The sequence below is a fragment of the Scyliorhinus torazame genome, chromosome 15, assembly GCF_047496885.1.
Source record: "Scyliorhinus torazame isolate Kashiwa2021f chromosome 15, sScyTor2.1, whole genome shotgun sequence".
Taxonomy (NCBI): domain Eukaryota; kingdom Metazoa; phylum Chordata; class Chondrichthyes; order Carcharhiniformes; family Scyliorhinidae; genus Scyliorhinus; species Scyliorhinus torazame.
The window spans coordinates 41,804,884-41,876,972 of record NC_092721.1 but is presented as its reverse complement, the minus strand read 5'-3'; positions in this window follow the sequence as shown (position 1 = coordinate 41,876,972).

The window sequence follows — 72,089 nt, the reverse complement described above, 5'->3', positions numbered from 1 at the left end:
CCGATTTAGATATATTTTGTCCAACCATACTCTTCTGAAAAGTGCGCCAGGGACCCAAGTTCAATTCTGGCCTTGGGATCTGTGTGAAGTTTGCACGTTCTCCCATGTCTGCATGGGTTTCCTCCGGGTGCTCCGGTTTCCTCTCACAGCCCAAAGATATGCAGATTAGGTGGATTGGCCATGGTAAATTTGCTCGGAGGTTAGGTGGAGTTACAGGGCAAGAGCGGGGAGTGGGCCTAGGTAGGGTGCTCTTTCAGAAGGTCAATACAGACTCGATGGGCCGAATGGCCTCTTTCTATGATTCTATGATACTGCATATCATGGCAATTTTTCAGATTGACCATTTACTTCAAATTGCACCAAGATATGACCCCTCGTTGGAACTGTACGTTCGCAAGATTTTCTCAGATAGTTTCAATGGTACATCCCTGAGCTTTTGTTGATATAATTTGTCAGAGATAGGAGATGATGTGTTGGGTAAGTTGGGTCTGCGAGGACTGCATTTACTGTAGCAGAGAGAGAGACTGGCTTCCAACACTTAAAGAAATGCAACTCTATTTTATTAAACTCTTAACTATTAAACATGCTAGAACTGTGGGTTGACACTATGTTGAGTTGACTGGAGACCTGAGGCTAACCTGACCAGACTATCTTACTACCACATGGTGTATGTTCTAGTTGTTGCTCACAGGCTCTGACTGTCTCAGAGGCTGCATCCCTAGAGAGCGGGAAAACTAGTGCCCTCTGGCTTTATAGTAGCCATGTCCTGTCTGGTGATTGGCTGCTGTGTTCTGTATGTTCTTTGGTCATCCTTTGTGTCACTCACTGTCTGTCTGTGCACCATCATATACTTGTGTGTATATTATGACAGGGGATAGAGTGGCTGGTGGTCTATTTCCATTTTAATTTAGTTCCAATTTAGTTTAAAGAGATTTAAAATGTTTGTGTATAGCCTTGCATCCATAACATACCAAGCTTTAATTTTTAATCCATAGACATAGTGCCTTCTTGGGAATTTTCATTGTCTTTAGTCATACCGTAGACTCTTTGTGTGGATTTAGGTGCATTCTTGTTTTTACCTATCTTTGAGGTTTGAAGATTTTGTCTGGCCTATCCTGTCTCTGCCTTTCTTGCCACAAGTGCAACATTTGGTATTGCAACACGGAAATTCCTGTGGAGATTGTCCCACCTGGACACACCTATGGCATGCATGAATGTTGAGAAACCTTCTTTTCTCAGAACTCATCGTGTTTATAATGGCACCTGGGAAGCTTCTTTTGTTGCTAATTCCATAGACATTGCTATTTCAACAGCAAACTTGAGTGATTGAGAGATTTCTGTCAACAATCGTCTCTGGATTGTCTCATTTCTCAGTCCGCACACAAATCTGCCTTGAATCGTGTCTTCAACGGTCGATCCAAACTCACAATTCTTGTCTAGACTCCGTAGTACAGCTTCCAAATTGCGGAATATTTTCACCCTCTTCTTGATTACATTTCCTAAATATGAATCTCTCTGCTATGATTAGTGTTCTTCAAGGGCCTTCATCAATTCCTCATAATATATTGTACCAGGATGGACAAGACATTGTAATAGGGTAAAGGTCTTTCATCCCATTACACTCAAGAAATTTGTGACTGTAATTACATCCAGTATCCTGTTTTCATCAAGATAGTACTGGAATCTCTCTCCACAGGAAATAAGTGAATCCGTATTCTGATAGAATGATTCCATGGTGCCACCTTTTCTTGGCATCAGTTACCAGTTCTTAAGTTGTAGTACTTTATTTAACTTTCCTCCCCTCTAATGCTTTTCTCTTCCAATTTAATTTGTATTGTTTCTTTTGTTTTTTTCTATTAAAAAATAATTCTTGGTTGGAATGTAGTTTTAAGAAATGTTATTACTTTTTTTCTTTGTAAACACCAATCTGCTTTAAAATCAAAAGATTTCAGCTGCAATTCTATTTAATCTTGGTTACTATAATATCATTTTTCCTATTTGGGCAGTTACTTCCCAAAAGTAGGTCTCTTTCCTAGATCAAGGTCCGATTCCGCCATGTGTGAAGGTACACAAGCTAGAAAAACCCGATAAATAACCAATTCATTTACAGCCTGCCCGCTTATTTCCTGGCTTACTCTGCTCATTTTTCAGGAGGTTTTATTATTTCTTTAACCCACTCAGCCAGCGCAACAGTCGACACTCTGGCTGAATAACTTTTCTCTTTTCCCAACTCTCCGAGCATTTCCGGGTCACGGTTGCTTTGAAATATTTTCAGAACAGTCCTGAGTGCTTTCAATCACTTTCAAAATTAACACACACTCTGAAGCATGGCTAAAATCTCCATTCCCAATGGCCAGTTTTTCAGCAAATTTATACATGATGCAATGGTTGTCATAATATACACATCAGTATATGATGGTGCAGAGACACACACTGCCTGACACACTGCAAGACTAATCAACACACACAACACAGCAGCCAATCGCCAGTTAGGGCACGGTCACTATAAAGACAGAGGGCACTAGTTTTCCCGCTCATTTGGGATGCAGCCTCTGAGACAGACAGAGCCCGCAGTCAGTAGCACAAACATCCACCATGCGCTAGCAGTTAGGCATAGGTCTTCAGTCAATCTAACATAGTGTCGACCCACAGTGCAAGTATGTTTAACAGCTCTTAGTTAAATAAAATAGAGTTGTACTATTACAAGTGTTGGTAGCCTGTCTATGTTAGTGCTAAGGTAAACGCAGTCTCCACAGATCCAGAGTACCCAACACATCAGGGTACCATGATGTGATGTTAGAGTTTAATAGACCTACCTTCAAGTGATCTGCCTTCGACCAGCAATCAGCCATCCGGTAGTATGGATAACGTCAGCTCTCTCCCGCCGCTCCGCATCACCGGAAACCTCGGTGCGAACTGGAAAATCTTTAAACAACGATTCCAGCTATACCTCGAAGCTACAGACCTGGAAGCTGCCTCAGATGCCAGGAAGATTGCTCTCTCCCTTTCCACTGCCGGGGACCACGCCATCCATATCTTCAACTCTCTCACTTTCGCTGAAGGTGAGGACAAGTCCAAGTTCAAGATAGTCCTGCTCAAATTCGACAGTCACTGTGACATCGAGGTAAATGAAAGTTTTGAGCGCTATGCCTTTCAACAGCGTCTGCAGGGTAAGTATGAACCTTTTCAATCTTTCCTCACCCACCTTCGCATCCTTGCGCAGTCCTGTAATTACGGTTCCACCTCCGACTCGATGATCCGTGACCAGATCGTTTTCGGTGTGCAATCGGACCCCCTACGCCAGCAGCTCCTCAAGGTTAAATAGCTCACCCTTGTGATAGCCATCGAGACTTGTGTTCTGCATGAACACGCCACTAACCGATACTCACACATTCAAGCGGCTGAAACGGCGCAGCAAGGTCCCCACGAGGCAGAGTGGATGCAAGCTATTAAACAACTCCAGGGCCTAAGCCTGGATGAGGGCGGCTATGTTGCGCGCTTTTCGCGGGCTCCCGCGCATGCGTGCACTGACGGCGAGGCCGAAGACAGCACTGCACAGGCTCACACTACGTACGACTGCACCGCGCATGCGCGGTGGCGTACCGAACATTCTGACGTCACGACCTGCGGCAACTGTGGCTCCGCCCACTTAAAGCGGCAATGTACTGCAAAATCCTGACGCTGTCTCCAATGTGGCAAGCTTGGCCACTATGCAGCCCTATGCAGGTCTGCTCAACCTACTACCCCTCGTCGCTCCAACCAGCCACACAGGGCTGTCCGAACCATCCAGCCACCGGTCACCGATTCCGACTCCGACTTGATTCCGGACCTTGACACTGAGGACCCTAAAGCACCATTTCAGGTGGGCATCATCACCAAACACAAGATGTTCCAGAAGACAGAAGCCAAGTCTCTCCCAATATTCAGCATTGAACTGGACGACGAGTGGTGTGCCACCCTCACGGTCAACCGATCCCGCATCAGATTCCGCCTGGACATCGGCGCTTCAGCCAACCTCATTACGCGGTCTGACCTCGAAAGCCTCCATGTCAAGCCTACCATCCTGCCATCCGCCTGCCAGCTTCTGGACTATAATGGTAATGCCACTGCTGCCAGTGGCTCTTGCCAGCTCGAAGTGTTGCACCGGTCATTAAAGGCTAACCTGCCATTCGAAATAGTGGGATCCACTAAAGCCTCCCTGCTTGGTGCTCAGGCGTGCAAACTTCTAAACCTTGTCCAAAGGGTTCACTCCCTGTCACCCGCTGATGCTTCCGCATCTCAGGATGGTGACTTTCGGACACAGCTGAACGCCATCATCACCTAATACCACGGTGTATTCGAGGGCATGGGCACACTCCCATATACTTATAAAATCTTGTTACAATCAAATGCCACGCCTGTGGTGCACGCACCTCGCAGGGTACCAGCGCCCCTCAAGGACCGCCTCAAGCAACAGCTGCAGGACCTCCAGAACCAGGGCGTAATTTCAAAAGTTATAGAACCGACTGACTGGGTCAGCTCTATGGTGTGCGTGAAAAAAACACCCGGCGAATTACGCATATGTATTGATCCCAAGGACCTCAACCGCAATATTATGAGAGAACACTATCCCATTGCAAAGCGCGAAGAACTCACCTGCGAGATGGCTCGCGCCAAATCTTTCACCAAACTAGACGCATCCAAGGGGGTCTGGCAGATCCAACTCGATGCATCCAGTCGGAAGCTCTGCACCTTTAACATCCCATTTGGCCGGTATTGCTACAACCAGATGCCGTTTGGCATCATCTCTGCATCGGAAGTGCTCCACAGAATAATGAAGCGGATGATGGAGGGTATCGAAGGGGTTCGCGTATATGTGGACGACATCATCGTCTGGTCTACCACCCCGCAGGAGCACATTGATCGCCTCCAACACGTCTTCCGACGAATCCATGTGCATGGCCACTGCCTCAACAGGGCCAAATGCTCCTTTGGTCAAACAGAACTTAAATTCCTCGGAGACCACATTTCACAGTTTTGCGTGCAGCTGGATGCTGACAAGGATGCTGCCATTAAGGCCATGATGACACCGGAGGACAAGAAGGCGGTCCTCCGCTTCCTGGGCATGGTCAATTTCCTGGGGAAATTCATCCCTAACCTTGCCTCCCACACCATGGCTCTCAGGAACCTGGTTAAGAAGACGACCGAGTTCCAATGCCTCCCCGCCCATGAACAAGAATGGCGGAAACTCAGGGCGAAGCTGACCAAGGCCCCGGTGTTGGCTTTTATCGATCCGGCCAAAGAAACAAAGATCTCCACGGATGCCAGTCAGTCCGGCATTGGAGCAGTGCTCCTTCAACGTGACGACGCCTCCTCATGGGCTGCTGTCGCATACGCGTCACGCGCAATGACGCCCACCGAACAGCGTTATGCGCAAATTGAAAAAGAGTGCCTGGGCCGTCTTACCGGAGTCGTCAAATTCCATGATTATGTCTATGGACTCCCAAAGTTCACAGTCGAGACAAACCACAGGCCACTGGTCAATATCATTCAAAAAGACCTTAACGACATGACGCCGCGCCTGCAGCGCATTCTCCTTAAACTCAGGCGGTACAACTTTGAACTCGTCTACGCCCCAGGTAAGGAGCTCATCATCGCCAATGCACTCTTCCGATCTGTCACCACACCCTGCGACCCAGCGGGCTTCACGTGTCAAATTGATGCTCAGGTGGCATTCGCAGCATCCAATCTGCCCGCCACGGACGAACGACTCATCCAGATTCGTCGTGAGATGGCCAATGATCCCCTGCTACAATGTGTCATGCGCCACCTGACAGACGGGTGGCTCAAGGGCCAATGCCCTCAATTCTATAACATTAAAGATGACCTGGTAGTGGTAGATGGAATTCTACTAAAGCTGGACAGGATCGTCATTCCGCACAGCATGCGGAACCTCGTCCTTGAGCAGCTCCATGAGGACCACCTGGGAGTGGAGAAATGCCGCCGACGGGCCTGTGAGGCAGAATACTGGCCTGGAATCAACGAGGGCATTGCCAACGCCATTCTTAACTGCCCAGCATGCCAGCGTTTCCAGCCTGCTCAGCCAAAGAACACATTGCACCCCCATGAGTTGGTCACGCCCTCCCGGACCAAAGTGGGCATCGACCTGTTCCGTGCACTTGGTCGGGACTACGTCCTCATCGTGGATTATTTCTCAAACTATCCGGAGGTAGTTAGGCTACACAACCTCACCTCAACTGCGGTCATTTGGGCGTGCAAGGAAACCTTCGCTCGCCATGGCATCCCGCTCACGGTCATGTCCGACAATGACCCGTGTTTTGCAGTCAGGAGTGGTCCAATTTTGCCAAATGATACAACTTCACACATGTCACGTCCAGTCCCCTTTACCCCCAATCCAATGGCAAAGCTGAAAAGGGGGTGCACATTGTCAAACGACTCCTGTGCAAGGCGGCCGATGCAGGATCCGATTTTTACCTCACACTGCTTGCTTACAGATCAGCTCCATTGTCCACCGGTCTGTCACTGGCTCAATTGTTGATGAATCACACGCTGCGGACGACGGTGCCGGCCATTCATGTCCCGGACTTGGACAACCTTCCGGTCCTTCGTCGAATTCAGTTGTCTCGGGCCCAACACAAATCGGCGTACGACGCCCGCGCCACGGATCTCACTGCTCTGGCTCCTGATGACGAGGTCCGTGTCCAACTTCCCGATGGTGGTTGGTCCGCCACCGCTGTGGTGCTCAGAGAAGTGGCCCCCAGGTCATTTTTGGTTCGCTACAAGACGACTCTCTTCTTTGCCGAAATAGGCGGGCACTACGACTCCTTCCTCGCTCCCCACCAGATCATCATGTCCTGCCTCGCCGTCACGACAAACCCTCACGGACTTTGCAGACCTCCCTTTCGCTCTGCCACCCTCTGAGTCTGATACAGTCCCGCCCATTCCAGAACAGGCGGCCCCTGACCCACCCTTGAGGCGGTGAACCAGAATTTGTCGCCCACCTCAGAGACTGAATTTCTGAACTGCTTGAATTCATGGACTCTTTGAACTCATGAACTGATTGTTTCGTTACCCTGTTTGATTAACTCACTGGTTTGTACATACTGTTGTTCTAGTTATATTTTGTGTTACATACTGTCCATCTGCACTAGACACCTTCCAATGTAAATATCTTAGAGTTTCTGTACATAGTCCTGTAAATATGCTCGCATGTGCCACACATAGTTAGGAACATTCGCATACTACATTATTTATTGCTACGAACACACATTTTCTTTTAGAAAAGGGGAGATGTCATAATATACACATCAGTATATGATGGTGCAGAGACACACACTGACTGACACACTGCAAGACCAATCAACACACACAACACAGCAGCCAATCACCAGTTAGGGCACGGTCACTATAAAAACAGAGGGCACTAGTTTTCCCGCTCATTCAGGATGCAGCCTCTGAGACAGGCAGAGCCCGCAGTCAGTAGCACAAACATCCACCATATGCTAGCAGTATATGCTGGTCAGGTTAGGCATAGGTCTTCAGTCAATCTAACATAGTGTCGACCCACAGTGCAAGTATGTTTAACAGCTCTCAGTTAAATAAAATAAAGTTGTACTATTACAAGTGTTGGTAGCCTGTCTATGTTACTCCTAAGGTAAATGCAGTCTCCACAGATCCAGAGTACCCAACACATCAGTGGTCTCCTGAAAATCGACCTTCGCCTCGAGGTCCAGGTCTGAGTTGTTTTTTCTTCTCGGACTATTTCACTGAAAATAAATCCTTGTTTTCAGCTTTGTCTTTTACTGTTACACTTGTGGGGGTTTAGTTATAGTAGAAACAAAGAATAACCAGGTTTCCACATCGCAGGTTACTTAGCCAGTTGTCAGTGTTTCTTGCACGGGTGTTGCTTGCTTCACAGTCTACGATGGAAGAGAGGGAAATCTTCTTCTTGGGTGATGTCGCCACATATCATGTGACACAGTATCGATAAGGATATTGGTTACAACACATAACACAACCTGCTTCTTATAAACTGGCAGTCGATATTGTACCTCAGGCAGCTTGGGGACACATTTGAAATGGAAAAGTACTGGTGCTGGATTCTCCATTTCTGGGACTATGTCCCCACGCTGTTGTAAAAACTGTGGCCTTTCACGACAGAAAAACTGGTGTGAAAGGGCCACATATTCATAGCCTTGCGGGGGGCTAGCAGCGAACCGTCAGGAAGCTCACAGATACTGCAGATACGGGCCCCCGCACTTTTGGGTCAGAGGCCACGCCTGCGCATGGCGGGCAGCCTCCAGCGACCGCGCCGTGCTCCGTGGCGGACTCAGACCGTGGAGCTGGATCTTCCAAATAGTGCCCCCGATCGGCCACATGCCTGACCCAGACCGCCCGCCCAGAATTAGCTCGGTGACGTATAAGGACCCCTGCCCTCCTATTGGGCCGCCCCTGACCATGGTGGTTGTGGACTGAGTCCGCAGGCGCCACATTAGTATCCTGACTGGCAGGACCACATTAGATCCACGCCGTCGGGACTTCGGCCGATTGGGGGCGGAGAATGGCAGGGAGGGCCATTCGGAGGGCGGGCCACCAGTAATGGCCGCAGGTGGGGGATGCGCGCCGTCTCGTACTCTTTTCGGGAAAGGGGAATCGGGGAAACGGCGCCGTCCCATTTTCGTGTGTGGGAATGGATTCTCCGCCCCGGCGCTGGCCGCGATTTCGGTGTCAGTAAATATGACGTGGTGTTTTCAGCTAGTGGGAAACACTACGGGCAGGATTCTCTGACCTTCCACCGGACGGAGAATCGCTGGGGAACAGCGTGAATCCCGTCCCCGCCGGCTGCCGATTTCTCCGGTGCCGGGGTTTTGGCAGGGGCGGGAATCGCGCCGCGCCGTTCGGCGGCAGCTGGCATCGGCCCCCCCCCAGCGAGTCTCTGGCCCGCGATGGGCCGAGCGGCCAGCTGTTTTAGGCCTGGTCCCGCCGGCATAAATTAAACCTAGTACTTACAAGCGGGACCTGGCTCTGCAAGCGGCCTCCGGGGTTCTCGGGGGGGGTGTGTGGGGGGATCTGGCCCCGGGGGCTGCCCCCACGGTGGCCTGACCCGTGATCGGGGCCCACCGATCCGTGGGCGGGCCTGTGCCGTGGGGGCACTCTTTCCCTCCGCACCAACTGCTGTGGACCTCCGCCATGGCCGGTGGGGAAACGAACCCCCTTGCGCATGTGCTGGGATAATGCCAGCACATGCTGGCGCTCCCGCACATGCAGCGCCAGCCGGCGGTGGCCCTTCGGTGCCGGTTGGCGCGGCGCCAAGCCCCTTCAGTGCAGGTTGGTGTGGCACCAACCCCGCCGGTGCCGGCCTAGCCCCTTCCGCACCTTCCGGGCGGCGCGACACCGGAGTGGTTCACGCCACTCCTCGGCGCCGGGGCCGCCCGCCCCGCCGGTTAGGGGAGAATCCCGCCCTTTAACTCCAATGCACATTTCCACAAGGGTAAGCAGAAACTCATTGGCTGGGGTATCCTGGCCCCTGCGCACCATGTTGTTTGGTGGTAAAGGTGACTCGCCATTGGCTGTTGGTGGGATTTTCTGGTTCTGCCGAAATTTACAGCATTTTCTATGTCTTGCCCGCCCCACCACCTGGGAACATGCCACAGGGGATGGGAGGTTGGGGGTGGCGAGGGGGGGTTGGGGAGGGCTATCTTTGGCGGGACCAGGAAATCCCACTGGCAGGGTGGGCTTGAAAATCCCGGCCATTGACAATGGCTTCCCTGGATGGAGGCGTTAACAGCTCTTTCTTATATCACAAAACCTGGAAAAATGGAAGCCATTCAGGTTAATGCTGGAGACATTTGAAAGGTTAATTACTTCAGCCAAAAGTCAATGGATAGACCATGTTCCATACATGGGCTAAACTAACAGCTAAGGTTGAAGCATGATTCAATAGTTTTGGACAGCAGCCATTTTGAGTTTTGATCTGTTTAAAGTTTGACTGAGGACAGCCATATTGTGTAGAACACCAGGAAGAACTCAGAGATGCATCATCCAAGAGGAGAGTCCTTGGTCGAGGGAGGGCAAAGGGGAAGGTTTGCAGAAATCACCTGCTGTCCTGTCAAAGGAGCCCAGCAATTTACAGGTGCGGTGACCGTAGAACTAGTGAGGAACAAGAAACCGGTCTCTCCCAAAAATCTACTGACCAGCTGAACAGGCAACCTCTGATGATTCGACTATAGAAGCCATTTCAGCTGATGAACACAACTCTTCAACTTCAATTCTTCACAGACAACCATCACTTCAGCTGTCGGTACCTTAAAGCAAAGAATTGAATTGCACCCTTATAAATATTTTCTATCCTCATCTGCATCTCATCTTCTTATTTCATTAATAAATGTAATACTTTCACTTAATTAACTTACAGCAGTAATTTTGTAATAAGTAAACTTTTATTTTATGATACCTTGTCGAATGAAGTGTAACTGGGCTTTAGCAGCATACCAAATCTATAACTCCGGTTGAATGGTCCCACTGCCCTGGACACTGGTGACACCCACCCATTGAGAAGGAATGAATAAAGGTCACTTATCTTTGTGATTCTTCTGACTCACTGTTCCTTCTTCCCTTAGGAAGGTGGAATTCCAAATGTACTTGTCATCTTTCAAAATGACGTGCGTTCACTTCTGTCTGGTGGCGTAGAATATCCCTATGCTCTTCTCCTCCACCTGTCGGAGAAACCTTCCTTCTTCCATGCTGAATAGGGGTGTGTGGGGTGGCACGGTGGCACAGTGGTTAGCACTGCAGCCTCACAGCGCCAAGTACCCGGGGTCAATGCCGGCTTTGGGTCACTGTCTGTGTGGAGTTTCACTTTCTCTCCGTGCCTGCATGGGTTTCCTCCGGGTGCTCCGGTTCCCTCCCACAGTCCAAAGTTATGTAGGTTAGGTGGATTGGCCATGATAAATTGCCACTTGATGTGCAGGTTAGGCTATGGGATTACAAGGATCAGACGGAGTGGTCCGGGGAGTGTAAATGGACAGGTAATTTAAAAGGATTGGTGCAGACTTGCTGGGCCAAATGGCCTCCTTCTGCACTATAGGGATTCTATGGTTCATTGGTGGTTGTGCTGGGACTATGAGAATGCAAGTGCCAGGACAGAGAAAATAAGGGATGCCTATTTAAAATGAGAGTTTTTAATGTCAGGTATCATGATCACCAGAACTATGGAAATTATGGAGATCTGATATGCCTGACAAATATTTATTTATAACCCCTTCCAGATGGGAGATTCTAATGCTGCTGGTTCCATCCACCAGAAAATGAAGTGAAATTCGAACCTGTCGGGTATTGGTGGTATTTCCAGTGTTTCCTCACCGACAGCCTTGCAGTGTAACAGGGGCTCTTTTAGTGACCGATCACATGGTGTCATCAGAGATGATTTCACCGGCCGTTTGTGCGGACAACGGGCAGTGAAACACAGCAGCCTGTAGTGTTAACATCTTCAAAATAAAGCTCTTTGCTTGTTTGAACTTCTGAGGCCTGCACACTTAATTTTAAACCACCACGTAAAAACTGGTGATGAGGTAGGCAAACAGCGTTTGTAGATGCTTTACAAAATGTCAAACCAGCGTTTGAAGGCGCCCGAGAAAATAAATAATTAAAATCATTGTTGCACGAAATCTGGTGGCGTGGGAGCCACACAACGATTCAGTCACCAGTCGAAAGAAAACAACTCTGGAAAGAAGCTAACCACGTCCTCTGCCCGAAACTATCCGTAACTGTACTGTGGGGAACCATAAGTGGCCAGTGTCCTGCAACAACAAATTTAGAGCTGGGGGTGTTTCAAACATGAAAAGAAAACTGGTTGAGCTCAGGTTTGCTATGTTTTGGGGAGAAATGAAGCAAGGTAGTGTTAAAAATTCAGGGCACATCGTGCACACCCACGTCCTTCCATAGTGAAAAACGGTGGGAGTTTTTGGCACGCTGGGACTGTTTGATGAGAATGCAGAGTGATGGAGCACATACACAGAGAGATTTAACTATTTTCTTCAAGCAGGCAAGATAGCAGCAGATATAAAAGTCCCAACTTTCCTGAGCAAAATGCACAGGAAAACATTTAAAATCCTGAGGAATCTGGTACAGCTGGAAAAGCCAAGCATGAAAACATGATGAAAGTAGGGGTGATATTGCAGGGCCACTATTCACTGAAATCATTATACATAGGATCACAGAATCGCTACAGTGCAGAAGGAGGCCATTTGGCCCATCAAGTCTGCACCAACTCTCAGAAAGAGCACCCTACATAGGCCCACTTCCCCCACCCTATCTTCATAGCCTTCTAACCCCATCTAACCTTTTGGACACTAAGGGGTAATTTAGCATGCCAAACCACCTAACCTGCACATCTTTGGACTGTGGGAGGAAACCGGAGCACCCGGAGGAAACCCACTCATGCACGGGGAGAAAGTGCAAACACCACACACACGCAGTCACCCAAGGCCAGAATTGAACCTGGACCCCTGGCGCTGTGAGACTGCAGTGCTGACCACTGTGCCACCCGGCCACCCTAGAAAGGTTTAGGTTCCATTAGTGCAAGCAAGAGGAATGTGAATCGCTTGGACAGTTTATAGTTACCCTGAAAAGACTGTCTGAACATAGCAAATTCAGGAATGTGTTAAACAATACCATCAGAGATAGATTAGTCTATGGTTTAAAAAGTGAAGCTATTTAAAAGCAGTTGTTAACCAAAAGTATCCTAATCTTAATGAAAGCTTTGGAAGTTGCTGTACCCGTTGAAGCTGGGGCTGGTTTAGCACAGAGGGCTAAACAGCTGGCTTGTAATTCAGAACAATGCCAGCAGCGTGGGTTCAATTCCCGTACCAGCCTCCCCGAACAGGCGCCAGACTGTGGTGACTAGGGGCTTTTCACAGTAACTTCATTGAAGCCTACTTGTGACAATAAGCGATTATTATTAAGTAGCAGTCAAAGAAGCTCAACATTTGAGTTCGAACACAAAAATTCACAAGATGTCGGCTGAAACTCCGAACACAGGCACAGACTCGAGGTTGCCATACGTGGCAAAAGCTGGGCACTCAGTAGCAGATTGTTGACATAAAGACATCATGTGCAGGAATTGTGGCCACATTGAATGTGCTTGTTGGAAAAAGAAACAAGTTACAGGCAAAAGGAGCAAAAGCAAGAGCCAAATAAATCAAATGGGAAACTGAATGAAGGGAAAGGAATCCACATGGTAGAAAAAGGACAAGCGAAGAAACTCGATTCACACTCCGAAGATTACCTGTCATTAAAGATACTGGCGAATGCAGTGAAACAAACCGTTACTGGGTCACTCTGTGACTGGATGATCAACCGATTAAGACAGAGGTAGATAATGGGGCAGCCATCTCGTTGCTACCAGAAACCCTGACATCTTGCTTTGAAACTCTTGAAGATAGTGTGAAAAACCTATCCTGGAGAAGTGGTTCCATTGAGGGGCTGTATTGATGTAACAGTGCAATTAAGTAGACACACAGCAAATTTGTCCTTGCACATATTCAAAGGAGATTATCCAGCACTAAGGGGAAGAACTTGACTGTAAAAAGTCACATTAAATTGGGCCGTGGTAAATCTCATAACAGATTCCGAAAAGGAGGTCTACCCGAAACCTTGAAGAAACATGCTATTGTCTTCAACGGTGAGCAGGGAAGCTTGAAGGATATCTCAGTAAAACTGAAGATCAAGGAAGAAAGTCAGGGGCAGCACGGTAGCCTTGTGGATAGCACAATTGCTTCACAGCTCCAGGGTCCCAGGTTCGATTCCGGCTTGGGTCACTGTCTGTGCGGAGTCTGCACATCCTCCCCGTGTGTGCGTGGGTTTCCTCCGGGTGCTGCGGTTTCCTCCCACAGTCCAAAGATGTGCAGGTTAGGTGGATTGGCCATGATAAATTGCCCTTAGTGTCCAAAATTGCCCTTAGTGTTGGGTGGGGTTACTGGGTTATGGGGCTAGGGTGGTGGTGTTGACCTTGGGTAGGGTGCTCTTTCCAAGAGCCGGTGCAGACTCGATGGGCCGAATGGCCTCCTTCTGCACTGTAAATTCTATGAAATCTATGAAATCTATGAAATGCTTAGAGGCTAGGTCAGTGTTGTAAGTAATCAGACCCAAGTTTGAGGCAGAATTTGAAAGGTTGGTCAAAACGGGAGTCCTTGAACCCAGTAAACCAAGTGAATGGGCCACACCGAAAATACTCATGATGAAAAAAGAGGTATCTGTAAGTGTTTGTGGTCATTTTAAAGTCACTATTAATCTTGTACTATGTACAGTGTGGTACCCTCTGCCTATGATTGATGACTTATTCGTTGGGTTGGCTAGAGGCCAACACTTCAATAAAGCACACCTTCAAATGAATGTGGATCCATATTCACAACAGTTCTTGATGATTGTGACACACAAAGTGTTATTCCAACCAGCTCTGGACCAAATTTTAAGCGGATATGATGGAGCTCAGTGTTGCTTAGATGACATCTTGGTTACTGGAAAGAATGAGAAAGAACATTTCCTTGGCCTAGGTGCCACACTCCAGAGATGAGAGGATTATAGATTCAGAGTCCGAAGAGGCAAAAGTGATTTTTGCCAACCTTCAATCGCATATCTGGGACAAGCCATCAACCCCAAGGGACTGCATAAGTCACTTCTGAAAGTCAAAGCCATTACTGGGGTACCTCCATGTCAAAATTTCAACCAACTTCAATCTTTCTTAGGCACACTAAATTATTTGGGAAGATTTATTCTCAAGTGGTTCCACAATTTACTGTGTCAAAATAAATTGTGCACATGGGTGGATCAATGTGAGAGAGCATTTGTGCAAGCTAAAGAGGTGGCTCAAGTCAGAAGTCCTGACACATTTTAATCCAAACTTACCCCTGCAACTGGCATATGACACATCACCTTATGAGGTTGGGACTGTGGTTTCCTACATAATGCCCAATAGAAGCTGAAAGCCTTCACATCTAGGATCTTGAATATAGCCACAATCGAGAAGGTGGGAATGTGTTCATCTTGACAAAAGTACAGAACCTACTACCATTAACCGCATTACATCTAGGGGATGGCCTGAAGAGTCCAGGGGCGGGATTCTCCCCTACCCGGCGGGGCGGGTGGTTCCGGCGTAATGGAGTGGCAGGAACCACTCCACCGTCGGGCCGCCCCAAAGGTGCGGACGTCTCCGCACCTTCAGGGGCCAAGCCCTCACCTTGAGGGGCTAGGCCTGCGCCGGCTGGCGGGAAAGGCCTTTGGCGCCACGCCAGCCGGGGCCAAAAGGTCTTCGGCAGGCGACGCATGCGCGGGAGCATCAGCAGCTGCTGATGTCATCCCCGCGCATGCGCAGGAGAGGGGGTCTCTTCCGCCTCTGCCATAGTGAAGACCATGGCAAAGGCGGAAGAAAAAGGGTGCCCCCACGGCACAGGCCCGCCAGCGGATCGGTGGGTCCCGATTGCGGGCCAGGCCACTGTGGGGGCACCCCCCAGGGCCAGATCGCCCCACGCCACACCCCCCCCCCCCGGACCCCGGAGTCTGCCCGTGCTGCCTTGCCCCGCCGTTCAAAAGGTGGTTTAATCCACGCTGGCGGGACAGGCTTTCCAGCAGCGGGACTTTGGCCCATCGCGGGCTGGAGAATCGGCGGGGGTGGGCCTGCCGACCGGCACGGTGCGATTCTCACCCCTGCCGACCGGCGCAACGCGATTCCCAACCCCGCCAAATCTCTGGTGGCGGAGTCTTCGGGACATAGCGGAGGCGGGATTCACGCCAGCCCCCGGCGATTCTCCGACCCTGTGTGAGGTCGGAGATTCCCGCCCCTGGTAACGGACACATGTCGTTTATGCCAGATCGGTTGGTGGGCGTATGTTTCTCATTCTACCCGATGCTCACTCGAAATGGCCTAAAGTTGCCATCATAAACATATGTCAGTGGAGAAAACGATTTAGAGATTTGGTGAAAACTTTGGCAGATTCAGTTACCCTAAACAATTTGTGACCGATAATGGGCTGCAGTTCATTTCGCAACTGTTCGTACTTGAAGGAGATCAGGGGCAAGATTCTCCGACCCCCCACCGGGTCGGAGAATCGCCGGGGGCTGGCGTGAATCCCGCCCCCGCCGGTTGCCGAAGTCTCCGGCATCGGAGATTCGGCAGGGGCGGGAATCGCGCCGCGCTGGTTAGCGGGCCCCCCCGCGCGATTCTCCGGCCCGAATGGGCCGAAGTCCCGCTACTAAAATGCCTGTCCCGCCAGCGTAAATTAAACCACCTACCTTACCGGCGGGACAAGGCGGCGCGGGCGGGCTCCGGGGTCCTGGGGGGGGCGCGGGGCAATCTGGCCGCGGGGCGTGCCCCCACGGTGGCCTGGCCCGCGATCGGGGGGCACTCTTTCCCTTCCGCCTACGCCACGGTCTCCACCATGGCGGAGGCAGAAGAGACTCCCTTCACTGCGCATGCGTGGGAAGCTGTCAGCGGCCGCTGACGCTCCCGCGCATGCGCCGCCCGGAGATGTCATTTCCGCGCCAGCTGGCGGGGCACCAAAGGCCTTTTCCGCCAGCTGGCGGGGCGGAAATTCGTCCGGCGCCGACCTAGCCCATCAAGGTTGGGGCTCGGCCCCCAAAGATGCGAAGCATTCCGCACCTTTGGGGCAGCGAGATGCCCGTCTGATTTGCGCCGTTTTGGGTGCCAGTCGGCGGACATTGCGCCGTTTCCGGAGAATTTCGCCCCTGATCTTCTCCTATCATCCTACCACAAATGGGCTGGCAGAAAGTTTTGTACAGATGATGAAACATTCATTGAAAGTAACCAGAGAACAAGGTTCATCGTCTAATCACTTGAGCCAATTCCTGCTCATGGATAGGAATACTGTGCACTCAACAGCCCAAGTTTCTCCAGCATTGCCAATGGTTCGACATCAACTATGCATATTTTGATTTTCTAAAACCACCTAAGGCAGAAGAAATTGTCGAGTACCAGCGGCAGAATCAGGTAATGCATCACGAGAACAAGACAAAACGTGTTTTTCACCAGGGTCAAAAAGTTCTGACAAGACACTATACCACAAGTGAAAAGTGGATACCTGCCACCCTTTTACAAACAGGATCAGTCTCCTTCATCGTACAAACCCAAGATGATATGGAGGAGACATGCGGAGCAACAAGAACCAATTTACCAGAGACGGAACCGACGGGGTCCAAATCAAGCTGTGCCAAGAGATGACCTGGAACATCCTGAGTACCTGACACTAATCGAACCAAATGTGGAAAGCAGCACCTCAGTTGAGAACGAGACATCGAGTCAACCTCAGAACGCTATGTCGACTCCAGTTAAGACGACCATGGATGCCATCCAAACCAAGCCAAAGACACCAGGGGCTGCAGCAAGCATTAAACAGCAGACACCTGCGGTTCACTGACAACCATACAGAGAATGACTACCTCCGAAGCTTCGGATGTATTGACTGTTGTCATTGATTGATTGCTAATGTTATACTGTTTATTGCGTCAAGGATCTTTGATTTAAAGGGGGAGGAAAATGTTGAGTATTCATGGGATTTCTAGCATTTGCCTTAAGGTAGGTCAGGGGCACTTTAAGAGACCGATCACATGACATCATTCGCCATTTACGCAGGTAAACGGACGGTATAACATTGCAATCCGTGTTAACAGCTTCTAATAAAACTCTTCGTTTGTTCGAACCTCTGAGGCCTGCAGACTTAATTTTAAAACTACCTCAGAATCAAATACCTTTTCACTGTGTCGAGTTTTCACCTAATTCACTTTACCCGATAGTGAAGCAGCTCGGGGTAAATTCTATCTTAGACGTTTATCCACAAAGCCAGCAAAACTAGTTGAGTTCCATTTTCCTTAGCACATCCTCCCCCCCGCCCCACCTTTTTTTGTACAGGGTGTAACATTTCTCACCCTCTAGAGTTTGGCACAACTCCTCTTTTGAATTACCACTGCCTCCCCCACCTCAGATCCTTCAGTATTTTGAGATGCGCAACATCCATTCCCCATAATTCTTTTACTTTTAGTCTCTCTTTTTTAAAATAGAGCCTTTAATGGTCAAATCCAGCAAAGGCTCTTGCATATTCTGTTCAGGTATCCCGATAAACCCAATACACATCCCTTCACTACCAGATGCAAGACAGTCCTTTAAGTGTTTCTACTGTTTCTTTGACTAACCTTTCACCTTTGATGTACTTAACAAGATCTTAATTACATTTTTCAGTGGCACATATTTTAGTCTCCAACGCATAAACTTTCCATATTTCCATATTTCTGTCAGGAAGAATCATTGCATTTTGCCTCAATCCCATCAATCCAAATGGACAATGTGCAGTAATGGGTTTTTTCTGCACCATTTATACATCTTGCGTAGTGGCAGCACTTACAATTCAGTCTTTTGTATATAGAATTAAAGGTAACTTTGATGCATTGGTGAGGGATTTTCACTTCTAAAGCGAGTGAGTTGAGGCAGGAAATTTTACAGCTCATTTCACTCACCTTAGGATAAAGTGTCCCAAATGGCAGGATCGTTGTTTTTTGGGAGGGGGAGATGGTGGGCAGGGTAGTACATGTGCCTGCCGAAGTTTCTTTTAATATAAATTTAGAGTATCCAATTCATTCTTTCCAATTGAGGGGCAATTTAATGTGACCAATTCACCTACACTGCACATCTTTCGGTTGTGGGGGTGAAACAGGGAAAATGTGCAAACTCCACACGGACAGTGACCCAGAGCTGGGATTGAACCTGGGACCTTGGCGCCGTGAGGCAGCAATGCTAACCAGTGCATCACCGTGCTGCCCACGTTCCTGCCAAAGTTGGATCTGGAAACAGATATGAGGGAGTTGCTGAATGCCAAGGCGGGTTTGTTAAAAGATCCACCTCTATTCTCTGGGACTTTGTCCCAGCTCTGTTGTTAAATAAAAGGCTCTACAGCCCTTGCATCATCACATCCCCTCGCTTCCCCTTTCAATTCCCATGCCAATCCATACCAGCCCATTTCAGCTCATGCTCCACCACTCAGCCCAATGATCCCAAGTAGCCCCTATGCCAACTTAGTGCCAACCCATGCTCTGCACTCACCACCCTTTGCCCTTACACCTGCCATGCCACCTCACCAACTATCCACAATGGCAGAGCTCAGGAGACAAGCTACCTGCCCCAGACTTCACTTTTAATAAACACACTCATTGTTAAAAGCCCATTTAACACATTTAAATTATCTCATACAATTAACCACTTATTAAAAAAAACAGTATATTCATCACCCCACATCAAAGACAGGTAGCCCTTTAGTGATATTCAGTAATAATACTGTAGTGGTAGCACATGGGGTTATGTCAACATACATCTATGGAAACTGCAAGCACACACTATTCTCAACTCATAGGCACAGGCAAGCTGTCTCCCCACAAAATTTATAGGGCTGACCATTTAAATAAGAAGTTTCATAGTTCCATAGTCTTTCTCTGCCTCTAATGAGCATTGACGTCTACTAAAAAAATGCATAACTCATGCATTGCTGGATTTGACCCTCATGCCAAAGAAAATAGGGTCTGCTGAGCTCAGTACTCAGGGAAGGACTTCTAGATTCTGTTAGAGATGTGGTTATGTAGTTGCGTGCAATGTCTCTTTAAGAAGGGAGTCACGTAGCATGTATGACATCATCAGCTGTGTCACGGGCTTTCGCCTTTAGACTAATGCCAACTCTTGTACAGTGAAGACATTTCTTACAAACCCCTGTTGATCTTGCATTCAACTCACGTGCATCAGCAATCTATTTCTTTTGAACTGTTAGTCAAAAGATACAACAGGTTCCCCGTACCATTTTTGAGAAGGTGTGGAGTCTCCATAGTTCCCCAAAGATCCAGGCCTTAATTTTGGATCATGTTTTTTATTTGAGCCATCAGTTTTATAACTGTTCTTTTCAACAACTGGTAACAGTGTGGCTCGGGGGTTAAAATATTATTATGGCAGAGAAGAACATCTTCATTCTGGCAACATGAAATGAATTTTACTGACCTCAGAGATAAGTATAGTTTTCATAACAGAAGGGACATTCATTCGGAGCTGGGGCTAATTTATAGATTGGTTTCTGCTGGATAAAGAGAGGGATTTTCCTTCCGTTCTCGCCAGGGGGATCTTCCGCTCCCATTGATGAGGAACCCCCATTGCCGGGTTTCCCCTTCATCATCACCACACCAGGAAGTCCTTCATACTGTTTGTGGTGTTGGGTGTTCTGACACACAGATGAGCCAACACAGTTGCATATGGTACAACGCTTCTTTATTTAAACTTACTATTTACAGTTTGGTCTTTGCACTCTGCACGTGGGGGGTTCCCTGCTTGTGGTGTTTTAACAGCTCTTTCTTGTTCCCTTCTCCCCAGACCTACTGACCACCAGGTGTCGTGCTCGTGCTTTTTATATGGTTGGTGTTCTTGTCTGTGATTGGTTGTGGTGTTGTGTACTCTGATTTGCCTGTTAGTGTGTCCATCATGATGTGTGTGTTTGAATATCATGACACTGTTGATCAAGGATTTTATTACGCAAGCACCGAGGAATAATGATTCTGATACTCCATTATACAACTCCATCTGAACTGTCAACTCAAGTCTTCTTGTGATGTAGAGCTGAAAGTCTAGATTTTTACACTGCACATCTGTCATCCTTCCATTTTGGACCATGCCCATCACCTTCCTCATCAACTGGGTTGCTTCTTGTATATCTCTGTACTTGAAATGAAGTCACAAGTTCAATATCCATATGTGAGAAATATAGTACATTGACAAGTGTTTCTTCAACTTCTTGCCTGATTTGTGACAGCAATCTTGACAAAGTATCAGCATTTGCATGTTGCTCCGATTTAGGATTTGAATATTGTATGTGTGTGTCGATAATATCAGAGACCATCTCTGTAACCTACTAGCTGTTAAAGAAGGGATAGATAGTATCCTTTGTGAGCAGGATAAAGAGGCCCGCATGGTATGTTGCCTGCCTGGTGCTAGGGTGCGGGACATCTCTGACCGGCTTGAAAGGATACTGGAGAGGGAGGGGGAGAATCCAGTTGTTGTGGTCCATGTCGGTACCAACAACATAGGCAAATCTAGGAAAGAGGACCTGTTTAGAGATTATAAAGAGCTAGGATTCAAATTAAAAAACAGGTCCTCAAGGGTCATAATCTCCGGATTACTGCCCGTGCCACGTGCAAATTGGCATAGGGATGCAAGAATAAGGGAAGTTAACACGTGGCTGAAAGAGTGGTGTGGGAATGAGGGGTTCCTTTTCATGGGACACTGGCATCAGTTTTGGGACAGGGGGGACCTATACCGTTGGGATGGTCTCCACTTGAACCGAGCTGGGACCAGTGTTCTGGCGAAAAGAGTAAATAGGGTGGTCAATAGGACTTTAAACTAAAGATTGGGGGGGAAGGGAAAGTCAGGGAACCAAGAGGTGAAGTAATCAGCGGGGAGCGTAGCTGCTTAGGAATACGAAAAAACACGAACAGACAAAACTCAAGAGTGGTGACGATTGTCCCCATCCCACAAAATATGACACAGTGTATGGAAAGGCTCAGTAAACCAAGGTCCACCACACTAAGAAAACAAAAAGGGACGGTCAATAGAGAATTAAAGGTGCTATATTTAAATGCGCGCAGTGTACGGAACAAGGTAGATGAGCTTGTGGCCCAGATTGTGACTGGCAGGTATGATGTGGTAGGCATCACAGAGACATGGTTGCAGGGGTTCAGGACTGGCATTTAAACATCCAGGGATTCACAACCTATCGAAAAGACAGAGAGGTGGGCAGAGGGGGCGGGGTTGCCTTGTTAATTAGGAATGAAATTATATCAATAGCACTAAACGACATAGGGTCAGATGATGTGGAGTCTGTGTGGGTAGAGTTGAGGAACCACAAAGGCAAAAAAACCATAATGGGAGTTATGTACAGGCCTCCTAACAATGGTCAGGACCAGGGGCACAAAATGCACCACGAAATAGAAAGTGCATGTCAGAAAGGCAAGGTCACAGTGATCATGGGGGACTTTAATATGCAGGTGGACTGGGTAAATAATACTGCCAGTGGACCCAAGGAAAGGCAATTCATTGAATGTTTACAGGAGGGCTTTTTGGAACAGCTTGTGATGGAGCCCACGAGGGAACAGGCCATTCTGGACTTAAGTGTTATGTAATGAGCCAGACGTGATTCAAGATCTTAAAGTAAGGGAGCACTTAGGAGGCAGTGGTCATAATATGGTCGAATTCAATCTCCAATTTGAGAGAAAGAAGGTAGAATCAGATGTAAAGGTGTTACAGTTAAATAAAGGTAACTACAGGGGCATGAGGGAGGAACTGATGAAAATCGACTGGGAGCAGAGCCTAGTGGGAAAGACAGTAGAAAAGCAATGGCAGGAGTTTCTGGGAGTAATTGAGGACACAGTACAGAGGTTCGTCCCAAAGAAAAGAAAGGTTATCAGGGGCGAAATTCTCCCGAAACGGCGCAATGTCCGCCGACTGGCACCCAAAACGACGCCAATCAGACGGGCATCGCGCCGCCCCAAAGGTGCGGAATGCTCCGCATCTTTGGGAGCCGAGCCCCAACATTGAGGGGCTAGGCCGACGCCGGAGGGATTTCCGCCCCGCCAGCTGGCGGAAACGGCCTTTGTTGCCCCGCCAGCTGGCGCGGAAATGACATCTCGGGGCGGCGCATGCGCGGGAGAGTCAGCGGCCGCTGACAGTTTCCCACGCATGCGCAGTAGAGGGAGTCTCTTCCGCCTCCGCCATGGTGGAGACCGTGGCGGAGGCGGAAGGGAAAGACAATTTATCGGTGGGACTTCGGCCATCCGGGCCGGAGAATCCAGCGGGGGGGGCCCGCCAACCGGCGCGGCCCGATTCCCGCCCCCGCCGAATATCTGGTGCCGGAGACTTCGGCAACCGGCGGGGGAGGGATTCACGGCAGCCAACGGCCATTCTCCGACCCACTGGGGGGTCGGAGAATGACGCCCCAGAGGGGGGATTAGGCAGCCATGGCTGACAAAGGAAGTTAGGGAATGCATCAAAGCAAAAGAGAAAGCCTATAATGTGGCAAAGAGTAGTGGGAAGTCAGAAGATTGGGAAGACTACAAAAACAAACAGAGGATAACAAAGAGAGAGATAAGGAAAGAGAGGATCAAATTTGAAGGTAGGCTAGCCAGTAACATTAGGAATGATAGTAAAAGTTTCTTTAAATACATTTAAAACAAATGGGAGGCAAAAGTTGACATTGGGCCGCTCCAAAATGACGCTGGTAATTTTGTGATGGGAGACAAGGAAATAGCCGAGGAACTGAATAAGTACTTTGCGTCAGTCTTCACAGTAGAAGATATGAGTAATATCCCAACAATTCAGGAGAGTCAGGGGGCAGAGTTGAATATGGTAGCCATCACAAAGGAGAAAGTGCTCGAGAAACTAAGAGGTCTAAAAATTGATAAATCTCCAGGCCCAGATGGACTACATCCTAGAGTTCTAAAGGAGATAGCTGAAGAAATAGTGGAGGCGTTAGTTATGATCTTTCAAAAGTCACTGGAGTCAGGGAAAGTCCCAGAGGATTGGAAAATCGCTGTTGTAACCCCCCGTTCAAGAAGGGAACAAGGAAAAAGATGGAAAATTATAGGCCAATTAGCCTAACCTCGGTTGTTGGCAAGATTCTAGAATCCATTGTTAAGGATGAGATTTCTAAATTCTTGGAAGTGTAGGGCCGGATTAGGACAAGTCAGCATGGATTTAGTAAGGGGAGGTCGTGCCTGACAAACCTGTTAGAGTTCTTTGAAGAGATAACAAATAGGTTAGACCAAGGAGAGCCAATGGATGTTATCTATCTTGACTTCCAAAAGGCCTTTGATAAGGTGCCTCACGGGAGACTGCTGAGTAAAATAAGGGCCCATGTTATTCGAGGCAAGGTACTAACGTGGCTTGACGATTGGCTGTCAGGCAGAAGGCAGAGAGTTGGGATAACAGGTTCTTTTTCGGAATGGCAACCGGTGACGAGTGGTGTCCTGCAGGGTTCAGTGTTGGGGCCACAGCTGTTCTCTTTATATATTAACGATCTAGATGACGGGACTGAGGGCATTCTGGCTAAGTTTGCCGATGATACAAAGATAGTTGGAGGGGCAGGTAGTATGGAGGAGGTGGGGAGGCTGCAGAAAGATTTAGACAGTTTAGGAGAGTGGTCCAAGAAATGGCTGATGAAATTCAACGTGGGCAAGTGCGAGATCTTGCACTTTGGAAAAAAGAATAGAGGCGTGGACTATTTCTAAATGGTGACAAAATTCATAATGCTGAAGTGCAAAGGGACTTGGGAGTCCTAGTCCAGGATTCTTTAAAGGTAAACTTGCAGGTTGAGTCCGTAATTAAGAAAGCAAATGCAATGTTGTCATTTATCTCAAGAGGCTTGGAATATAAAAGCAGGGATGTACTTCTGAAGCTTTATAAAACATTAGTTAGGCCCCATTTAGAATACTGTGAGCAATTTTGGGCCCCACACCTCAGGAAGGACATACTGGCAGTGGAGCGGGTCCAGCGGAGATTCACACGGATGATCCCAGGAATGGTAGGCCTAACATACGATGAACGTCTGAGGATCCTGGGATTATATTCATTGGAGTTTAGGAGGTTGAGGGGAGATCTAATAGAAACTTACAAGATAATGAATGGCTTAGATAGGGTGGATGTAGGGAAGTTGTTTCCATTAGCAGGGGAGACTAGGACCCGGGGGCACAGCCTTAGAATAAAAGGGAGTCACTTTAGAACAGAGATGAGGAGAAATTTCTTCAGCCAGAGAGTGGTGGGTCTGTGGAATTCATTGCCACAGAGGGCGGTGGAGGCCGGGACGTTGAGTGTCTTTAAGACAGAAGTTGATAAATTCTTGATTTCTCGAGGAATTAAGGGCTATGGAGAGAGGGCGGGTAAATGGAGTTGAAATCAGCCATGATTGAATGGTGGAGTGGACTAGATGGGCCGAATGGCCTTACTTCTGCTCCTATGTCTTATGGTCTTATGGAATACCTATATACGGTCTGAAGATTGTCGTCAAGGTTCAGGGATCCATCAGAAGAACAAATTGACGTCCATAAGGGCAGTGAAACCTTCTTACTCTGAATATGGTGCTTAAAGCTCCTTTTTCTAGCTGAGCGTAATTTGTTTCTGGCTATTAAGAGTTTAGGAAGTAAATGCTATTGGCCGTTGCTCTCCTGAAGGCACAATGTGTGCAACAACTGCACCAGCCTCAGAGGGTGACACATCGTAAGCAAGTTGTAGCTTTAGCTTGGAATTGTAGTGAACCAAAAGCTTTGACTTCTTTAAGGCATCTCTCAACTCTTTACATGCACTTTCACATTGTTCAGTCCAGTGCCATACCAGTTTGCCACAGAACAAAGTGTGTAAAGACTTAAATGCATTGCTAAACTCGGAGCAAATTCGTTGTAATAATTAATTAATCCAAGAAACGACCCCAGCTGGGTTACATTTTGAGGATGTAGAGCTTATCAGATCGCTGTCATCTTTTCGGCTCCTTATGCAAGCCATCTTTATTGATGATGTGACCCAGTAGGTTATGCATGTCTTGAAAAAGTCTCACTTTTTCTTTTTAACTCAGAGATTATGGTTTTGTAGACATTTCTAGTTCTTTAGTTGTTCTTGTTCACTTGAACCGGTGATGAGAGTGTCATCGAGATATCATTGCACCCCATTTAGCCCACTCAAAATTTGATCCATGAACCTCCGAAAAAGAGCAGCAGTAGATGTTCTCTCAAATGGAGGTCTCCTGTAATGAAAAGGACCCGGGTGCATCACGAAAGTGAGTGGCGGTTGTGATTTTGCAGCCACAATAATTTGCATATGTAAATATGTCTGTGATAGATCTACCTTCCTGAATTTCTGCTCTCCAGAAAGTCCAGCAAATAAGTCTTCAATCAGCAGCAGTGGATACTGATTTACGCACAACACTGGGTTATAATTGTTTTAAAATCTCCACATATCCTGATTGAACAACCATATTTTAATACAGGAACTATTGGTGTTGCCCAATCACTTGTAGTAACTGGTTCAATGATCCTGTTTGGACTACTGTTTCCAGTTCTTTTCTGAGATTTTGGCGTGATGGTATAGGGTATGTTTTGAGCTTTGAAACATTTTGATGTACTGTTTGGTTTAATTTTGAGTTAGACTTAAACTCCAGGGGCGGGATTCTCCGCAATCGGCGCGATGTCCGCCGACCGGCGCCAGAAACGGCGTGAATCAGTCCGGCATCGCGGCGCCCCAAAGGTGCAGAATCCTCCGCATCTTGAGGGGCCGAGCCCTCACCTTGCGGGGCCAGGCCCGCGCCGGACTGATATCCGCCCCGCCAGCTGGCGGGAAAGGCCTTTGGTGCCCCGCCAGCTGGCGCGAAACTGACTTTACCGTGCGGCGCATGCGCGGGAGTTTCAGCGGCCGCTCACTGCATCCCCGTGCATGCGCAGTGGAAGGGGTCTCTTCCGCCTCCGCCATAGTGGAGACCATGGCGAAGGCGGAAGAAAAAGAGTGCCCCCACGGCACAGGCCCGCCCACGGATCGGTGGGTCCCGATCGTGGGCCAGGCCACCATGGGGGCACCCCCTGGGGCCAACTCACCCCGCGCCCCCCCAGGACCCCGGAGCCCGCCCGCGCCGCCTTGTCCCGCCGGTAAGGGAGGTGGTTTGATTCTCGCCGGCGGGACAGGCATTCCAACAGCGGGACTTCGGCCCATCGCTGGCCGGAGAATCGCCGGGGGGGGGCCCGCGAACCGGCCCGGTGCGATTCCCACCCCTGTCGAATATCCGGTGCCGGAGAATTCGGCAACCGGCGGGGGCGGGATTCACGCCAGCCCCCGCCGATTCTCCGACCCGGCGGGGGGTCGGAGAATCCCGCCCCTGTTATTGAGCCCAGTGAGTCTTCAAACAATATTTTATACTTCTCCAGAAGTTGTTGGAGGTCATTCTTTGAGCCAACCTGTTACTCACCACTTTATAATAATAATCTTTATTATCACAAGTAGACTTACATTAACACTGCAATGAAATTACTGTGAAAAGCCTCTAGTCGTTACATTCCGGCACCTGTCCGGGTACACAGTGGGAGAATTCAGAATGTCCAAATTACCTAAATTACCTAACAGCATGTGTTCCGGGACTTGTGGGAGGAAACCGGAGCACCCGGAGGAAACCCATGCAGACATGGGGAGAATGTGCAGACGCCACACAGACAGTGTCCCAAGACGGGAATCGAATGTGGGACCCTGGATCTGTGAAGCAACAGTGCTAACCACTGTGCTACCATGCTACTCATTGAGTTTCACTTCCCAGTTGAGTTTGATTTTTCACCACCATGCTCTCCCAAATAAAGCAGCAAAACACCCACAGACAACGTGGAGAGATAACTCCACTGTTGATCCATTTATTCCCACTTTTACCATAATGAATCCTTTTAATTGTACAACCTCTTCTGTGTTCGGCCTTCTGATAACATTTGTTGGTTTTAACGGCGGATGCTTTAATTTCTGATTTTAAATTGTCTCAGGTATCAATGATACAACTGGGCCCACATTCATTTCCATTCTGACTTGGTTACCATCAAGTTAGGAGAAATCCCAGAAACATTATTGATCGCCGTGCACCAACAAGACACCGAGGGCAGGATTCTCCACCCCAATCAGACTCTTTTTCAGGCACGGCGCGCCTCCGCCGGCAGCGGGATCCTCTGTCTCGGCTGTCAGCCAAAGGGATTTCCCACACCGTCGTGAAATTCGTGAGCGTGAGCGTGCTGCCGGCGAAGTTGGGGATCGTGCCAATGGAGAATCTCACCCCTAGTTTCAGCCCTTGAAGTTGTTTGGGTACATAGGGCTAGATTCTCTGTCCCGCGGCGCCAGATTTCTGATTCAGCACGCCGGCGGGATGCCCCATTTCGCTGGCTGGTCAATGGAGTTTCCCATTGTGGGGCAGCCCCACGCCGTTGGGAAACCCCCGGGCTGCCGGCAAAACGGAGCATCCCAATGGCGGAAAACCAGCCCATAGTTTCCTAAGAGGTCTTGAAATTCGCCTATTAAGTTGTAGTCTCAGCTATTGCACTTGGATGTCTTGTTTTCCTGAAACGCCTTTGGTGTTGGCGAAGTTTGCTGTGCCCAGCATTCTCTGGCAATATGACCTTTCTTGCCACGCTACTTGCAATACGGAACACTTCCCAGGTGTGTCCTGGACACAAGAAACAGGACAAATCCAACCCAGCCAATTTCTGCCCTTTGAGTCTACTTTCCACCATCAGCAAAGTAATGGAAGGAGTCATCAACAGTCACCCTATTATAGGAAGGATATTGTTATACTAGAAAGAGTGCAGAAGAGATTCACAAGGATGCTTCCAGGACTTGATGGTCTGAGTTATAAGGAGAGGCTGGATTGGCTGGGATTTCTTTCCCTGGAGTGTAGGAGGTTTAGGGGTGATCTTATACAGGCCTATAAAAAAATGAGGTGCATAGATAAGGTAGATAGTCGACATCTTTTCCCAAAGGTAGAGGAGTCTAGAATTAGAGGGCATAGGTTTAAGGTGAGGGGGGAGAGATACAGAAGAGACCAGAGGGGAAATTTCTTCACACAGAGGATGGTGAGTATCTGGAATTGGCTGCCAGAGGCAGTGGTAGAGGCGGGTATGATTTTGTCTTTTAAAAAACAGTCAGACAGTTACATGGGCAGGGTGGGGATAGAGGGATATGGGCCAAAAGTGGGCAAGTGGGACTAGCTTAGTGATAGAAACTCGGCGGCATGGACAAGCTGGGTCAAAGGGCCTGTTTCCACGCTGTAAACATCTATGACTCTATGACCCTCTCCAAAATATCCCCACAAGGTCTCCTACCTCATGCAGAACCCTGCTCCCCTGCCGCCAGCATTCCACTCCAGCTTTCTGACTTCAACACCTCCCCTCTCACCCATCCCTCCAAAACCAGTGTCCTCAGGGGCCACCTTAATATTAGGGCAGATGAATAAAATCCAGACCATAAAAGTCTCATCACCTGATTGATGTGCCACAATGCCATTTTATTGAATGCTCTCTTAATTCAATCCTCCATTCAATAAGGAACCTGCCCACACAGATCTTCCGCCATATATGTATTCATGACCTTTCACAAGCAGACATTAATTTAGCACCATTATGAAGGAGTTCATCCACAAGCCTGATCTACTAGGAATGGCACCAACACCACATTTCTTCCAACGCAGGATCAAAAATGTCTCCTGGTCTCTCATCTTACTTCAGCTTTTTCATCGCTGTGTCCCAAAGTCCATTGCTGGTATAATTTACAACCAGCTCCATGTTTTTGTTGTATGATATAATAAAGGAAGGCAAACTATAAATAAAAAGAACATACTCCACCGTTTAAGACCACCAGGCTGCATCTTTCTGTGTAAATAACCACCCTTGCTCCACTCTTCGACCATCTGTCCTGTTATATGCTTATCTGTCTCACAACGTTTTTGCAATAATCCTCTTTGCAGAGGCAATCCAGAGAATGTGAGGCTATTAGCCTTTAGTCCGCAGAGATCCTGTCAGCTGTTCTCTCATACTGCATCTAATGACTACGTCTCTGGCAATGGGAATCTGTTTCCCTGTGAAGACAAATGGAAGTCAACATTTTGTCACTTCTCCTGGCACACTCAATTGAGTAGATTGTTTGGTCCAGTTACGTGTTGTCACAATAAAGCCATTAGACATCTTAGTGAATGTCAACGGGACCTTGCGATAAAAGGTTAAAAAATAGCAGCAACTAGCAACTGCTACCAATCAGCTCTGTCAAGAACCTTTCATACCAGATTATCTATCACTGTTTATAAAAATTAATCTTGATAAAACCTACTGATGAATAGTTTTTGTTTGAGGAAGACAAATGTATATGATAACAATCTTTTTCAGAACTTTTAACTGCTCTTGTGTAGGTTTATGTTATCACATATCCACTGCAAGCCTTCAGATGTTTCATTCCTTTAAACAAGAGCTTTTCAGCCTTTTTTTATCCTGCAAACATAAGACACCCACTGCATGAATTACCCTTAATTACTAGTGACCATATGCTGTTCTTAACATAGTACTACATCATTGTCAGTTTGTATACAAACTGTTTAACAAATGAATATGGGTCACCACTTCCCTGCACTGCCGACAGATGAAGAACATAAAAGGGACATTATATATCCAGACTGTCTGCAAGCTTTGTACCATAAAACTCAATTCCTACTTTTTTTTCCTTTTTAGACCATAACATATTTTCCTCAGAGGAGGTGAGCAGTCCATCAATTAATATTCCATCAAAAGAACCATTTCATCACAAACCTTTTCATTCTATTATCTGCAAGGTTCACAAAATTACCTAAATCGTGCTATATAAATCAAATCATTGTTATAATATAACCCCATTTTTTGCAGGCCGAACAATTATGTGGGATTCTCCATCCCGCCAACGCTGTTTTCCGGTGTGGCGCACCCCAACCGGCAGTGGGATTTTCCCTTCCCGCAGCGGGCAAATAGGGTTTCCAATTGTGGGTCACTCCACGCCGTCGGGAAACCCGCAGGTGAGGGTGCGCTGTCGGTGGGGTGGAAGACCCCGCCAACAGAGAAGGCCACAGCTTTTTTTTAAGACGTCAACATCCATTTAAAGCCATGACATGTTATACTTGCATTGGGAATCAGTCTTAACTTTTCACCCGCAAATGCAAGTTTTATTTACCGGTGCCATATGGACTGGATTCTCCGGTCTTCCAGCCACATGTTTCTCAGCGGTGTGCTGTTCGCTGGTGCCAGAATTCACTACTGCCATTGTTTGCCAATGGGATTTCCCATTGAAGCTACACCATGCCTCTGGAAAACCCGGGAGCAGGGGTGCGTTGCCGGCAGCAACATGGGGTGGGATTCTCTGTTTGCCGACGCCAAAATTGCGAAATGCGATTGGGCACAGAATAACTTCCGATGCCAAAATCGCAGTTGGCGCTGGTTTGACACCAAATTGGAATGCTCCGGCACCTTGAAAATGGGTAAATGCATCGCTCGCTGCACGGGGTAAAAGCACAGGAGGCATATCATTAGCGGGCCTGACACCCTATTCTCCGGGGTCTCCGAGATTTACCACCTCCGATGGGCCGAGTTCCCAATTGCGTGGTTCACTTGTGCTCCCAAAAGTCGTGAACCTGGCGTCGTGGTTGCTGAGCGAGATAGAAGAGATAGGAAATGGCGTGGAGTGACTGCTGGCTGCCGGCCGGACACCGGCCGTGTGGGGGGCGCGGGAGGGCGGCGTTAGTGCCAGAGGCACAGCACTGCCTACTTACCCTGGCCGCCCTGAGGAGGTCGTGGAGTTTCTTCCGGCACTGCATACTAGTCCGGGCGACATTGCCCACGGTGCTGACCGCCTTTGCCACCTGCGCCCAGGCACGGCAAACAGCGGTGCCTGGCGGCCTTCCTCTCGGGCCGGAGTACAGAGTCATCTGCCTCTCCCCACAGTGCCCATGAGGGTGTCCAGCTCAGTGTCCCTGAACCATGGCGCTGCTCTCCTTCCAGCCATCTTGTTGGCTGGGATGGTGTGTGTGGGGAGATGGATCGTTTAAGTGAGGCTGTGGTGTGTGAGCCTCATGTGCGCCAATCACGGACCAGCGAATCGGGCACCGTTTTCCATGCAATTGGTTGTGTTCCACGTGGCGACGGTGCTAGTCTATTTAAAGTAGCTGAATCGGTGCTGCTGTTGCGCCATTTTTTCTGTCGTAAAACACCACTGTTCCCACGCCGGAGTCGGCACTTAGTCTCAAATTCAGAGAATTCAGCCCAGAGAATCCCAACACTGGAGAATTCCAGCCTATAAGTGGGTATAAGGCATTAAGCAGGTCAAATGGGCTGGGTCGCGAAGATGCGAAGATTGTTTTGTATGTTGGTGACATTTCAGAATGACAACCCCCCACACCCATGCCAGAGGTTCATGCTCACTTTATAAATCAACCCCCACTTCTGGAGAGATTTTTCGAGGCATCAAAGGCCAAATTATAAATCAACATCTATAGTAACAATAAAACTTAGAAAATAAAGTCCTGAACTCATTTGAGAAATATCTAATATTGTTCCCAGAATAGAAAAGTCAAATTTAGAATTTTGTCTAAAATTCTGTCCTCCAGCAATGTCGATCAATGACTGGCAGCTAACGCTTAAAAATTAAACTGTTTGCAGAAATCAGTAGCAAAGTTTTGTTTTAACCACAGCATTCAGTTCTTCAATTTAAATTTCTAACCTAATTTAGTCTCTTATTGGGCCTAAGTATTCTGAATGTTAATCGAAAGAGACTATAACTTGGATGTCAGAATGATATAATGGGATGTATATGTTCTGTAATATTTTCAATTAAAATGCACTGTAGGAATGTTGAACATTTGACATCCTGTGTCATGGAATGGTACAATCTGATCTTGTACACAGGCCGTTTTCACTCCCAGCTGGAACTTCACCGAGAGAGGAGTCCATTGTCCTCTCTAATCAGACAGGAGAGAATATCTGAGGAGCTATCATTGTTGATGATCCCTCCACAACTCCTATTAATTAGTTAGATTGGAAGGTCTGCATTTTGCCTCAATTGTGTCTTCAGCACTTCAGACACAGGACTCCCAGTGACACAATTGCTGGATGTGCATGTTGATGTATCCTCTCCCTCCAGATTTTCATCCATTAATTAACTGCAAGAAAACAAAACAAAATGTGGTGGGAGAGATACCTGTGCCCAAATACTTATCAGCATAATAGAAAAAAAACAAGACTTACTTTTTTGAATGTAGGATCTGTTGTCTCCTACTGAATCCTTGAAAACATTATTTTGTTAAAATTATGCAATGTAAGCAGCACAGTGGCACAGTGGGTTAGCACTGCTGCATCATGGCTCCGAGGTCCCAGGTTCGATCCCGGCTCTGGGTCACTGTCCATGTGGAGTTTGCACACTCTCCCCGTGTTTGTCTGGGTTTCACCCCCACAACCAAAGATGTGCAGGGTAGGTGGATTGGCCACGCTAAATTGCCCCTTAATTGGATAAAATGAATTGGGTACGCGAAATTTATTTTAAAAAATAATGATGCTATGTATTTCTAGTGCTTGAATACTCACTCAGCAGGTTCATCTGACGGTTTCCTTCCTTTTTACTTTAGTGGAGTCATTGATATTCTTATTTAAATATCACTGAATTAGCAAAGCAAAATCTCAAGCATATGCGGCGGGATTCTCCGTTTCTGAGACGCCGGGGCAGGTTTTGTGGACTTCTGCGACAGCAAAACTCGCGCCGCATCTGGACCTATTCAATGACTGTTAAGGGGCTAGCGCCACGTGGAACACACTTGATTTCAGTGAGAAACAGTGCGAGATTTGCCGGTTTCATGATCGACACTCAGGAGGCTGACAAACTGCAGCGACATATACATACTTCACTCCCCACACGCACCATCCCAGCCAACAAGATGGCAGTAAGGAGAGCTGTCCCACGTTTCACTGATGCCAAGCAAGAGACCTTCCTGAACATGGTGGAGGAGAGGCGGGCTGCCCTGAACACCGCCACGAGAAGGAGGCTGCCTGCCGGCTCCTTTTACCGTGCCTGGGCACATTTGGCAGAGGCGGTCGGCGCCACCAGCCACACCGTTTGGACTGGCCTGCAGTTCCATAACAAACTGCACGGCCTCCTCAGGGCGGCCAGGGTGAGCAGGCAACATTGTGCCTCTAGCACCAATCTCCATCCCGCAAACCCCCCCCCACTGCACAACATACCCATACCGGCAGCCATGGGTGGTGTTTTGTTATGCACTTGGTGTAGCGTAAGCTGCTTCCTTGATGTGCACTCTGACAAAGGAAGGTTCGGACTTGGAGATAGCTTCAACACATTTATTAATCCTCCTTGGATTCGACTCTCCTGTTAATCCTGCTATAGCTACTCAAACTAACTAACCAGTCTGCTACAATCCACGTGGTGGGTGTGATGTGTTTCAACCAACCCTGTCTGTATTCACTAAGCGTCGCCACTGGAAAGAGAAAGATCATGTGTGCTGGTCCTTATATATGGGTTGGTGTAATGCCCCCCTGTGGTAGTGTCACGTCTGTGTGTGTTGTGACTGCCCATTGGTCTTGTCCTATCTGACTGACCAATTGGTTGAATGTCTGTGTGTCATGTCTCTGGTGCTCCCTATGGTGTCTAGCTAGTTGTGTGTTCACATTAACCCCTTGTGTATTTACAGTGATGCATATCACCACATCCCCCCTTTTTTGTGTTACATATTTTCTGTACAGTGTTAAAGAAAATTGAACAAAATAGGTAGATAAGTGATGACATGTACAAATCATGATGAGTGACGATTACACAATAAGTCCAAATCATATGTATGAGTCCAAAGTTCAGTAATTATTACGGTCGAGTGGCTTTCTTGTTTGGTTGGTGAGTTGGTGATGTTGATGGTGGTATGTTCTTGTGAACGACGTCAGTGTCCCTGTGTGTAAGGAACCAAGAAGAGTCCAAATCACTTTGTTATCTGATTTGGACTCTTGTTTTCTTTCGATGCTTGTGGTAGCGATGTATGCAATTTGTGTCGACCTGCCATGGTCTGTCATTGTACTGAGCTGAGCAGTAACAGTGTCCCGCATTTGCAGAGTTGTACCATGTCATACCAGTCGTAGTTCCATTGTTGTTGTTTTTGTCGTGCTTGTTGTCGACATTGTTGCCTTTTGTACGCTTCTTGCTATTGTCTTTGATGTTGCTGTTGTGTTGGTTGGTTTTGTTGTCGTGTTTGCTGCGCTCAAGGACCACACTCTATGGATAATACGAGACCTTCACACAGTTACTTGTGTCAGCGTCCTTTGTGGCATCTGCTGTCTCCTTCAGCATGCCATCACTGAGTTTGCGGCGCTCCCCGTCTGGAGTCATGTCCGGCTTACTTGAATCAGCTTTGGCTTTTTGATGCTCCCCATCTGCAGTCTGGTCTGTTTCATCTGAGTCAGTTTTGGCTTGTTGATGCTCCCCGTCTGGAGCCCTTTCTGGTTTACCTGCATCAGCTGAGGTTTCTTGATGCTCCCCGTCCGGAGACAAAACATTCAGGAATACATTTGCTTGTGGAGAGGCTCGAGCGGATGAGGTTTGAAGTAACGTGGTGTCACCGGAGTCACCAGTAGTCTCACTGTGATTGTCAAGGGCCTCTGTACATTCTAGTTGAGGTCTGTCACGTTGCACATCTTGTATGGGAAGTGGGATGCCGTCGTCACTTGTCTCCCATACAGTGGGTAGAGCCTCAGTGTCTTCTTGTTGTTCACTGGAGCATGGTAGACTGTCAGAGTCTTCTCGCTGAGCACTTGAGCGTGGCAGACTGTTATAGTCTTTCTGTTGTTCACGTGAGCGAGCCAGACCTGCATCGTCTGCTGCTGGTTGCTCAGAGGAGGTTGCTAGACCCTCATGGTCTTATTCATGCAAGGACTGCGCTCTGGAGTCTTGCGTTCCTTCCATCGTGGAGTCTGTCCGCGAGCTCACTGTGGAGGCTTGTGTCACTCCCTCTGTGGAGTCTTGCAGCATTCCTTGTGTGGAATCGTGCATTGGTCTCTCTGTGGAGACTGTCATCACTTCTTGCTCATGCAAGAACTGCGCTTTGGAGTCTTGTATAGCTTCTATCGTGGAGGCTGTCCACGAGCTCGCTGTGGAGGCTTGTGTCACTCAAGTCACTTCTTGTTCATGCAAGGACTGCGCTCTGGAGTCTTGCATTGCTTCTATCATGGTGTCTGTCCACGAGCTTGCTGTGGAGGCTTGGGTCACTGGAGTCACTTTCTGTGTGGAGACGTGCAGTTGTCTCATTGTGGAGTCTTTCATCGCTTTCTGTGTGGAGGCTGGGACCACTCTCTGTGTGACAGCAGGCCGCTCTCTGTGGGCTTGTACCGCTCTCTGTCTCTTGGTATCAGGCCGCAGCATAATCCTGCACTCACGAGTTAGGATGTCATATATGCTGGGCTGAAGATCCTCAAATCCAAAGAACACATCCGCGTCTGTGTCGGATTCTTCACTGTAGAACACATCTCATTGCGGTTCGGATTTGGCACTGTGGTCGCCATCTCCAATGATGAAATCATCGTCTGGGTCATAGTCTTCAAGGACTGTATCATCTCTTTGCGCGGTGCTAACTGCTTGTTGCAGGGTTCTGCGGAGGTTACTTTCAGCTATTGGTCGAAGTTCAGGCATTGTGCTGTCGTTCCAGGTGAAAGAATCTTGTTTTGAGGATTTAAATTTTTTTTTCTTATTTTGGGACATTTCCCCTTTAAGTGGGCATGGTCCGGGGCCTCTGACGTCACAACGCTTGTGACGTAGAGCGTAGGAAGCGATTGCGCATGCGCAGATCGCTGTTCCTTTACTTTGCGCATTTCTCTCAACTGCGCATGTGGGGCACCTTTTCCAAGATGGCCACCAATCAAAATTGTCGTTCGCTGCTCACCCACCCTGGCCTTGTGGTTAGTATTGGCGCCTCTTTTACCGTTTTCTGTTGGTTTCTTTGTCTTTTCCCCGCAGTATCGTTCCAACTTGTGCAGGAATGTCTGGAATTCACTCTTGTCATGCCCTTTGGAGAACTTGAATGTTTTGAAGATTTCTTCTGCTCTTGCACCGCGATGGTGAGCAGAAACTCTGTCTTTTCAGCATCGGCCACGTCTTGTAGGTCGGCTGCTACCAGGAAGATCTCAAACCTTTGCCTGAATGCACGCTAGTTTGCACTGAGATTGCCGTGGCACCTGAGCCGCTGTGGAACCGGACTCTCGATCATCTTGCCTGGGTGCTGTTGCTGGTTGTCACTGTTTCGTTGAGTTGAGCTGTAGTGATTTAAACAGTCACTCTCTGGTACCATGTATTGTTATGCTCTTGACGTAGCATAAGATGCTTCCTTGAGGTGCACTCTGACAAAGGAAGGTTCAGACTTGGAGATAGCTTTAAAACATTTATTAAACTATTAACAATTCTCCTCCTTGGATTCGACTCTCCTGCTATAGCTACTCAGACTAACTAACCAGTCTGCTCCAATCCATGTGGTGGGTGTGTTGTGTTTCAACCAACCTTGTCCGTACTCACTAAGTGTCTCCACTGGAAAGAGAAAGATCATGAGCGCTGTGTCCTTATATATGGGTTGGTGTAATGCCCCCCTGTAGTAGTGTCACGTCTGGGTGTGTCGTGACTGCCCATTGGTCGTGTCCTATCTTACTGACCTATTGGTTGAATGTCTGTGTGTCATGTCTCTGGTGCTCCCTCTGGTGTCTAGCTAGGTGTAATGTGTTCACATTAACCCCTTGTGTATTTACAGTGATGGACATCACCACAGGCAGTACCCTGGCCACTGAGGCCACCAGCTACTCACACTCTGAGCTGCATGCGTCGGACTGTCTAACACTGATGTTTTCTGTTTCCGCCGCCCCCCCCCAAAGGAGAAGGCCGTCCACAACAGCCAGGATTGTGAGAAAACTGAAGGGGGACCACTGGACCTGCGGCCCCTCATCCTGGTCAGTGGCCTAGAAGAAAGGGAGGTCACCGTGGTGGAGATCAGCCGTGGGCGAGGAAGTGAGACCCTGCTTAGTTGTGGTTTCCCATGCCACATGTGTCAACACCACCTCCATACCAGTCTCACCCTCACCCCACATCACACTCAACCCATACCACCCTCATCCCCCCTCCCCCCATCCCCATCCCCCTCCCTCCCACACCTACCGCCCCATCCCGTGGTCTAAACATACGTCTTGTCTTATGTCTTGCATAACCTTCCTGGTGATGGGCCGGGTCTCTCTGATGTCCCCTGCCCACAGCCAGTGCAACAGCCGGAAGCCCCCCCAACCATTGTGCGATGTGGAGAGCAGCATGGAAAGCAGCCCTCGACAAGAGACCCAAGACACCACGGAGCTCGTGCCCAGATGACAGAGATTTCCCATCAGAACTTTCACCAACACCCCACTATCTGAGAGACACTCATCTTTAGTTAAGAGACTCCTAGCACATTATCTGGTGCACTCCACACTAATGCTCTGGTACATCAGGTGGAGGTAGGAACCTCCGAGGGGACGGACGGTCTAGCTGCCGTCCAGACAGGGTTTAGCCTTCTGGAATGGACAGTCCCTTGGATTGTGGAGATGCAGTCACAGAGCCAGGGACTACATGAGGGGTTGTCGGCGAGCATCCAGTACCTGCAGGTGCAGTTGGAGGAGTCTAACCACGTGCAGGAGCAGGAAGTGATGCAGAACATGCGTGCCACCCAGGCCAACGCCGCATGGATGGCTTTCGTGGTGGAGGCATTGGGGGCGAGGATGTTGGCTATGGATCAGCATGTCCAAAGCCTGGGGCATTCTGTGCAGGCGCTGGCCAAAGCCCAGGACAGGGTTGAAGCCTCATAGGCAGCCCTGTGCTAGAGCCACCTGCAATTTGCAGTGGTATTCCTAGGCATGGACCACTCACAGCAGACCCTAGCTGGGAATGTCGGCGGCATTGCCCAGGCACTGGCTGATGTGCTGCAGACACAGAGGGAGGTGGCAAAGTGACACAAGCCCAGAAGGTGGCGGCACAGTCAATGGGTGATGTGGTGCAGTCCCAGGCAGCAATAGTCCACGCCCTGTTCTCCATGGCTGCGAGCATGCAGACCCTGGTTGAGACCAGGATTGGCAGTGCCAGGTGGCGAGAGAGCCTCAGGGGATAGTTACGATTGCACCCCCATCCCATGGAATAGCCAGGGGGACTATCGTATACCCCGAGGGAGGAGGAGGTGATGGAGCGGTGTGAGGGTGGGATGTTGTGTCCGTGCCCCTGGCCACTTCAGCGACCCCCCCCCTAGTCGGTGAACCTGGAGATGATCAGAGCGTCCCATGTGCGTTGGCTCTGGCGCACACGTCGCGCGGCCTCAAGTGCCGGTCACACATCAATTGCATATTCATTGAGTGGAGCCCCTTTTGGTTTGTGTAGAGCTACCTGTCATCTGCAGGTGCTCGTAGGGGTACTTGCATCCTGTGGATCATCCCCTGAACCTGTGGCATCCCATCGATGGCGCTGAACCTCACTGCCCGGTTATCCTGGTGGGGGTGGTCCACATTGGAATGGGTGTATTGTGCCAACCAGGCATACAGGGCCTCCGTGATGGCACGGATGCACCTGTGCACTGAACTCTCTGAGATCCTGGACCTGGACAGGTGCCCACTCGGCGCCTGCAAGGACCCTGTGGCGTAAATGTGCAGGGTGACCGTCACGGTGACGGCCACCGGGAGCAGGTGTCCTTCCCCCATACCCCTGTGGTGCCAGATGTGCCATGATCTGGCAGATATGTTGCACTGTCTCCCTGCTCAGCCGGAGTCTTCAACGGCATGCCCAGCAAGTCATCGAATGACAGGCGCTTCCGGTAATGCAAGGCACCATGCGATGCCACCTTTGCACCTCCACCTCCTCAGCCTGTTGGGCGGGCACCTCACCAGCCTGGGCGGCCGCCTCCTGTTTCTCTGCAGCGTGCTCCGCTGCTGAAGCTTCCTCCTCCTCGAGCAGCTCCAGCTTGTACAGCCACAGGGCATCCCCCAGGGCTGCGACGACTAGCAGGAAGGCCACCATTGCTGGTTGAATTACAATATCCATTGTCTGCAGAGGGTGAAAGACCAGCATGTTAGCATGGTGCATAACCGCCATTCCCAACCAGGTCCAACGGGCTACACGGTGGCCCCAGCTGGCACTGCGGACTCTGCCCCCACGTATCCACCCCAGCATCCCCACACCCCTGGCCCCGTCGGTGCCCGGCACAGTGGGTACTCTGGCCCTGGTGCTTGCCCCTGCTGCTAGGCACTGCCCTTGCCAGCAGTATGCTCCGTGACTCCTACACGGCACCCCTGTAGGGTCTACAGTGGTTGTTGCCATGGGTGGGCCACGTGATGTCCTGCCAGCACGTGGTGCCCGGTTGGGTGATGGGGGTATGGCGGAGGGTGTGGTGTGGGGTGGAGGTGTGGAAGTACCTATATGGCCAGTGTCACTCTGCAGACCCAGCGGCCAGGGTTTACTGCATGGAACCAAACCCTTCAGCCCAGCTTGGTGAATGGTCAATGAGTGGTTGTGCCTGGAAACAGCCCCAGTCCATCGGAAAGTCACCCTGGCCACATGGACCATTCTACCATCACCCCATCCCCAGCCTGGCAGGGACACACCATCCCAGCCAGCCCGTCTATGGCGACTAGGGGCTTTTCACAGTAACTTCATTGTAGTGTTTATGTAAGCCTACTTGTGACAATAAAAGATTATTATTATATTAAATGTCGCTATCATATCGGCTTCCACCACCTCCCCCAGCAGCACATGACAGGCACTCACCACTTGCTTTGGAAATAACTTGCCTCACACATCGCCTCTCAACTTTTTCCCTTGCACCTTAAACCTATTGTGGTATTATCATCCATGAAGGCAATGCAAGGGTTAATGAGCTATGTGCAGGCAGCCACTAGAGGGAGCTAGTCCTACATGTATATAAGGAATGATGCTAAGCCTTGTGGGACAGAAGATACAGAAGGACAGATGAGGCACAAATGAGAGAGAGCAGTTGTGTATTTGAGAGTTCTGCAGTTAGAGATATCATAGTTTAATGCAGTAACCTTCTACTTTTGGAATGTCATCAAATCATAGTAAGTAGTGTAAATAAATTTAAAGTTTTGTTTGTTAACAAAGCTTGTTGTTCTTTGTTCAGCACTATGCATCCAAGCCATCCAGGTAAAGCAAAGCAGAGAACAACATACCTATGTCCCCTAGTTTCACTCTGGGAGAAAGTGTCCGACTCTCCACCCTGTCCATGCCACTCATAATTTTTAAACCTCTGCCTGGTCACTACTCAACCTCTGTCATGCCAGTGAAAACAATCCAAGTTTATTCAACCTCTCTTCATAGCTAATACCCTCCAGAACAGGCAACACCCTGGTAAACCTTTTCTGTACCCTGTCATGTGAGAGTACCTTTAAGAAATGGGGGTTTATAAAATAGCTGTAGTGGATGTACCTTTAAGAAATGAGTGTTTATCAGTGATGTCAGAGTTTGGGTGGAGCTGGACTGTCTATCTGCTTTTACTTTCGCTTTGGGCTGTCTGCTACGGGGTTTAGTTTCATTTTAGATTTGGAGAAGCTGGAGTCACAGCAAGATGCTTATGAATCTCTGCAAGCTAAAGAATGATCATTTGGTGATTTCAAAATGGTAACTGCTCTCAGTAGCGAAGTTAAACCCGATGCCTTTCTGTAAAAAGCGTTCTTTGTTGTCTTACGGATGTTGCAAGGAAAGATTAAGAGTTACTTTTAGAGTACTGTATTCTTTGGGGATTCTTTGGTGTTGATAGTTGTTAAGATGTTTACTGTGGATTTATAAAGTGTTAACTGGTTTCATAAATAAACATTGTTTCAATTTAAAAGTAGTGTAGATCTCTGTTTCATCACATTTGCAGAGTAGGCCTGTGTGCTCCCCATAACCACAATCTATTAAACGTTGTGGGTCAGGTGAACTCCATGATACACGTTGGGGTTCTCTAAACCCTGGCCCATAACAACCCTCTCCAAAGCCTCCACATCCTTCTGGACGTGTAGTGACCAAAATTGTGTGCAATATTCCAAATGTGGCTGAACCAAGGTTCTGTACAGCTGCAGCATAACTTGCTAATTTTTATACTCAATGACCCGACCAACGAAGGCAAGCATGCCATATGCCTTCTTAACTAACTTCTCCACCTGCGTCGCCACTTTCAGTGATCTGTGGACCTGTACGCCCAGGTCTCTTTGCCTACCAACACTCCTAATGGTTCTGCCATTTACTGTATAATTCCCACCTTAATTATACCTTCTAAAATGCATTACCTCACATTTGTCCGGATGAAACTCCATCTGCCATTTCTCTGCCCTTTTGCTTCTACATGAGAAGGGCATGGGTTCAAGGCCAATTGCCAGACTTCCATATATAATTTAGGCTGACATTTCATTGCAGTATTGAGGGAGTGATGCACTACTGGAAGTGTTTAATTTGAGATGATCTGCAAAACCAAGATCTGTTTACTTTCTCAGGTCGACATAAAAGCAACTGGGCATTATTTGAAGGAGAGCAGAGGATTTTTTCACGGCCGATGCTCACCCTGAAACATTAGCTCCAAAGAAAAGAGAAGCGATTATTCTTCCAGCTGCTCTTTGAAGCACCTTGACATCTTCAATTTTTTCTGGAGCATTTGGCGATAAAACAACAGTGACGACAATACAGGAATAATAAATAAATTGGTTCTAAAATACTTTAGGTTATCCTGAGGACATGAAAGCACCTATATTAATGCAAGTTGCGTTTTGTCTGACAATGGTGACTGTCATTCGGATATGCACATATCTTCAGCGGTTCGTCATTCAGTTATCCAGGCAGTAGAAATTGAGTCCACGGTTGTTTTGTTCTCTGACAGCCCTTTGCTCTCTCCTACTCTTTCACTTGTAGCATACACATTGCAATAGTTTATATTGCCAGATCAATGTCACAAGATGCAGAATTTTACGTCCTTAGACAGGTTTAAAATGAGTGACACTGGAATAGATGCACAGATTGATTCTTCTCAGTAGGTGCACTCCGTGCTGCCCTAAAAGACAATTAATTGTCTGCTCATAGTCTGATGTACACAAGCAGATAGCTTGTTCGAGAAAAGATATCTCTTCTCTTTGATGTGGTCCATTGATCTGGTCTTGGCATCTACAATGAATCTCAATCCTTTGAATGCAGCTGGTGTAGCTAATGGGAGGGGCTAGGTCTGTCTGGAAAATGGGGTTGCTTGTAGGACTTTCAGCTGAACAAAAGGTTTTCAGTTTGGTCCTTTAAAAAAGGTTTCTCTCTCCAACAACTCAAGATAAGCAAGTGAAACCTAATGGTCAACTTTATACATAAGTGAATATAATTGAAATATATGGGTTGCTTCGTTGGAATGTAGAGGCAGGTTTCAGGACGCAAGTTAAGATCTTGTACCTATTAACTGTAAAACTATTTATTTGTTGCTAATGTGCTCAATTTTGTATTCAAATTGAACTTTGTTTGTTGTAATATAAAAGCTGTCTACTAATCAGTGATATCACTCCTGTGGTGCAGTAACATTTCCTCACAGTTTTACCAAATGCAAATAGTTGGGTTCTACTTTCTTAATCCAGGATCTTAACCAAAATTGGAGTTCAAAGCCAGCACCATAATAATTGGGGTCTCTTTGGTGGGACTTAAAAATGTATCATGCCTTGTTTGGTTTGGGATTATTGAATTTAAAGACAATGATTGTGAGGAACTGTCACTTTCAGATGTTGATGCTGTGTCAGTTTAATTGGGAGTGATTTGGAAAATGAATCATTCAGAGACAAAGAGTTTCCTGGTTGCTGAAGAGCTATTTCTGGTTGGTTAAAGGAAAACCTTTGGAATTGGCGGGCAAATTGCAGTTGAATTTATCCGCAGGGCTGAGGAGGGTAGAGAAAATTGAAGAGATCTCTCAGCATTTACATTTGTAAGGAATGTCAGAAACACAGCCTGGGTCATGGCATGAATCACTGGAATTAGGTAATATCCAGTTACAAATGAAACAACTGCAACACGATAAAGTAATGAGACAGCTTGAATTAGAAGCAGAGGTACGGGAAAAGAGTAGAAAGGGAGAGAATTTGAACATCAGAAAATAGACTTGCAGGAGAGGGAATTATAAAGGCACAGATTTATCAACTTAAATGGCTGGAGTTAAAGGCTAAGTTGAGGCAGGTCCAGAGGAAGTAACTCTTCTCGGACCAAATCCTGGTGGGGATATGTTTAAATATATTCAAGCACTGCACTACAGAAAGTAGTCGAACTATTGAATTGGCCAAAAAAAACACGTGGGTATTGTTAGTTCAATCAAAATTAGTAGGTGGAGCTTGTGAAGTGCTTTTATCATTTTCAGTGGAGGTATCTGAGGATTATGATGAGGTAAGTAAAGCCATTTTAAGTGCACATGAACTAGTATCAGAAGCCACAACCAGAAGTTTACAAACTTAAGGAACAAACCAGGTCAGACGCATACAGAAATTTGAGCAGAGGGATCTAGGTGTCCATGTACATAGATCCCTGAAAGTTGCCACCCAGGTTGATAGGGTTGTGAAGAAGGCCTATGGAGTGTTGGCCTTTATTGGTAGAGGGATTGAGTTCCGGAGTCGGGAGGTCATGTTGCAGCTGTACAGAACTCTGGTACGGCTGCATTTGGAGTATTGCGTACAGTTCTGGTCACCGCATTATAGGAAGGACGTGGAGGCTTTGGAGCGGGTGCAGAGGAGATTTACCAGGATGTTGCCTGGTATGGAGGGAAAATCTTATGAGGAAAGGCTGATGGACTTGAGGTTGTTTTCGTTGGAGAGAAGAAGGTTAAGAGGAGACTTAATAGAGGCATGCAAAATGATCAGGGGGTTGGATAGGGTGGACAGTGAGAGCCTTCTCCCGCGGATGGATATGGCTGGCACGAGGGGACATAACTTTAAACTGAGGGGTAATAGATATAGGACAGAGGTAGGTTCTTTAAGCAAAGAGTAGTGAGGCCGTGGAATGCCCTACCTGCTACAGTAGTGAACTCGCCAACATTGAGGGCATTTAAAAGTTTATTGGATAAACATATGGATGATAATGGCATAGTGTAGGTTAGATGGCTTTTGTTTCGGTGCAATATCGTGGGCCGAAGGGCCTGTACTGCGCTGTATTGTTCTATGTTCTATGTTCTATGAACAAAATAATTTTGATAGGTGGATAAGAGCATTATAAATAGACAAAACATATGAAGCTCTTAAGGAAATGATTACTTAGGGGCAGCACGGTAGCCTTGTGGATAGCACAATTGCTTCACAGCTCCAGGGTCCCAGGTTCGATTCTGGCTTGGGTCACTGTCTGTGCGGAGTCTGCACATCCTCCCCGTGTGTGCGTGCGTTTCCTCCGGGTGCTCCGGTTTCCTCCCACAGTCCAAAGATGTGCGGGTTAGGTGGATTGGCCATGACAAATTGCCCTTAGTGTCCAAAATTGCCCTTAGTGTTGGGTGGGGTTACTGGGTTATGGGGATAGGGTGGCGGTGTTGACCTTGGGTAGGGTGCTCTTTCCAAGAGCCGGTGCAGACTCAATGGGCTGAATGGCCTCCTTCTGCACTGTAAATTCTATGAAATTATTCTGGAGGAATTTACTGATTCACTTTGTGAAACAGTGAGAACTCACGTGGAAGAGGGTTAAAACTCCTATACTGGCAGCAGAAATTGTAGATGATTTGGGATTCATTCATAAATCAAGATTTGGTTTTCAACATCATTTTCAGTCTGCGAAGGATTGAAACTGGGGTAATGAAAAATCCACGGGGGGGGGGGGGGGGGGGGGGGGCGGTCAAGGAAATGGCAGTATAGTTGGAGATATTAAAGAGATTTTGCCTCAGATTAAAAAGGATACTTCTGAAAGTCAAAGAGAGATAAGACAATTCAGATGTTTTCATTGTAATAAAGTTGGATACACAAAGTCGCAGTGTTGGTACCATAAGAAAAGTACTGGGAAGACAGACTCTTCAAAACAGGATATGCCGGTGGGGTTTATTAAAATAGTTTTAAAAAACATGGTTGTAGCTGAAGAGGTGCAAAAGAGTGCAGAGCCTGATCAGACATTGGATAATAAGCAGATGTCAGATCTTTTCAAATATTTTATTTTTGAGGATAAGGTTTACTCATGTGCACAAGGTGGAGTAGGTAAGATCTGATTGTTGGACATGGTCAGATGGACCCACGGAGCATGAAAAGAAAAGCTACAGGGGTGTTCCCAATAACTTTAATGAGAAGTTTTGAGATCTTTGAGCATGAGTGACTTGTATTGACGTTTTCTCCAATTTATAGCAGTGTGGTTTCTCCACTGGCTGAACTTTTGAAAACGTACATGAAATTTCAGTGGAATTCAGAATGTCAGGAGTCATTTTATAATTTGAAAACTGTGTTGATCACACCAGGTTTGTCAATAGTGAATTATGACAAGCAATTTAAGGTGGCCATTGATGCGAGTGACATGGGGGTTGGTGCTGTATTACTGCAAGAGGATGACAAAGGGATAGAAAGGCCAAGTAGCTATTTTTCAAGGAAGCTGAATACACATCAAAAGAAGTATGCGACTATAGAAAAAGGAACATTTAGTTTGATATTGGCATTGCAGCTTTTTAACAATTGTGTTTCTAATAATTCATCAGAGACAATTATTTGCATGAACAATAATCCCTTAATTTATCTAGAAACATGGGCGGCATGTTGGCGCAGTGGTTAGCGCTGCTGCCTCATGGAACTGAGGACCCGGGTTTGATCCCGGCCCCAGGTCCCTGTCCATGTGTAGTTTGCACATTCTCCCCGTCTCTGCGTGGGTCTCACCCCCAGAACCCAAAGATGAGCAGGATAGATGGATTCTCCATGCTAAATTGCCCCTTAATTGGAAAAAACACAAGTAGGTACTCTAAGTTTATAAAAGAAACATACCAAGAAATAATTAAAGATCGGAATGCAAGAAGGAACTTATTGCTGCAACCATTTAGCTTAAAAATTATACATGTGGCAGGAATAGAGAACCTAATTGCAGATACTCTATCACGACTTTGAAATGGAAAGGAATGAAACATCAAACATTGATAAGGCTCTGTAAAATGAAGCCATCTTTTCATATTGCTTCTTTTTTTTTAAGGGGGGGGGAAGTGTGATAAATATAAGAAATGGTCATATTTTGTAGTTTGTATTTTTGCATCAATAGAGCTACAGAAAAGATACAACATAGAAGCGAGCCATTCAGCCATATAATCCAAACCGACCCAAAGACACCAAGGTGCCCTTTCTAACCCCATCTTCCTGCACACACCTTAAAGCCCTGCAGCTTACAGCACCTGAGGTGCAGATGTAGATTATTTTTAAAAGAGTTACGGGTCTCTGCCTCCGCCACCAACTCAGGCAGTGAGTTGCAGACACCCACCATCCTCCGCGTAAAAAAACATTTCCTCATATCCCCTCAAATCCTTTTGCCACTTAGCTTGAATCTATTGCCCCTGGTTTTTGAACTCTCTGGCAAGGGAAACATGTTCCTCCTGTCCATTCTATCTCTATCCCTCACAATTTTATACCCCTCTATCATGTCACGAAGGGCAGCACGGTAGCATAGTGGTTAGCACAATTGCTTCACAGCTCCAGGGTCCCAGGTTCGACTCCCGGCTTGGGTCGCTGTCTGTGCGGAGTCTGCACGTTCTCCCCGTGTGTGCGTGGGTTTCCTCCGGGTGCTCCGGTTTCCTCCCACAGTCCAAAGATGTGCAGGTTAGGTGGATTGGCCATGCTAAATTGCCATTAGTGTCTAAAATTGCCCGTAGTGTTGGGTGGGGTTACTGGGTTATGGGGATAGGGTAGGGGTGTGGGCTTGGGTAGGGTGCTCTTTCCAAGAGCCGGTCCAGACTCGATGGGCCGAATGGCCTCCTTCTGCACTGTAAATTCTATGATTCTATGATTCTTGATTCACCCCTCAGTCTTCTCTGTTCCAAAGAATCAACCCCAACCTTTCCAATCTCTCCTTGTAGCTAAAATTCTCCAGCCCTGGAAACATTCTAGTAAGTATTCTCTACACTCTCTCCAGACCAATTACGTCCTTCCTGTAATGTGGTGTCCAGAACTGAGTAAAATGCTCCAGTTGTGTCCTCACCAGTGTCTTCTACAGTTCCATCATTATATCCCTACTTTTGTATTCTATACCTCTGCCAAGGGAGGCCAGCATTCCAAATGCCTTCTTTACAAACTTATCTATCTGTACTTCTGCCTTTTGGGACGTGTGCACTTGCACACTAAGACCTCTCACTTCAGCTACCCCTTTCAGTATATTTTCATTTACTGTGTAATCCCTTTCATTGTTTGACCTCCCTAAATGCATTACCTCACACTTTTTGAACTTCATCTGCCACTTTCCTGTCCACTCCAACAATCCATCTGTATCATTTTGGAGTTTTTGCTCTCCTCTACACTACCCACAACAGAGCCAATTTTTGTGCCATCTGCAACTTTCCCAATCATGCCTCTGACATTCAAGTCCAAATCGCTAATATATAAAACAAACAGCAGGGGTCCCAAGACCGAATCCTGCAGCGCTCCACCACTTGAAACAGCTTTTCATTCACAAGGGCAGCCATCGACCATTGCCCTTTGTTTCCTCTTTCTAAGCCAATTTTGGATCCCATTTGCCACTTTACCTTGTATCCCAAAGGCTTTTACTTTTTTGACTAGCCTGCCATGTGGGACCTTGTCAAATGCCATACTAAAATCCATGTAGACAACATCCACTGCACTACCCATCGATCCCTCCTTGTCACTTCCTCAAAGAATTCAACCAATGTTGAAAGGCATTTCCTTCCCTTATCAATGCCATGCTGCCAATCCCTGACTAGTCCATGCCTTTCTAAGTGACAGTTCATCCAATCTCTTAGGATTGATTCTAAAATTTCCCCATGACCAGAGTAAGACTAATTGGTCTATAATTGTTTGGCCTTTCCTTCGTACCCTTTTAAAACAACAGAACCACATTTGCATTCCTCTCGTCTTTGGCAGCTCCCCTGTATCTAGTGAAGATTAGGAAATAATCCTCCGAAAATCTGCTATTTCCTACCTGACCTCCATCAACATATTAGGAAACAATCCACACAGCCCTGGTGACTTATCCACTTTCAAAGATACCAACACATTTAAGATGTTTTCTCGTTATGATCATTTTATCCAATATTTCACACTGCTCCTTTTGGACTACAATATCTGCATCATCACTCTCCGTTGTGAATACGGAGACAAAAATAATTTATATCTCTTCACATATCCACTGCATCTTTTTTTTTTCTTTTATAAATTTAGAGTACACAATTATTTTTTTCCAATTAAGAACAAAGAACAAAGAAAACTACAGCACAGGAACAGGCTCTTCGGCCCTCCAAGCCTGTGCTGACCATGCTGCCCGTCTAAACTAAAATATTCTACACTTCCTGGGTCCGTATCCCTCTATTCCCATCCTATTCATGTATTTGTCAAGATGCCCCTTAAATGTCACTATCGTCCCTGCTTCCACCACCTCCTCCGGAAGCGAGTTCCAAGCACCCACTACCCTCTGTGTAAAAAACTTGCCTTGTACATCTCCTCTAAACCTTGCCCCTGTCACCTTAAACCTATGCCCCCAAGTAATTGACCCCTCTACCCTGGGGAAAAGCCTCTGACTATCCACTCTGTCTATGCCCCTCATAATTTTGTAGACCTCTATCAGGTCGCCCCTCAGCCTCCTTCGTTCCAGTGAGAACAAATCGAGTTTATTCAACCTCTCTTCATAGCTAATGCACTCCATACCAGGCAACATCCTGGTAAATCTCTTCTGCACCCTCTCTAAAGCCTCCACATCCTTCTGGTAGTGTGGCGACCAGAATTGAACACTGTACTCCAAGTGTGGCCTAACTAAAGTTCTATACAGCTGCAACATAATTTGCCAATTCTTATACTCAATCCCCCAGCCAATGAAGGCAAGCATGCCGTATGCCTTCTTGACTACCTTCTCCACCTGTGTTGCCCTTTTCAGTGACCTGTGGACCTGTACACCTAGATCTCTCTGACTGTCAATACTCTTGAGGGTTCTACCATTCACTGTATATTCCCTACCTGCATTGGACCTTCCAAAATGCATTACCTCACATTTGTCTGGATTAAACTCCATCTGCCATCTCTCCGCCCAAGTCTCCAAATGATCTAAATCCTGATGTATCCTCTGACAGTCCTCATCATTATCTGCAATTCCACCAACCTTTGTGTTGTCTGCAAACTTACTAATCAGACCAGTTACAGTTTCCTCCAAATCATTTATACATACTACAAACAACAAAGGTCCCAGCACTGATCCCTGCGGAACACAGTCATCGCCCTCCAATTAGAAAAGCATCCTTCCATTGCTACTCTCTGCCTTCTATGACCTAGCCAGTTCTGTATCCACCTTGCCAGCTCACCCCTGATCCCGTGTGACTTCACCTTTTGTACCAGTCTACCATGAGGGACCTTGTCAAAGGCCTCACTGAAGTCCACATAGACATCATATACTGCCCTTACCTGCATCAATCATCTTTGTGACATCTTCGAAAAACTCTATCAAGTTAGTGAGACACGACCTCCCCTTGACAAAACCATGCTGCCTCTCACTTATACGTCCATTTGCTTCCAAATGGGAGTAGATTCTGTCTCGGAGAATTCTCTCCAGTAATTTCCCTACCACTGACGTAAGGCTCACCGGCCTGTAATTCCCTGGATTATCCTTGCTACCATAGAATTTACAGAGCAGAAGGAGGCCATTCAGCCCATCGAGTCTGCACCGTCTCTTGGAAAGAGCACCCTACCCAAGGTCAACACCGCCACCCTATCCCCATAACCCAGTAACCCCATCCAACACTAAGAGCAATTTTGGACACTAAGGGCAATTTATCATGGCCAATCCACCTAACCCGCACATTTTTGGACTGTGGGAGGAAACCGGAGCACCCGGAGGAAACCCACGCACACACATATCAACCTTAATATTTTTCAAGGCGCTCAACACCTCGTCTTTTTGGATCTCAATGTGACACAGGCTATATACACACCCTTCTCCAGACTCAACATCTACCAATTCCTTCTCTTTGGTGAATACTGATGCAAAGTATTCATTTAGTACCTCGACCATTTCCTCTGGCTCCACACATAGATTCCCTTGCCTATCCTTCAGTGGGCCAACCCTTTCCCTGGCTACCCTCTTGCTTTTTATGTACGTGTAAAAAGCCTTGAGATTTTCCTTAACCCTATTTGCCAATGACTTTTCGTGACCCCTTCTAGCCCTCCTGACTCCTTGCTTAAGTTCCTTCCTACTTTCCTTATATTCCACACAGGTTTTGTCTGTTCCCAACCTTCTCGCCCTGACAAATGACTCCTTTTTCTTTTTGACGAGGCCTACAATATCTCTCGTTATCCAAGGTTCCCGAAATTTGCCGTATTTATCCTTCTTCCGCACAGGAACATCCCGGTCCTGAATTCCTTTCAACTGACATTTGAAAGCCTCCCACATGTCAGATGTTGATTTACCCTCAAACATCCGATCTAGGTTCTTCAGTTCCCGCCTAATATTGGTGTAATTAGCCTTCCCCCAATTTAGCACATTCACCCTCGGACCACTCTTATCCTTGTCCACCAGCACTTTAAAACTTACTGAATTGTGGTCACTGTTCCCGGAATGCCCCCCTACTGAAACTTCTACCACCTGGCCGGGCTCATTCCCGAATACCAGGTCCAGTACAGCCCCTTCCCTAGTTGGACTGTCTACATATTGTTTTAAGAAGCCCTCCTGGATGCTCCTTACAAACTTTGCCCCGTCTAAGCCCCTGGCACTAAGTGAGTCCCAGTCAATATTAGGGAAGTTGAAGTCTCCTGCCGCAACAACCCTGTTGTTTTTACTCGTTTCCAAAATCTGTTTACCTATCTGCTCCTCTATCTCCTGCTGGCTGTTGGGAGGCCTGTAGTAAACCCCCAACATTGTGTCTGCACCCTTCTTATTCCTGATCTCTACCCATATAGCCTCGCTGCCCTCTGAGGTGTCCTCCCGTAGTACAGCTGTGATATTCTCCCTAACCAGTAGCGCAACTCCGCCACCCCTTTTACATCCCCCATTATCCCGCCTGAAACATCTAAATCCTGGAACGTTTAGCTGCCAATCCTGTCCTCCCCTCAACCAGGCCTCTGTAATGGCAACAACATCATAGTTCCAAGTACTAATCCAAGCTCTAAGTTCATCTGCCTTACCCGTAATACTTCTTGCATTAAAACATATGCACTTCAGGCCACCAGACCCGCTGTTTTCAGCAACAACTCCCTGTCTGCTCCTCCTCAGAGCCATACTGGCCCTATTCCCTGGTTCTCCCTCAATGCTCTCACCTTCTGACCTATTGCTCCAGTACCCACCCCGCTGCCATACTAGTTCAAACCCTCCCATGTGACACTAACAAACCTCGGGGCCAGGTTATTTATGCCTCTCCAGTTTAGATGCAACCCGTCCTTCTTATACATGTCACACCTGCCCCGGAAGAGCTCCCAGTGGTCCAGATAATGGAAACTCTCCCTCCTACACCAGCTGTTTAGCCACGTGTTTAGCTGCTCTATCTTCCTATTTCTAGCTTCACTGGCACGTGGCACAGGGAGTAATCCCGAGATTACAACCCCAGAGGTCCTGTCTTTTAACTTTCTGCCTAGCTCCCTGAACTCCTGCTGCAGGACCTCATGCCCCTTCCTGCCTATGCCGTTAGTACCAATATGTACAACAACCTCTGCCTGTTTGCCTTCCACCTTCAGGATGCCCGCTATCTGTTCGGAGACATCCTGGACCCTGGCACTGGGGAGGCAACATCCCATCCTGGAGTCTCTTTCACATCCACAAAAGTGCCTATCTGTGCCCCTGACTACAGAGTCCCCAATGACTATTGCTCTTCTGCCCTTTGACTCTCTCTGCTGAACATCAGAGCCAGCTGTGGTGCCACTGCTCTAGATGCTGCTGTTTTCCCCTGAAAGGCTATCCCCCCTGACAGTATCCAAAGGGGTATACCTGTTCGAGAGGGGACAACCACAGGGGATTCCTGCACTGACTTCCTACACTTTCTGGTGGTCACCCATTTCTCTGCCTGCACCTTGGGTGTGACCACACTTATATAACTACTATCTATGACGCTTTCCGCCACCTGCATGCTCTTAAGTGCATCCAACTGCTGATCCAACCGAACCATGCGGTCTGTGAGGAGCCCCAGTTGGGTGCACTTTCTGCAGATGAAGCCATCCGGGTCGCTGGAAGCCTCCCGGACCTGCCACATCTCACAGTCAGAGCACTGCACCCCTCTAATTTACAATGTGTCAATTAATTAGTAAATTAAATTAAAACATTTACTGTTAACTACATGTTTCCTAGTACTAGGTTAAGGGACAATTTAGTGTGGCCATTCTACCAAACATGCATATCCTGTGGGGGTGAAACCGCAGACACGGAGAGAATATGCAAATTCCACACAGTCAGTGACCCAGGGCCGTGATCGAATCCGGGTCCTCAGTGCCGTAGGCAGCATGCTAACCACTGTGCCACCGCGTTGCCCATCCACTGCATCTACACACAAGTTCCCTTCTTATCTCTGATATTTTCCCTTAACTAGACTTTCGCTCTTTTATTCTGATAAACCATTTTTTGGTTTTCCTCAATCATACTTGCGAATATTTTTCATGCCCTCTCTTTGATCTTCTTATTTCCTTTTTTACTTGATCCCGGCACATTCTATACTCCTCTATTTCCCACTGCTTTTTCTAGACAATCATGGGGATCTAGATTTGACAGTACCATTGTTATTTTGGAGAGGCCGTGTCTTCTTTGTACCCTCAGGATGTCACTTTTTATAATAATCTTTAATAGTGTCACAGGTAGGCTTACATTAACACTGAAATGAAATTACTGTGAAAATCCCCTTGACGTCACACTCTGTTGCCTGTTTGGGTACACAGAGGGAGAATTCAGAAAGTCAATTCACCTAACAAGTACGTCGTTCGGGACTTGTGGGAGGATATCAGAGCACCTGGAGGAGACCCTCGCAGACACGGGGAGAACGTGCAGACTCTGCACGGGCAGTGACCTAAGCTGCGAATCGAACCTGGGTCCCTGGCGCTGTGAAGCAACAGTGCTAACCACTGTGCTACTGGTTTAACCAATGATTTATCTTTTAGCAGTCTTGCCCAGTCCATCACAGCCAAATCACTTCTCAGTTTTGTAAAATTTGCCTTCTCTCCCAGTTTAAAACTTTTACTCCTGATTTATCTCTGTCTTTTCCATAATAATACTAAAACTAACTGAATTGTGATCACTATCCCCGAAATGAGCACCCATTGTTACTTCAGCCACTTGCCCATTTCCAGTGACCAAATCCAGAATTATGTCTCCTCTCATTGGGCTTGTCACATGTTGTTTATTGTTATTGAAGTCGAGCTTAAAGTGCTTAAAATGGTTACAGACAGGGGACTGGATTCTCTGGTCGCCGACGCCGAAATCGCGTTCGGCGAACGGCCGGAGAGTCACAGTTCCCGACTTAAATGGGGGCGGTGCCACTTTAGCGATGCTGCCCCCCCTTCCAGAGCGGTGTACTCTGCCACACCACGCCCACCCCCCGATGCTCCGCTCCCGACCGGCCGAGTTCCCGATGGCGCGGGACACGTATGGCCTCAGCCGTGCGGGAACTTGGCCCAGCGCCGCCACAGTCAGGGGAGGGCCTCTCTGCAGGCATCGTGTGTGCCCTCGCAAAAAGGGCATCAGTTACCTCTATGCATTTGTGTGCAGCTGAGTGCGGAATGCCACACAGGTCACCCATGCTGCTTTGAAATGAGCCGATTGTATAGACGTTAAGAGTGGCAGTAACGTTAAGGGTCACGAGCAGCGGGTGTCCTCCCACCCCTTGTAGTACCAGCTCTTGCGGGGTCTGGCAAAGATTGTCCACCATCGCCTGGGACAGACGCAGTCTTCTCTGGCACTGAAGCGTCGACAACTGCAGGTAGCAGTTGGAAGATCCTTTGTCAGTAGTGCCTCCACCACCTGTGGTGCTGCTCCCATAGCAGCTATGAGACCAGCCTCCCCCTCCTCTGCAGGATGCTGGTCCTGGTCACCTGCAGTGACACTTCAATGTTGCTGCTGCTGCCAATTCAACTGGCTCCATGATTTTCCAGAATCACGCACTGAAAAGAAGAGAGCGATGGGGATTCCTGCCAGAGCCCTGATCCTCAGCCCTCCATGCCTCTGGGCCATCCATCCATCCACTTTCCCCTTACTGTGTGCCTCTGCAGTAAGTCTCACACCCTCCCCTCTCACACTATAGCCACTTCCTCACAGTTGTCCCTCTCAACTCCACCTGGATGAAGCGAGTGGACCCTCGAGAGTCTCCATGCCGCCTCCAACCTCCTTCTATCTCCGCCCCCCCATGTGGAGGGTGATCAGGCCTCATGAGGCTGTGATGCAGCCTATTCCTGAGCTCCCCCACTCAGCCCTTGTAGCTTGACCTCTCATGGTGCCCCACCCAGTTGCCGCACAGTCATTCCCAGTGCTAACCCTATGTTTTCATCTCCTCCCATCCACTTTCCAGCTCCCGCAAGGGAAGGGCACTTCCTCAATGGTGATGTGGACCGAAGTCCAGCAAGGAGGAGATGATACTGGTTGCCTGCATGTCAGCCGACAGACATCCTAAAGCAAGGGGCGCTCCCACATGAAGGCAAGGTAAGGTCTGTGAGCGAACCCTGTCCCTGAGATTGCAAGACAGAACCCCACCCCAGGCTCCGAGTTGAACTCATCTGTGTCCCGTGTCTTCTCCGGTGCCCCTGGATGGATGGCTGACTAAGAGCTCACCTCCAAAATCACCCTTGAGGTGAGGTTGCCAGGTTCACGTTTATGAGAACCTGTTGTCAAGGACGCCAATGTGATGTCACACTGGCACATGATGAATTTTTGGTGAGGGGCGGAAGTCCCGGAGTGAGTGATCACTAATGACATGCTAAAGTATTAAAATGAGGTTCCTGGGCTCCTGAAGCATGTTTCATGTTTCCCATTTGAGAGGCAGATGTGGAAGAATTTCTGCCCATGGGCCATGAATCTTTAGAAATGTCCACCACAGGAAGCTGTTGGAGTTTGAGCCATTAAATATATAGATGATTGAAGCTGACAGGAATTTGAACCAAAGCAGTGTAAATGGTTACAAGAAACATGGAGGAAATTGGAGATAAGACCGCAGTCATATCAGCCATGATCCTATTGAATGACAGAGCAGAACTAATAGGCTGGAGAGCTTACTCCTGCTCATATTTTTTATCATCTAAATTCTAGCTTTAGTTCTAAATTCTAGTTCCTGACTTTTACTAAAAGGTACTCGTTAACATGCATCATCTTTCTCTCCATCTTCTCCGTGCATTGCCAAAAATTAAAGCTGCCGAGAGAAATGACAAAAGCAAATGACTGCGGATGCTGGAATCTGAAACCAGCATGAAAAATGATAATTTTGCAATTCTTTGATGAATTTCCAGGATTTCCTTGAACTTGTTGGCATTCCTATGATGCAGTGGATTATACCTCTTTCTTCCCCCAAGAAACATTGCATGTAATTGACTCATTTTTGCTTTTTGTTGAAACCTTACCATGTTAACTTCCCTTGAACATTTGCATTGCTCATAAGAAGGGTCGCTGGATGTCCTCTGATGCTCATTATGTAGCTGCAGCCCAGTGCAAAGGACACTATCTCACTGACCCCTGGCCTCCACATAACCAAAACAGCATAAAATATTTCTGACATTAACATGTTTAGAAGGACTGAACAACGATAAGGACCTTCCCAATGCTATGACAGATGCCAGCAGCCCACCTTCTATTGCCACTGTTGGTGGCACTGTATTTTTACTTTTTTTAAAGTTGGTCTTTACATTTCAGCATTAGCAACCAATCTCCACAGGTAATTTGTTGCTAATTGTCTATTTCATCATTAGAATTATTCATTTGATTTACACTGAAAAAAAACAATGATCCATTCTGTGTGCTCCCCATACGCAGGCTGAATTTCTTCAATCTGCCAAGGAAAGACTGCTTTCAGCTTGCAGTAGTGGACAGTTGTCCTATCCATACTATCAAATGGTGTGTATGGTTTTCATGGAGGAATATGTGTGCCATCTTGGTAATGGCAGTGAGCAATAATAGTAATTCACACGTAGTCTTACATTAACTTTGCAATGAAGTTACTGTGAAAATCCCCTAGTCGCCACACTACGGCGCCTGTTTGGGTACACAGAGGGAGAATTCACAATGTCCAATTCACCAAACCAGCAAGTCTTTCGTGACGATGTGGGAGGAAACCAGAGCTCCCAGAGATAACCCTGCAGACACTGGGAGAAGGTGCAGACTCCGCACAGTCACCCAAGGTGGGAATCGAACCGGGGACCCTAGAGCTGTGAAGCAACTGTGCTAACAACTGTGCTACCATGCTGCAACAGTGCTAACCATGGTGCTATCTTGACAGCCTATGTGATCATATGAATACTTAATGCTACTACCACAATCTCCTCTCTTCTTTTTTAACAGAGATTATAACCTCTTCAAATGTAACATTACATAAATGCTGCATATTATTGACATTTCTTAGATTTTTCAGGCTATGTTTTCTGCCAGACAAAAATTTAGAAAAACAATGGCAATTTATCAAGATGTGAATATTTGGTGTAATTTTGTGGTCAAAGTATTTGTACAATAACCTGCTGGCTTCTGACACTTGGAGAATTGGATTTGATGTGAATTCAATTCCCGTGCTACAATTACTGATCAGATATATATTTATATTCTACCCATTTTTAAATATCCATAAATACAAGGAGATGCATTGCAAAATACCTTTTTTCCATTTACCTATCACGTTTCCTTTCTTATCAATTCTGTCAGGTCTCTTATGTGACTACCTCTAAGGCCCTAAAGTTCTTGAATTTGCAAACTGAAGACTAACCTTGAGAACTACAAAACATGGCGCACATCTGTCAAGCTGCTGAAAACATGGACAAAACCACTCCCAGGACTGTCACGATTGCGCTGCAGGATTTCCCTGCATGGCCTCTGATAGCTAGAGAACACAGACACAAACCCACAATTAAATGTATCAAAGGATCAGATTATGCAACAGCAGGAAGTGAGTACCCGCTGCTCGGTCAGGTAAGAATGATTTAAAATGTATTGCTTACAGGAATTGAGCTGTGGACAATTGCCTGTTTATGCAATGCCAGTATAAACAAGTTTTTGATGGCAATGAACAGTGGTAAAGTGGTTAGCTCTGCTGTCTCACAGCACCAGGGACCCAGGCACAATTCTGGCCTTAGGTGACTGCGTGGTGTTTGCATATTCTCCCCATAGATTTTGTATGTTCTCCCGTGCGTAGGTTTCTTCCGAGAGCTCCGGTTTCCTTCCACATCCCAAAGATGTGCAGGTCATGTGGATTGGCCATGATCGATGCGTGGGGTTTTGGAGATAGGGCAGGGGAGTGGGCCTGGGTAGAGTGCTCTTTCGGAGGGTCGGTGCAGGCCTGATGGGCCAAATGGCCTCCTTCTGCACTGTAAGGATTCTATGAAAATTATTGTCAATCCCAGTTGAAATTTAAATAGCAAAATAAGCTGGCTGGTTTAATTTAGAATACTTTGTCACAAGGGCCGGGTTTTATGGAATGCCTTAAAAACCAAGCTTTTTTGGTGAGGGTGAGGGCATGTAAAATATGTCAGGTACCCAGCCCACCTCTTTCCTGTCCACCCACAACCTTATCCCATAATATTGTGGGTGAGTAAGGCCTACCTGGCCACCCTTTCTTCGGTAAGTAAGGCCTTTAACTACCTAATTAAGAGCCTCAATTGGAACCCACTGTCATTAAAGGCTGGGCAGTGGCCAGAGTGCAAAGGCCTTTCTTGAAACTGCTTCTTTGAAAAGGTGGGAAGAAATTGGAGGGCTCATCAAATTGGGATGACCTTTTTGTGCACTGGGGACATAGCTCCCATGTCTGCCCGCCTGTATGTTCCTCTTCATCTATTCCCCAAAGCCAGACACCCCCAGCTCCCTCTCCCCACTTCCCTAGACTCTCAGAGATCTTCCTGCCCTAAAAGACAGAGACATACCTGTCTTCAGACTGCCTGCAGCACCCACTACTGCCGACTGGCATTGCTTGGGTTGTTAGAGGAGCCGGGCCAATTGGATTGGCTGGCAGTTCTCGAGGGTGGGACTTACTGTTGACTGAGGGGTGGAAGTTCAACCCTCAGCCTGTTCAGCCCACCTCCAGCATTTGCTGCCGATGGACAGGTTTTTTAGGAGTCTATCCATTATGAGCAGAGAATCCCTTTGTGAAATGCAGTTCATGATTTTTCAGCCACCTCCAATTATCAAACCACTTTTGAAATTTACTTCCTAAGAAATATTTATTTTAATAGTACGCACATTTAATTTCTGATCACTTAATGATCACAATGTTCATAATTGATTTCAATGTGCTCTGCAGAGTAACTGCTGCAAATGTTGCCACTGCTGACTTTCTCATGCATTATGATAGCTGCCAGACATGCATTCAGTAAAAATATTAATACTAGTTGCAGAAGTGTGAAAACAATAGGGAGTTTAAAGGGTTAACAGATACCCGACAAATCATTGAAGATTTGGGGCCAAATTTTCATGGAGTAAGGTCAACTCTGAAGCTATTTTAAGATGGGGATGGCAGGAAACAATTCCAGGATTCCCAATCCCAGTGCCGGCAACCTGGTCACCAGCACAGGATAAGGATGTGGTAAGAATGTTCACACCCTGCACACTCAGTATGGCTGACTCAATTGAACTGATAGGCATCTTATAACCATACTTGCTACTCCCAGCAATTTCTGTGGTGTCTTCTCCATGAATTGTGGTACATGGCCCCCCGGGATTAATCCCAGGGCCAGAACTTTTGTGGAGTGGTACTTACAGTTGGGTTGCAACTCCGATCCTTAGTCAGGAGCTGCACACATCCCATCCGACCTTCTGGCTCAAACCTGGTGAGGAAAATGCAGTGCAGCTGGTTCCCTACTCCAGGGCTGCAGGGTCTGGGGAAGTGAAGAATCAGCTGCCATAGTGAGGATTAACGGTGCTGACCACTTTGCTGAAGCCAAGGTTAGATAAGGGGGTAAGAAGGTAGGGGCAGTGGAGTGGTAGGATGGAATGGGTGGGGTAGAACGTGTCAGCAGGGTGGGCTTTAATATGAACCAGGTGGGTAGAATGAGCCTAGGGTGTCGGATGGTCATTTGGGATGCTGGGGAATCAAGAAGGTAGTTGGAATGTGGGGGGTTAATTGGCCAGGCAGTGATGGGATTAGGCCGAGAGTGTATTTAGCGTAACTGGATTTGAGTGTGTCTACGATATCACATAACAAAAATTTGTAGTATATATACACTATAATGCAGTGGAACAAGGAATTCAAGTTTATAAATCTCTATTGATCTTTAAGTGCTATGATGTTGGCTTGCCAAACAAAAAGCCTATAAAGCACAGGTTATTGATCTTTACCCCATAAAATGACAATGATGAATAATCAGAGAATTTTAATGTAATTGAAAATGGTGAAACAGAGAATAGATTTCATATGTAAAATGCCTGATTTAAAACTCACAGCAATAATAAAATTAATGCTGACTATTAAAGGTTAAATTGAATTTGTATTAACTTTGAAATGTATCCATTTGTTTAAAAAAAGGAAGGTAGGAAAATCGAGTCACCTGAATTTGTAATCAATTTGTGAACTTTGGAAAAGCAACTTTTTCAATGTGATTTGATCACATCTGACTTATTTGTAAACAATAATGGTGGTAATTGGGGTCTTGTTATGCCACAGGGGCTGATACTATGGAAACGGGAGACCCTCTAATTGGGATGTGGAGTGTCTCCGGCCACTTGTGCCGCTGCCTGTGTGATGCCCAGGTTGGGTGTTTGATGTGTGCACCAGTTGCTTCCTAACCAGCCAGATCCTGATGTCAACCAGAGGTACAGCTGTCTGATGCATGATTTACACTTGGACAATACAGGTCCGTTCAACATATTTAAAGGAATAATCATGCAACTGGCAGGTGAGTGATTTAGACCAATTTATGTTATCACAAAATTATTGGAAGGCCTGGTTACAACCTGGAAATTTATCGTGTGCAGATTCCATCTCTACAGTGACCTCTCGGGTATTTGCAGTGCCAGTATCAGAGTTGTTTCCGCACAGGCTGCACACAAGTTGGTCCATTCAAGTTACCACACGTGTGGGATCATGCAATGAAATATAAACGCCTGGACACTTAAACGAGTCTGCAACACATTGCAACATGAAATGGGTGTATTATAGGCAGCAACGGGCGATGCCACTGACACTGTTGTAACTAGCTCCACAGAGAATCAGCTCATCTAAATGGCTCAACACATGGAGTTGTCACTCTCCTGGTTCCCCTCTGCTCTCAACAGTTAAGGATAATCTTACCTTGTCAGCACAAGTCCAGAATGCCTATGTGGTGAATGTAAGAAATTGGTACATATATATTGTATTTTATATCTGTTGCTGGAAGGATTTTTAAAAGCCTGAGTTCAGATATATATTTGTTGCAATAATATTAGTAAAGAACCTAGGTTAAGATCCAGACTTTTTGTCTGCTAATTCTACAATTAAGAGGTCATAAAAGGTGTGGTAATTATTAATTTTAACCACTTACTTGTTCACAAAGAGTTGCCCAATGGAACATTGTTATGATTGCTGGAGATTCCCTGGGGAGTAGATAATTTATGAGGGATTGTCTATCATCTTAGCTCAGCAGTGATAGGACATCAGAAATGGATAAAGATTATGTAATTACAGGGAGAAGCCAGGTTTGATATCAGTTTTGCAGTTTCCAGAAGTTTTTACGTTGAACAGCAGTTTTGCCAAATGCAGTCAGGTTGAACAGGACTGAAGGGTTTTCAGGTTGATCTTGAAAGGTTCTCTCTCTAAAATGTCTCTGCACAGATAATCAAGGAAACCTGTTCCTTTTTAACTTTATTTCTCAATGGCATTTCAACTGTATTGGGGTTGCTTGGTTGGAATATTTATAGTGAAGGTGTAAGGTGTCAGTTTAAGTTTTTCCTTGTGTTTAAGAACTGTTTAACTGACAATTGTGAAGCTATTTTCTTTGATGTTATGCTTAAACTAAAGTTTTGACATAAAAGGTTTAACACAAAGACACCTATTGACCAGAGTCATCGCTCCTGGGGTGAAGTGTCTTTTCCTCACAGTTTTACAAATTTAACAGAAAATGTTTGGGGTTCTTGCCTGGTATCCTAACAAATGTTGGAGATTGGTCCAGGATCTCAACAATCTGTAATCATGGTGCACTGTGTTTAAGTAATGTGCCCACCACAGGTGACATGCTGGAGGTCTGTGGAAGTAGCAGTAAGAAAACAGAAAATGCTGGAAAAAAAACAGCAGGTTCAGCAGCGTCTGCAGAGAGAAACACAAGGCTAATGTTTTGAGTCTGTGATTTCCAGCATCGCAATATTTTCACAGAATCATAGAATTTACAGTGCAGAAGGAGGCCATTCAGCCCATCAAGTATGCACCAGCCCTTGGAAAGAGCACCCTACCTAAGCCCACACCTCTACTCTATCCCCGTAACTGCACCCAACCTTTTTGGACACTAAGAATAATTTGGCATGGCCAATCCACCTAACCTGCACATTTTAGACTGAGGGAGGAAACCGGAGCACCCGGAGGAAACCCACGCACATATGGGAAGAATGTGCAGACTCCGCATAGACAGTGACCCAAGCCGGGAATCGAACCTGGAACCCTGGAGCTGTGGAGCAACTGTGATAGCATAGCACTATGCTATCGTGCTGCCTGCATAATTTTGCACTTATTATGGAAGTAGAAATATTATCTAGATGTGTGGCTGGCATCATTGGGCGGGTGTGAAGTTGAGGTGCAGTAGCTGGATTTTAAACATGGGTCTTGATTCCCAGGGCCTGCTGATGGTTTGGTGCATTGAGCAACATGTAAATTTGATGGTGCAGGAGGTACGGGATCCTTTGAGAATGCATTCATTCACCCCTTGCATAAGATCATTAACATTCTTATGGCACCACAGTAGGGTTGTCAAACCCAGATTCCTTGTCTTGATTTCTCTGGCTCCTTCTTTCCATCCTTATTCAACTCTTGCAGAATCTTGGCCCCTTTCCTGCTGTCCACTTTCGTGACTAAGTCCTCAAATACCACTTCTGTGAAAGTAGGATCCTTTATCTCTTCCCTGGTTCTACATTCAGCCAGTGGCAGTACAGTCAATCAGAATCAGTCTCCTTCCACTATGGAAAGCTCCCCTGTAGGCGGAGCAGACTAACCAAACCATATGGTATCAGGGAATACCGCCCATTTCAGCAGCCAGCAGCAAAGGCTCTACTCAAGTCAACAATTAGGGAAATGAGATGGCAGCTCCAAATGTAAGTGTTGTCTGCCTCAATGGTGATGGATGCATGTCAGAAACTGAAACACCCATACTTGAAAATGGGTTCAATTAGATTTTTAACTCGAAGGGAATTGGAATGGAATGTGGTTGATAAATCTCGGGAGAGATGTTCACTGGCTGTTATACATCGTGAGATTTAACCAGATCTCGCGAGGTGTTGCAACCTGGGTCCCGCCCAAGTTTAAGAACCCACTTAGCTGTGCTGATACCAAATCGAATGGCCACCTGGCATCTATTGGCCTCACCGAGGGGACGCCAGCCGAGCATCGATTGGTACTGGTCTCCATAAACAGGGACCAAGCATACCGGCACTTGCGGGGAGGGGGTCTCCCAGACAGTCGGAGGCTCCCTGCTGGTGTGCCACCTGCGCACCCTGGCAGTTCCACCTGGGCACCCTGCGCTGCCACCTGGGCACCCTGGCGGTGCCACCCTGACACTGCCAGGGTGCCCATGTGGCACTGCCAGGGTGCCCAGGTGGCACTGCCAGGTTGCCAAGCTGGCATTTTGCCTGCTCTGGGGTTCTGGCCCAGGTGTGCTCCGCAGGTATATTGTGCAGTGTGGAGGGGGGGGGGGTTCAAGGACCCCCCAACAGGTGAGCTGGGGCATTGAGGGTAGGCCTGTGGACGCACTGCAGGGGTTGAGATTTCGGGGTGCCATTTAAAAATGGTGTTCCAATCTCTTCCTGCTCGCCTGAGCTCCTCAGTGCAGGAAATTATGGTAGTGTGGCCTTGGGGTGACATTCCCCATCGGGGCCCAAAATATCAACAGGGTGCCATTAGGTGGTAGGGTCATTCCCAGCACTTTGATTCTTTTTGGTTAGATTGTGACCTAAATGTAAATTTGATATTTAACAAGAGATAATTTCATGAAAGGTAACAAGTTCCCGCAATATTTATAACATTTCATTCAAGGAAGCTTTAATGAAAGCTTTAATGAATTTGTGGAGCAGATTTCGATTCATTTTTTTACCAGATATTTATTTGTGGTGGTTGAAATGGTGCATGAAATGGTTCCAAATCAAGAAAACTTGCACTGCAACTATTGTCAAACCAAAAACAATGGATTATATGTGAGAATGTGAAATTGTTTTTTCCAATTGAATATTATCCGACAGATGATGAAAGAAGTGCAGAGCAATTTCCTAGTTTAGTTTCTGAGTGAATTTTCTGGCAGGTATTAACATTCTCTGATCTCTGATTCAGTGAAAACAGGCAGGGAGATGGACAAATGCAAATCCAAAAGCAAAATACTGCAGATGCTGGAAATCAGAAACAAAAACAGAACCGAGTACTCAGCAGGTCTGGCAGCAGCTGTGAAGAGCGGAAGAGAATAATGTTTCAGCTCAGTGGCTAAAAAGGCATGAATGAGGGTTTTCAACAGCAGATGAGCAGAGATGGACAAAGTCAGGTGCTGTTGGGCAGGTGGAAATAGATGACCTTACCGATGACATGTATGTGTGGTCGACAGTTCATTCCAGGGTCAGATGCAACGCCAAGTTTATGAACAGACAGATTTGATGTCACCATATCCTTTTATTCCTGTAGTGTCAAAAAATCTATCAGTACCTAACTTCAATGTATTCATCAACTGAGAAGCTGTAGCTCTCTGCAGCAAAGAACTTCAAGGATTCACAATGTTAGCTGGGAATGACGCCAGAAGAATAACTCGGCACTTGGTTCTGCTCTAAACATCAAACAGTTTATTGTATTACACAGGTGGGGAGCAGGCTGCTGGCTAATCCAGATACATCTCCACTGAACAAAGAAAATGATCATCATTTATACAATTACAAATAGTTGGTTGGCCCCACTCAGCTGGACTCAATCCAATCATAACGATTATACATTGACTTTTAGAACCAATGAAATTGGTTACTAGGCAGCTGCAGTTTATATAATATTTATTGCACGTACCTCTGCCCTGGGAAACACACAACTATTTAAGTGAAGAAGTCATCTAAGCTTGAACAAGCCAACCATTTATCTTGAGACTGTGAGTCCATCTTCTCAACTCCTCAGCCAGGGGAAATATTCTCCGATGGCCTGAAATGTTAAGTAAGTTGGTTCAACGTTGACAGCAATTGGATGCAGTGAAACTAGAAACAGGCTTCTGACACAGGAGATGGTCCAACACTGTTTTATTGAACTTCCTGATTGCTGTACATAGACTGCTGTGAGCTGACACTCTATCAATCTAACTGATTACAGTGCGAAGTCTTACAACACCAGGTTAAAGTCCAACAGGTTTGTTTCATCTTCTTCACAGCCTTCAACACGTCATTGATGACGATGAACATCTTGCCAAGGTCATCCCCACACCCCCACTACTTGCCTTCAAACAACCGCGCAACCTCAAACAAACCATTGTTTGCAGCAAACTACCCAGTCTTCAGAACAGTGACCACCACACCACACAACCCTGTCATGGCAATCTCTGCAAGGCGTGCCAGATCATTGACATGGATACCACTATAACACGTGAGAACACCACCCACCAGGTACGCGGTACGTTCTCGTGCGACTCGGCCAACGTTGTCTACCTCATACGCTGCAGGAAAGCATGTCCCGAAGCGTGGTACATTAGCGAGACCATGCAGACGCTGCGACAACGAATGAACGGACATCGCGCAACAATCACCAGGCAGGAATGTTCCCTTCCAGTCGGAGAACACTTCAGCAGTCAAGGGCATTCAGCCTCTGATCTCCGGGTAAGCGTTCTCCAAGGCGGCCTTCAGGACGCGCGACAACTCAGAATCGCCGAGCAGAAACTTATAGCCAAGTTCCGCACACATGAGTGCGGCCTCAACCGGGACCTGGGATTCATGTCGTATTACATTCATCCCCCACCATCTGGCCTGCGAAATCCTACCAACTGTCCTGGCTTGATGTAATTCACACCTCTTTAACCTGGGGTTACCCCATCTCTGGATCTGTAAAGATTTAATCACCTGCTAATGGTCGCATTCCAAGCATTGTTTGGCATCTTTGAATTTGTCTATATATGTGTTTCTGGAACATACCTCTTCATTCACCTGAGGAAGGAGCAGCGCTCCAAAAGCTAGTGACATCGAAACAAACCTGTTGGACTTTAACCTGGTGTTGTAAGACTTCGTACTGTGCTCACCCCAGTCCAACGCCGGCATCTCCACATCAATCTAACTGATAACCTACTGGCTTGACCAGACTAACTTTCTACCTCATGGTGACAGTGCTCACTGGCTTGTGCACTCTTACTATCTCAGTAGCTGTGTCCTGTAGAGAGAGGGAGAGTCTTAATGCCCTGTGTGCTTTCTAGTGGTGGTGCCCTGTCTGGCGATTGGTTGTTATGTGTCGTGTGTGTTCATTGCTTATCCTGTGTGTCAATCATTGCCTGTCTGTATCTCAAAAGAACAAAACAAAGAACAAAGAAATGTACAGCACAGGATCAGGCCCTTCGGCCCTCCAAGCCCGTGCCGACCATGCTGCCTGACTAAACTACAATCTTCTACACTTCCTGGGTCCGTATCCCTCTATTCCCATCCGATTCATGTATTTGTCAAGATGCCCCTTAAATGTCACTATCGTCCCTGCTTCCACCACCTCCTCCGGTAGCGAGTTCCAGGCACCCACTACCCTCTGCGTAAAATCTTGCCTCGTACATCTACTCTAAACCTTGCCCCTCTCACCTTAAACCTATGCCCCCTAGTAATTGACCCCTCTACCCCGGGGAAAAGCCTCTGACTATCCACTCTGTCTATGCCCCTCATAATTTTGTAGACATCTATCAGGTCGCCCCTCAACCTCCTTCATTCCAGTGATAACAAACCGAGTTTATTCAACTGCTCCTCATAGCTAATGCCCTCCATACCAGGCAACATTCTGGTAAATCTCTTCTGCACCCTCTCTAAAGCCTCCACATCCTTCTGGTAGTGTGGCGACCAGAATTGAACACTATACTCCAAGTGTGGCCTAACTAAGGTTCTATACAGCTGCAACATGACTTGCCAATTCTTATACTCAATGCCCCGGCCAATGAAGGCAAGCTTTGCCGTATGCCTTCATGACTACCTTCTCCCCCTGTGTTGCCCCTTTCAGTGACCTGTGGACCTGTACTCATTATATACCTCATTATATATCTCATTATATACATGAGTGGATATTATGACATCTCCCCTTTTTGAAGTAAATTTTGGAACGTGGCGATATATAGACATGCATGATTATATACAAGTGGTGAGTGAATGAACATATGTACATGGGAAGGTGTCTATCGTGCAGATACAGAGCAAACTGAACAAAATTTACAAGATTTAAGTCTATAGATTCAGTCTTTGTGGCGGGCGATGAATTCTTGTCGATCGCCTCAGAGGTGGCGGGGGGGGCACCGGCACCTGGACAGGCGGGATTGCTGCCATGTCGGTGGCCTCATGGACAGGCGGGATCGCTGCCAGATCGGTGGCCTCGTGGTGCAAGATGTCCGGAGGAGGCATGATGACATGCGGAGAAGTGCGGCCAGGCGGTGGGCAGAGAATGTGTCGTAGCGCCCTCCTGTTGCGCCGTAGAATGGAGCCATCAGCCATTTGGACAATGAAGGACCTGGGGGCAGCCTGCCTGACAACAATAGCTGGGGCTGACCAACTTCGCTCAGGCAACTGGACGCGAACTACATCGTCTGGAGCCAGCGCAGGTAGATCTTTGGCATGAGCATCATACATGATCTTCTGCTGGTCCCTGGATCACTGCACTTTCTGCAGCACCGTGAGGAGGTCAAGGCCTGGAACATGGATGGCTGGAACAGTCATCCGCAGGTTGCGGTTCAGGAGCAGCTGCACCGGAGACAAACCAGTCGACAGAGGGGTTGCCCTGTATGCCCACAGCGCCAGGTCGAAGTCCGAGGCTGAGTCTGCACAGCAACGCTTGACAATATGGACCTCTTTTTCGGCCTTCCCGTTTGATTGTGGGTAATGGGGACTGGATGTGATGTGACTGAAGTGGTAGGATCATGCAAAGTCGGACCACTCTTGGCTGTAGAAACATGGGCCGTTGTCAGTCATTACTGTGAGTGGTATGCCGTGCCTGGCAAACATCTCTTTGCGGGCTTTAATCACTGACTTGGACGTAAGGTCGGACAGTTTCACCACTTCCGGTTAGCTGGAGAAGTAGTCGACCAAGAGCACGTAATCACGCCCATTTGCGTGAAAGAGATTTATCCCCACCTTGGACCACGGAGAAGTCTTGTGCTGTTGCAGTGTTTCCTTGGGCTGAGCTAGTTGAAACTTCTGGCATGTTGTGCAGTTGAGTACTGTGTTGGCAATGACTGCCTGCCGAGCTCTGCGTCGACATTTTTCGACCCAAGGTGACCCTCATGGATCTGTCTGAGCACCATGGCTTGCATGTTTTGGGGAATGACGATTCTATCTAGTTTAAGAAGGATCCCCTCGACAACCGTTAACTCATCCTTAACGTTAAAGAACTGGGGGCACTGCCCCTTTTGCCAGCCATGGGCAAGGTGTTGCATCACGCACTGCAGTAGAGGATCTTTGGCAGTTTCTTCGTGTATTTGGACAACTCGTTCATCAGTGGCTGGGAGGTTGCTGGCACACAACTGCACCTGTGCCTCGATGTGGCGAATGAAGTCGCCCGGTTCACACGGCATGGTGATGGATCAGGATAGGGCATCCGCGACGATCAGATCCTTGCCCGGTGTATAGACGAGTTCGAAGTCATATCGGCGGAGACGAAGAGGAATTCGCTGCAGCCGAGGTGTCATGTCACTTAAATCCTTCTGGATTATGTGGACTAAAGTCTGTGGTCTGTTTCCCCCGTGAATTTCGGCAGACCGTATACGTAGTCATGAAACTTGACTATTCCTGTCAGGAGACCCAGACACTCCTTTTCGATCTGGGCATACCATTGTTCGGTCATGGCCCTGGAGGCATATGCCACTGGAGCCCAGGACGAGGAATTGTCTCGCTGGAGGAACACCGCCCCAATGCCGTCCTGGCTTGCATCTGTAGGTATCTTGGTATCCTTGGTTGGATCAAAGAACGCCAGTACTGGGGCTGTGGTGAGCTTCACCTTCAGCTCAAGCCACTCCGCTTGATGTGCGGGAAGCCACTGGAACACTGTCGACTTTTTAACGAGATGACGGAGGGCCGTGGTGTGGGATGCCATGTTGGGAATGAATTTTCCGAGAAAATTTACCATCCCGAGGAAGCGGAGGACTGCCTTTTTGTCCTCTGGTGTCTTCATGGCATTGATTGCCAGCACGTTGTCAGCGTCAGGTTGCACACCTTGCTGTGAAATGTGGTCACCCAGAAACTTGATCGCGGACCGCCCAAACGAGCATTTGGCCCTGTGGAGCTGGAGGCCATTTTCATGAATCCTCTGGAAAACCTGTTTGAGGCGAGCAGTGTGATCCTCGGGCTTCGTGGACCAGATGATCACGGCGTCCACATAGACTCGCACCCCCTCGATGCCCTCCATCATTTGCTCCATTATGCGATGAAATACTTCGGAAGCTGATATGATACCAAAAGGCCTGCGGTTGTAGCAATGCCTGCCGAACGGAGTGTTAAAAGTGCACAGCTTCCGACTGGACTCGTCCACCTGAATTTGCCAGAAGCCACGGGAGGCGTCCAGCTTGGTAAAGAATTTGGCGTGAGCCATCTCACAGGTCAATTCTTCACGCTTCGGGATCGGGTAATGCTCTCGCATGATGTTGCGATTCAGGTCTTTGGGATCAATGCAAATGTGGAGTTTGCCAGAGGGTTTCTTGACGCAGACCATGGAGCTGACCCAGTCCGTAGGTTCCGTGACCTTTGAGATGATGCCCTGGTCTTGGAGGTCTCGTAGCTGCATTTTCAGACGATCCTTGAGAGGAGCCGGCACCGGGAGCGTGCCCATCCCATTAAACACACTGTGGTATTGTATGAGAATGTCGTCGATCTCAGCTTGGAGATTCGCATTGGGCGAGGCCGTCGCCGGTGTCGAGGACATGGCATGAACTCGCTCTACCAGATTTTAGGAGTTTGCATGCGCGAGCACCGAGCAGGGACGCCTGGTCAGGCCGGACGATCTTGAATCTCAACGTCACCTTGATTGCCTTTTGAGAGACACCTAGCTGACACGACCCACTGGCAACTATGGCATTACCATTGTAGTCAAGGAGCTGGCAGGCTGGTGGAAGAATGCTGTCGAGGTCCAACTGTGATATGAGGTTCGCAGACGCGCCAGTGTCCAATTTAAATCGGATGCGAGACTGGTTAACTCGGCACACCACTCGTTGTCAGGATCCACACTGAGCATCAAAAGGCGGTTGGCAGGCACGGTCGAGACCAACTCGCGTGTGGTGATGATGCCCACCCGATATGGAGACTCGAGGCAGTCAGCATCAGGGTCCGTTGGGCTGTCTGGATCAGAATCCTGCATGCCTTGTTGTACGCAATGGACACATCTGTGCTGCAGCTGGGATCACTGGCTGTTGTTCGGTGGAGCGGACCTGCAGAAGGCCGCGTAATGGCCAGGCTTTCCACACGGTAGACATCGCCTGCGTTTGGCTGGACATTGCTGCTTTAAATAGGCGGAGCCACAATTCGGACACGTCATGACGCTGACATCAGCACGTTCTGTGCGCCATCGCGCATGCGCAGTGCGGTCAGTCGATGTTCGCGCATGCGCCTCAGGGTCTTCGGCCTCATCGTCCACCCGGTTGTGGCGTGCATGCGTGGGGACCCGAGATCAACGCGCGAAATGGCCATTCTCCTCGATGCTCAGGCCTTGCATTTTCACTATGGCCTGCACCCTTTGCCTCATGAGAGGCCAGTTTAGCAGTTTCTGCCGCCTTGATGCAGGAGTAGCGATTTCTGGTATGCTCATTGACAATGCACGTTTCGATGGCTACGGAGAGGGTGAACTGTTTGATTTTGAGGAGCTGCTCCCGCAGGGAGTCGGACTGGACCCCGAAAACCATCTGATCCCGGATCATGGAATCAGTCGTCGAGTCATAATTACATGACTGCGCTAGGATGCGGAGATGGGTCAAGAAGGACTGAAAAGGTTCATCCTTACCCTGAAGCCTCTGTTGGAAGATGTACCGTTCAACGCTCTCATTCACCTCAATGTCGCAGTGGCTGTCGAATTTCAGCGGAACTGTGTTGAGCTTCGTCTTGTCTTCGCCATCGGCAAACGTGAACGAGTTATAGATGTGGATGGCGTGGTCCCCGCAGTCGACAGGAACAGCGTGATCTTTCTGGCATCCGATGCTGCCTCGAGGTCAGAGGCCTCGATGGACAGGAGGAACTTTTGTTTGAAGACTTTCCAGTTGGCACCAAGGTTGCCAGAGATCCGGAGTTGTGAAGGAGGCTGAATCCTTTCCATGCCGCTGGATGGCTGCTTGCTGGTCGTTGCAGATGCACTCGAGGTAGGTTAGTTTGGATTAATAGCACTCTGGTACCATGATGTGTTATATAAGTAGGTTCAACGTTGACTGCAACTGGATGCAGTGAAACTAGAAACAGGCTTCCGACACAGGAGATGGTCCAACACTGTTTCATTGAACTTCCTGATTGCTGTACATAGTCTGCTGTGAGTTGACACTCTATCAATCTAACTGATAACCTCCTACTGGCTTGACCAGATTAACTCTCTACCTCATGGTGATAGTGCTCACTGGCTTGTGCACTCTTACTATCTCAGTAGATGTGTCCTGTAGAGAGAGGGAGAGTCTTAATGCCCTGTGTGCTTTGTAGTGGTGATGTCCTGTCTGGTGATTGGTTGTTATGTGTCATGTGTGTTCATTGGTTATCCTGTGTGTCAATCACTGCCTGTCTGCATCTCATTATATACATGAGTGGATATTATGACATGGCCTAACCTGTAACAGCCCTTCGGGATGTTATATGTTTCAATGGATTACCACTCACTCTTCTA